Genomic DNA, 72,089 nt, shown 5'->3' with positions numbered 1-72,089 from the left:
GCATTTAGTAATGAGGAGATTGAGATCAGACTGAATGCGCAGCCTTAACTCTGCCCTTTTAGTTACGAAAATTACACTAACGGGTGTTGTGTGTGTGTAAAGGAATAAAGACAGAAAGGTTTGATACGGAGTTCTGTGTCCTTAACGATACTGTCAGATTTGACTTTGGTTTTAAGTTTTGATAAGATCTCCTGCAGCAGTTGAGCCAGTGCATTAAAGTAACCAGCTCAGTTGTAAACTTGTTTGGTTTTTTTGTTAATTCAGTGCTGGGCAGAAGTAATAACTAAATAGGATTTTCGGGACAATATCTAAAGAGACTCGACACCAGTATTTTTGCTAAGCCGATGAAGAGCAAGCAAGTATGTATCGGGTACACAAAATTCCCTGGATCTGTTCAAACCTGAAGGAAACTGTTCCCAGAAATTAAAGCGAAGCATCCAGGGACTTGCAGCCCGACACGGAGCCTTCCAGCCCTTCTGTATTCTCTCCTGTCTGAACATTGTGTTTCTGTAAGAAATGCCTGTAAAAGAAATGCTATCGAAAAGAAGATACGATGTCGTCTGCAGTCATCTGAGGAGTCCTGCTGAGGTGTATAAAGGTCTAAAAAACTTGTGTAACTGTTGGCTTCAGCCAGAGGGAGTTGTTTTCACCAGGAAAGAGGCTGGTGCAGGGAGACCGGGGAGTTGCTCTGGAAAAAGATGATGCTCAACCTCTGGCCGTGATGCCAAATACTGCTCAGGAGTAGTAAAAAGCCTGCCCACACCCTCTCTTCTTGTGCCTGGCGTGAAGGCAGGACGGCTGGATCAGGCCCTGCGGCTGCGGCCGCTGCCGCCCTGGCTGCCCCTGCCCTAGGTGAGATCACTGCGGGGACTTCACATCCGTACGGGGGGCTTCGTGGGGCTTTACTCTGCCCCGCCGCTGCTCTGACCCTATGGACTGAATGCGTATCGGTAGTTGAAAATCACAGGCTGGGTGCATGTTCTGGTTTAGTTTCCTCCACAAGGAATTAGGTTTGGGGGTACCAAAGCTGCTCGGTGAGACGAGGCGACATGCGGCAAGCAGGGGCGGCTGCTCCGTCTCCGTGCTCCTGCTGCAAATGGAAACGCTCACCTGGCTACAGGTAACGCTGGATTTATTCTTTCTCATGTGGCTGAACAGAGCACACACGGCTCTACTGGTGGTTAAGATGTCTGAGCTGTAAGAGATACAGATTGGGGCAGAGGGGACTTTATACCTAATTGTTTGTTCTTCTCGTGCAGTAACTTCATCCACAGCCAGCGTATTCCCCACGGGATCTTCCCCAGCCTCGGCTCCAGGCAGCCCGCATACATCGGTCTATAGGAGCCACTGTCACCCAAGCCGACGCGAGTGCGTTACACAGCACCCACAAGCTGGGGACACAGAAAGATAAATCAATCTGTCATAGTGAATGATTTGGCCGGCTAAATACGAGCTATCCAGGAGCTGTTCTCCATGGAGAGCAAGGGTGAGGGGAAATAGTAATGGAAGAAAAAAAAGAAAAAGAAAACCACAGGAAAAAAGGTGTTTGCTATTTACTTGCAGTTTGGTTTGTTTTAGTGGGGAAGAAAGGAGGAGGAAAGGAGAAGCTCTGTTATTCCCACCAAGGAGATTTGAAAATTTTCAGACTTTATCTAATATTTTATCTGATTTTTTGGTTATTTCTCTCTTTCACTGGAAATCTGGAATAATCATAGACTGCATAAAATTTTTCACTAAAAAAAAGCTGATTTGAAATTTTTTTGAAAGAAAAATCCTTACTAGCCCCTGTCTTCCCACAACGGTCTCCTCCTCTTTTCTGTTTAATGTGAAATTTTCAGTTAATGGTCTGTTACCTCTTTCTTCAGAAGGGTTTTGGGTACAGCTGACCTCACGCTACGGTGATGGGGGAGAGGAAAGGATCACGTACTGACGCTTGCTTGAACCAGCCCTGCCTTTTGGTCTGGAAGGCCTTAAAAACAAGACTGCAGTGTTATTTATTTGGGCGCGAGGCCAGCTGCATCATCTGCCCGCTCCCGAGGGGAACCAGCCTTGCAGGGTGAATGGAGGAGCTGTGGGGAAAGCCCCGTCTCAGCCAACAGCGTCGCCCATCTTCTGGAGGGACACGCTGGATTTCATCTATTGTGTCTACGTGAATCAAACATAAGGTGATCTTTCTCCCCACTCTGCCGGTTCCTTGCTTCTCCCATATCACTTAATTAAATAATTACCCAGCAAACCCCTCCGACATGCTAGATACATCCTGCAGAGAGCATGCATTTGCTATTTACTTGGTGTCTCTGTGTTTTCGTGCCTCTGTTCCTGCAGCAGCCAGGCTTTGCATCCCCTAGCAGTCCCCCACCAGTTGTAGATGGTTTTCAGCTCCGCCAAGGCAGGGAGCAATACACAGGCAGAGCTATCCTGTGCCCTTCGGAACCACAAACCAAAGTCCCTGCAGCAGGGAAGCGTGGTAGCGTCGTTACTTTTTGTGTGTGCCGCGGGAGCCTCTGCCAGGGCTGAGCCTCTCCTCAGGTCGGGGACGGCTCTGGGGGATTAAGAGGGAGGGGTGTGCGGACCCTGAGAGGGGAGATGGGGAAGGGGAGCTTGGGGGGAGCCCCCTCCCAAAACAGCTGCTTAATTTCAAATCAGAGGTTGTTTTGTTTTCTCCTTAAGCGAAGTTTGCTTCCGAATAGCTGAAGCCCTATTTTAAAACTTGCTTGGTGGTTTGAGGCTTACAAACCGGAGCAGCCTGGAAGAGAGCAGGTAGCGGCGGCTCTGTCTCCCATGGACTTGTCTCATCTTCCCAGGTGACCACTCGGTTCAGAAAACCAAGGCTACGGCTGTGTCACGGGTCCTTCTTTCCCCTCGTTATTTTCCAAGCGATGCTGGTATGAGGTTCTTCCCCAGGAGCATCTTTTCTTCCTCCGGCTGGCGTTGGGTTTCCAGGCAGCCCCAGGTACAGACGAGCTGCCAGCCCCGTGCCTGGAGCAGCGGCCGCTCCCAGGGCTCCCTCCTGGGGAGGACAGAGGGGGTGAGAGCAAGGCCAGTGGGGAAAAAGGTAGTGAAGGCGAAAAGGAAAGGGAATATAGATTGAATAAGGGAAAGAAAGGAGAAACGGAACGAAGCGTGGAAGATGAGAAAGCTGGTGAGAGGAGGTGGAGATCAAGGGAGGGGGGGAGAAGAACAAAAACCCCAGGGAAGCACTTGGAACAGAGGGGAATTTAAAGTGAATTAAAAAAAGACAACCAGCAAGTACACCCCCATCAAAGACGGACGGAGCCTGCAGCAGGAGCAGCACCCGCGCCAGCAGGCCACATCTCGGGATGGCCAAGTCCTTGAAATGGCATCTGAGAGCAGATACTGGCCCTCCGACGCTGGGCACAGCAGAGCGCCGTGCCTTACAGGTACGCCTAACGAAGGCTGCGGGTTAATTTGCCTGTGTTTAATATTCTGTTAATAATTTCACTCTGTAATAGTTGTAAACCCATTGCAACCAAAATCCTTTAGACCTTATTTCCAATAATAGTAAGTAAATGGCTCACTGTGATCTGAACTATAAACAGATTTTATTAATTCTGCCAGAAATTTAATATTGAATTATGTCTTTATGCCCGCATATCTTTCCTGGCTTTCTTAATTCTGCCAAATATTTAGCTCAGCAATCTCTTCTCTCAGCAACCCACACTCTCCTAGCTACATAATCCCATTTTTGGACCATTTTTAAAAATTTCAGCATTTTTATAGAGCTGGCCAAAGAAGCAAAACTGATCTGAGAGGAACGAAACAAATGAACGTGTTCAGCTCTTGTTTGTGGATCACGTTAGTCACTCCTCACACGAAATCTGGACTGCCAAGCAGCAGGGTCTGAACCTCAGCAAGTAAACCTGCGCCAGCCCCGGCCCTCCTTCCCCGGCTGGCACGGAGCCTTGGCACGGGGTCCTTGTTTTAACCCTTTGTGGGGCGAATCCCCTCTGAGTGTGCCTTTGGCCTCCCCGTTGAGCTCAGGGCCACCGGAAGAGGACGGGTACATTTTTGCATGCTCTATGATCACACTTCAGAAATATAGGGTTTTCTGAGTTTCTTTTCTTTGAAACATTAATTTATCTAAAATTTCTTCTTATAAAACCCTGAGTGCTTGGCTGAAAATGTCGTTTCTTGCTGCTGTCAGTGGGCTCTGAGCTCACTCGATGCCTGCTATGATCTGTTTCCTCATCAAGAAACAGGATGCACACACACGACGATTTTCAGAGTGTGTTGCTTATTGTCTGAATGGTACGTAGAAAAAAACAGTGAGAAAATAAGCCTTGCTCAACAATCAGCTAATAAAAACCACCAATTTTGTGCAAACATTCATAATGAAGAGTCATATCACCTTTGTATACTCTGTTTCAATTATTCTTCCCCCCTTTAAATCAACTTTCAGCTGAAGAAGCCATCTAAGATAACAGATATTAAATCATGCACTGTAGCTGCTTGCTCCGTGCCGCGAGGCGTCCTGCCGTAGGGGGGAGCAGGAGCGGCTGGGGCTGACGGAGCCATTCCCCCGACGTGCTCCCACCCAGGACAGGGACGGGGACGGGGACGGCCGGCATCGCCGACTGCTCGCTGCTCCCACGCTGAAGCGATGTGTTGATTCACTCTGTAATTGATTTGGGCAACTCGAGGCAATCGGTTTCCAAGATACCGCATCCTTCAGATATTTAAAAAATCATAACTCTGGCAGTATATTATATTTAAATGTCGATGTATAATGTGTGTGTGTGTATATATATACACTCATAGGTCTCTGTGTGAATTGAAAATGTATAGATGGGCAGGGAAGCGTGTGTAGCTGTTGCATCTCACCCGAAGAGGCTGCCGGCGGTTGGTTCAGTGGGTGGCCCCTCTCTGAGTCACCGCGCAATCAATATCTCAGCACGGCCTTAAGGTTCCCGTCGGCTCTGCTGCGCTGGGGTTTTCAGTACAGCTCCAATTAACATCCTGACCACGTGCAGTTATTAAAGAGCGATTTCAGATTTTTCTTTCAAAGACAGGGGCAGTGACCAGCTCCAGCTCAGCAAGGTACGTTTTGGTTGCTGTTTCTGCACTTCCTCACCGTCGCCTCCCCACCTCCATGTTACTGAGCGGCTGCCACGTTTCACGTAGGGATCGCTGCCTTTCAGCAGTGAACGCTTGGCTTCCTATAGAAAGGAAATCTCTAAAGAAGAGAGAGGAAACTCTGCCGTGATCTCCCTCTGGCTTTCCAACAAAAAAATTGTTTAAATATTGGTTAAATTGGTTGAATATTACGAGTCCCCGGAGCTGCGCACACATCCTTGTGAGCTCTGTTTTTCAATGCGTGAAAAGACAACTCGTGTACGTAGAGGAAGAGGGGAAAGCTCTGAAGCAGGCAGGAGGGGAGGGGATAACCTGGAAGGCGGATGGGGATGGGGACACACGGGTCACCCCGTCTTGGAATGGCTCTGCAGGTGCAGCGCAGCGCTGAGCAGGAGCGAGGGGAAGTGCCCAGAGTTCCCAAACTCCCTGCTTTGGGTTTCTAGAACGAGAGCAATGCTTATTTAAATCCTGAGGTCTGGCATGAGCCAAACCTAGGCAATGCAGAGTTTTGCCTCGTTTTGAGGCCAAGACAAGGTGTAAAATATGTTAAGAATGGAGATAAAACAAAGGCTTGGATTTGTGTCCTCCCAGCTTTGTGACCATCACGATTGGGATTTGAATTTAAAGTCGGGATCCAAGATCACCCAAATCCTCCTTTCCTCCATCTCTTGGGTGTAGGCAGCAGCAGGAGACCACAGAGGAACCGTAAGCGAACAGAACCGAAACAGCTTGGAGCTACAGGTCACAAAGACAGATTAAACTGATAGACAAAACGGCAGTGCAAGTACATAACAGAGAAAGACAAGCCTGTAAAGCGAGGACGACCCTGGGAGACAGGGTCACAAACGCACCAGATGCCAGAGATGGACACACAGGTCTTGGGGGCGAAAGGAAGAGTGGCAGCGAACCGGGACCAAACCACAACAGCCTCCTTGCTGGGGTGTAAGGGGGGCTGGTCTGGGTTGATCAAATCAGAAATAGGGTTGGAGAAGTCACCTGAAGAGGAGCGTGGCATCCGGGACTGCGCCGATTCGGTTTGGCCCGGGTTCAGAAGGAACAGACTTCTCGGTACGAGCCCTGGTGCGGGATGTGTGCTGCACGCCGCGTTGACGCTGCTGCCTGTAGGTGTATCAGTGGGATGAAATGACGGTTGATTTTTGGCTCAATAAGGAAAAAATAAAACCCAACCTTTTTTTGTTTGCTTATATCCTGACTATAAGCTACCTATCGTGGAATTTTCATTGAAACATTTTAGGACCGTATTACAGGCAAAAAATAAAATCTGTGCACAAAATAATAATTTGTATTAAAAGCAGTATAGTAATTATAAGCAGAAATTCAAATACAATCCATGAGAAAATGTCCTGCTCAAGAGGTTTTAAAGGCTGTTTTTACCCTTTTCTAGGAATAACTTTGAGTTACTTATTATTTTTCATATCCTAAAAATTTTACAGTGACGAGTATTTTTTCTAAAAGTGTTTCTTAGTTCAAGGAAAGAGATCTTGAACTGATTCAACTCATGCTCCAAAATAAACTGAGTCACTCCCGCTTTCTCTAGCCAAGATTTGACCTAATAACTTTAGTTTACATTTTTTTGGTGATTCCTTCAGCTGGTTAGTCATTTAAAATATAACTATAGGCTTATAAATGTGTATTTCTTATTTGTAGTAAAAGCAGGCGATTGTACCCCTAAGGGGCTCTTGCAAGAACCATCCGGCAGCGGTGGAGCCGGCGTTGTGCCGTGCTGGTGGGCAGCGATGCCGACCGTTTCCAGCTCAGACCCTGGCTGAAGCAGACCTTTCTCAGATGCCGTTTCTGAGAGATTTCTGACTGTGCTGCACCAGGATTAGAATAACCCACGTGTACGACTGGAGCTTCCCCCAGGAGTTTGAGTCTCTCTGGAAATCTGAAGGATGACGCAAAAAAGGTTTTCGCAGCGCTCTCTGAAATGGATGCCAGCTGAAAGATGGACAGTCTGGAGGCAAACCAGCCCGTTCGGTAGCACTCGATGTGCTTAATAATTTTCAGCAGACTCGAGAAGAAATTAAAACACAAATTGAGAAGCGCTGCACTCCTATGGAGATCAAACAGAAGGAAGATGTTTTTACATAGAGGGGGATGAGGATAAAAACAAAGACGGGCTCGGGGCTGCGTTAGGGCTGATCAACCTGCTTGTCGTCTGGGGGGTTAAGGACCCCCGTAAAAGCTCAAACCATGATTTCCTGCTCAAAAACAGTTTGAGGGAGGAGGGACTGAGGTCCTTGGGGGGGGTGTCGCCAGAAAATAACTCAGTACGTGTGAATATTTCACTAATGTTGAAATGAAATGCATTAGCCGTTGTTTTGGCAGGTGCTTTTCAGAATGAACCACCAACCTGTGCAGATTAATCACCCGCTTCTGAGGCCACGCTTTGGCAAAGAGCTCTTTGGTTGTGCGCAGCAGCCAAGGTGTTTTGTAGGTGAGCTCTCTTTTTTTCTCCAACCGTACGGAGTATAATGAAATGTCGGTGTCACTTTGACATGCCAATAGCATTAAAAAAGCACTCCCAGAGCCTCAAAACAACTTTGGGAGAAGCCAGAACCGTGGGGTTGGAGTTAAACAAACAAGCAGACAAACAAGGAATGACGATTTTCATTTCCCCTGAGCTTTCCGCAGCTATCGGTGGGTTAAGCGGATCTATCAGTGTGACTCGAGGGGAGTCGGAAGGAAATGCTGAGCACTCAATGCGACGTTTTATGGAGGAAAAATCTTCTACGAAGAAAATATTTATGGCAAAATGTTCTCCTGCATAGAAAAATGATACAAGACGTTTACCCCACTGAAATCGTATCTAACTTTGTAATGGGACTTGGGCACTGCCGGAGTCTTGTGCTGGTTCTGCGCTCAGATAAGCATCATCCTTGCTCAAAAAAAATGCCATCTCTCAATATTAAACGGGTACATAGTTTTATTTGTAGCTGTTAATACAGATAGAATCGTCTCTGAGTGAAAACATCTTCCATCTAGTAAGCTAAATAAGCAATATTAATAGCTGGATGTAAAATGTCTGTAAAAACATGAAATACTTTATAACTGTCTTATAAAAATGCATTAAGCAATGAGGATTTTGTCATAACAGAAGAAATATGTTACTTCTGTTGCTGCAAGCTTAATAATTGTGCTTAATCACCCATTGTTTGGTGATTCAAAATTTAGAAGGGTGTTTTGATTTAAGTTTTTAAGAGTTCTCAGAGTTCATGTGCTTTAGAAAAGCATCATTGGAAGGCAGTTGTGGTACTCTAAAATACAGAATTTAGCACTAAATCTGAAGTTGCAGAGCTGCTCACCCAGCCACATGCTGCCGAAAGCCCTCACTGCTGAGCTCAGTGACAATTTTAGCTCTCATTTAACAAAGCCGACTTCGTTCTTTGAGTTGATTTGAACTTCAGCCCTTTATCATCTGCCTCTGTTTATGTGCATTTATACATACTTTAAAATTTTTAAATTAATATTTCAATGTGAATATTTAAAGTATTTTAATTCTGACTATCTCTTTCAACGGTTCCTGTAATTACAAGGTACGTCATTCATTTTAGATTTAAATATGCTTCCTTCCCACACAAACCCAGCATTATTTCTTTTTTTCTTTATATTACTGTTAGCATATTTTAAAAGTGAGTCCTATTATTTTTTTTATATTAAGAAACCAGATCCTCCTCTTTTTAAGAGTCCTGCCCTGGTGCTTTTTGCTGTCCTTCCAAAGACGGTACTAGATTGTGTTGGTTGCAGGAAAAAATATCAAGGGCTCCTCCTCCTCCTTTTATTAGATAAAGGTTGATGCTCGAATTACAAGTTTAAAAAAAACCAACAGCATTTAATGAAAGTAGCATTTTATTTCCCCAGCTATAAGATACGCTGGTGGTTCTAAACTCTAGGGTATTCGGCATCCGTCCATCTACGTGATGGGGTAGGATCAGCCAAGCTACGTTTGTAGCTCAAAAGAGGGACGGTGCAAAACCAGCCCTAGAGCACTTTCCAGGGGTGCAGCACAGAGTCTTAGACTGAGGGGTTTATTGTTGCAAGAAAGTAATTTCATTACGTATTACCTATGCTGCCGGAACAGGAGCAAGCCTGTTGATGAAGTCACCCAAACTTGAAAGAGAAACAGCACTGCCAGGTCATTGCTAGAGACTTTCATTTTGATGCAGCCTTTGCCTTTTCCCCTTTCCCACGAAGCCTGTCCGGGTAACAGCAGCGTTTCAGCAGCCCGGCTCTAGATCTCGCTCCTTTCTGCTGTATTCTTTCAAGTCGTGCCGTATCAGCCGTAGGGCTCAGTTCTAATTTGCTTAACCTCGGTGAAACGCCACTAGCCAGTGAAATGTTGTAAACGCGTACCGGGCTGGAACTGACCTTTCGTAGCTTCAGTAGGGTTTTCAAGGTACCCTCTACCAGCATTATTCTTGCTGGTAACAGAAGATTATTTATTGTTTACTCTGTAGTGGTCTGCTGATGTTCTGGTTTGCTGGGTAATAGCCATTCTTTAAAAGTCTGACCTCATTCTATTAGATGCTTCCTCCGTTGAGTGCTCTCATTTCTCACTGAAGCCAATACACAACATTTACTAAAAAAACCTCCCATTAAAGGCGGTGAGAATCTGCCTCTCAGATGGTGCGGACTGTATTTCTTCCTTATCATTACGAAGTCTGTTCGTCTGTCATTTTTTACTGCTTTCATCTGGTCTGCCATGGCTACTGATCGATGCCTGTGACAGCTCGTCATTAAAAGAAGCAGCTCTTTCAGTGCCAAAGCCAACTTGTTGAAAACTCTTCATAACCGCTTGTCCTCATAGATTTATGGCAAATGAGAAAATATTACAAAGAAGTGGGAGCAGTCACAAGTAATGTCCTTTCTTAACTTAGCCTTCAGCTGCCCCATGACCACTGTCGTTTATTAAAGCAGTAGAAGAAAGAAGATAATGAAATGAACTGCGAAGCATTTTGTGGCATTTCCCTGTATGAAAGATAATGTTTAAAGATAAACTGCCATTGTAATTGCTGCTTCAGATTTGTCCTGGGAAAGCGCAATGTGACTGGGATAAATAGTTCTGACTTTGCTGGTAGCGCTGTGTTATCAGATAGCATTGACAGGACTGAGCAGTTCACTCTTACAGAGCAGCACGTTAAATAACGCGCAGGTCAGAGTTACGGTACGTAGAGATTCTGTGTTTAATACACGTGCGTAATGCCAACTGAGAGTAACGTCAGTTAGGGGCACGCTTCAAAGACAAACTTGCGTCTTTCCTTAGTCTTTTAAACAAACCAATGTGACTGTAGAGGCTTCTCAGCCTGACATCCAGCCTAGTATAGAGTTTCAAGTAAGTTCTAGTCACTTACCTGCTCATCTGCATATAATACTGTTATTTGTCTAATTGTTTCTATTCTTGTATGTTTGGTATGTAAAAATGCAGTAAGGCCATTATGCAGGAAAAGAAAAGGAAAGCAGTTGAGATGATTATTCTGTTATCAGTCATGACTAAGATGAAGAGAGATATACTAGCAAGACGTTGTTCCTAAAATAGGTATCTTGCAAACAAGAAATGTCAGTCAAATGAGGTTTAAATTAAATTCCTGATAGCAATTACTTATAGAGTGATCATGCTCCCATTGAAATTATTATGAATATTGTCACCATTTTTAATGGAAAAAGAAGCTGGGCTTCAGATACTGCTTCTGAAACGTATTTCAGAATGCCCTCAGCTTTTACCATGTGCTTATATCCTGCTGCACCCAAAGTCACACTGCTATAAAATGCACACTTGGCTGGCATACTTGGCTGAACGGTGGCTTTAAGCAAGGCTCTCTGCGCAGGATAGTATCAAAAGGAGTTAAACTGAGAAATGGGCGCTTGCAGGAAGTATTGAATGGCCACAAACAAGTGACCTCACTGCGAGGAGAACTGATGAAGTGAAGAAATGTGATGTGCGTTCCAAATAAAGAACTGATGAGTCAAGTTGTGCCCCAATTGGAACAGAAGCAAAGTCAAGACGGCTTGAAAACAACCTTGATAATAATGGAGAGGAAATAGCAATCAATTCAAGTTATGTTGACCCCCCGAAGCTACGAGAATAGCAGTGGCTTGGGAAGGTACGCTGGTTTCTCTTCCTCCAGGAGTGGGGATTCTTTAAGTACTACTGCTACAGCAACTATCTGAAGACCTAAACTAGTATTACTGAAGTGGTATTCAGCGACCTACTCTCTATTCCCAGTAATGTATCTATTACTCATGCAGTCAAGTCCTTTTGTTCCACAATAAGGAGCAAACAATTTCTAAATATATTATTTTAAATCAGTATCTCTATAGTGCAAGATACAAACAGCTACCACTGAATTATTTCTGACAGATACAAAGTCCCTATTTAATCTTCCAGGCTGAGACATTTTTCTAAGCATGGCTCAGTAGGAAGTTAATTATAATCTTCCAAAATGGGAAGAATTTTCACCTGAGATGATTAGGATACTGGTTTGAGGCATGATATGTGGGCTCATAGCTAAAGTTAGGAACTGGCAACATCTTTGGCTCTGTATCATTTCAGAAGCAACACCCTCTGCTGTCACAAAAACTTCCCTGGAGATTGCGATCACGATGATTTTGGATGCAATCAATTCCTTAAGTATTCATCATTGTTGATACATTTGCATATTGGAACACCATGATGTGTTATTTATTCTGTGCTCTGAGGCAAAATTCACTGCGAATTCAAGTTGAATTTTTCAGGCTTGGTTTCAGCTTCAAGCATTAAACAGGTCTGAAGAAATACAATGAAGCAAGTTTGGGAAAAATACAGAAGTATGTGAGATTCAGTTTTAAAAAAAAAGGATCGAGTGCTTGTGGTAGATTTGCCATCTGTTAGTGTATGCACACTGCTGCAGTAACTTATTTCAGTATTTAATTACTTTTTCTGACCTGCATTTGGCTCAGCTAACCTTAGGAGTTTATATGAGAAATATAGTTGCTTAAGTTTTCTTCGGTCGTCTTTGGAAGGAGCTGAATTACCAAAGAAATTCTTGTTCGTGAGTACTTAGAATGAGGTTTGATAAAGCTGGGCCTTTGGGTTTTTCTCTGTAAGTCATTATGTAGAGGTTGGAGTATTTCTGTGGTTCTCTGCTGGGCTTTTCTAAGCACAGACTCCAAAACTGTATGCAAAGCCCGAGTACCCATCTCCTCAGTGTTGCTCGTGGATGTAAAACAAACTCCCTCCTTACTCGATCACGGCTTGTGTATCCAGTCCTCGTGGTAGGCCTGTAATTTACTTTGAGTCACTTGTCATTTCCCAAAGGACTTTGATAGCTAATGACTGCTCATTACTTTCCTTTCTCTTTGTAATTTGCGCACGGTATTGGTAGTTATATTTACTTCCAAATCACCAGTGAAAATGTGTACAGAGAAACTGGAATTTCCCCACCCTTCATTTACGAGTGACTAAACAGCCCAGGAATCTTCAGCCTGGGAAACAGAGCAGAGCACGGTAGGATGGTGGAGGTGGGATATATACCATGCATAACATCACGAACCACGTGGAGAGGGCGATTAATCACTCTCCCTTACAATATAAGGCTACGGAACGCCAGATGAAACTAAGCAGTAGGCTCAGAGTGAGATACTTTTGTAATAAGGTTTACTTCTGGAACTTGTTGTGAGATGTTATGGTTGCTGAAAACGTAGATATTCAAGAAAGCTTGGGCAAACTGATGGAAGAAATATCCATCAAGACTATTCCGTGCAAGATACCACCCTCGGCTCATGCAGCCTGAATTGCTGAGGCTGAAAACAAATTCTGGAGAAGTACTCTTAGCTATTGCTTACCCTGTTTGTATTTTCTGTCTAGCATCTGCTTTCTTGGCCAGCGTTGGAGATAGGATACTGGATCTTTAATTTGACTGTACATAGCTTTTCATTTGACAATATAGAACTTCTGAGATGTGTCAGTTGGCTGGTTTGTAGCATTCACTCAATTTTTGGGGAAAAAAAAATACATTGTAGGACATTTGAACTCAAAAAGCATTTTGAAATGAAGAAGAACTAAAAAGTTTTAAGTGAAAAAAGTTTAGATAAGCATCAAAAAATCTAGTAGGATCTTCATTCACTGTGTCTATCTGCAGTTTTCATCCCCTACTGTCAAAGCAATGTGATCAGCAGAGATAAATTCATTGTATTTTCCATATGGCTGAGATATTTCTTTAGCTCATTTTGGAAAAACGTGGCAAAATTTGCTGCTAAGTTTGTCCTGTGGTTCTAAAATAGCCCGAAAGAAGAGCGTTTGCTTTGACGGTGAGAACAAAATAGTGAATATCAAGGATCTTTCTTAAGGTGTTGATCTAGGAGCATTGTCTCAAACTGGCTTCCTTTTTCATTTGTAAGTGAGCTTTTAAAAACTTGCTACAAAAGTATGGAAGATGTAGATGGAAAAATATAATCATAAAGCTGAAGCAGGGATTCAGTAAGGGCCTCTTCACTCGCGCTTCATACATTCAGCATAACCATAACCGAGTATAAAAGTGATTCTTGCTGTTTTCTCACATAAGTGACTTCCCTTGCCTTTGTAGTGTGGGGCAAAGTATACGATAAACTGTTTAACACTATCAAACTGTTTATAAGATATCTTATACCACATATCTGTAAATACACACACATACACGAGTTTGGCTCTATTTGCATTTTTTAAATATCAATATATACAGGATGGGATATGGACTCTCACGTTTCTATTTCCTATTCAGACTAACAGAGTATTGACTAAAGATTTTGTCGTGGTCGTCTTCCACAACTTAATCCGAATACAGACAGATGTTTGGTGTTGTGATATTAGTTTCCAAAATTGTGAAAGTCTTGCTGTAATATTTATCTTATTAGGAGCAATTTACACTGTGTGTAGAGGATCTCCACAGCTTAATAGCCACAACAGTGCCACTGAACTTGTCTTACATCCACATGAGAGCACGCTCTCCAGAGCACCTCACCCTCTGCATAAATCAGTTCCTCCTCTGGAACACAGACACAAGCATACAACTATACATTTTCGATGCATCAGGACAGTTCTTCTTCCTTCTCGTATGAGAACGAGTCACGCTAACAGAAGCATGCTTTGTACCCACATAAATTCATCCACACAATAGGAAAGAGTTGTACTGCTCTGACTGTGCAAGTGTTGTTAAATCGTATTGTACAAAAGATTAAAGGTGAAATGATGATGAACTTGAATAAACTTGCCCTGAGAAATTAACTGTATGCCTCCCAAAACCAGCTTCACAATCAATACCAGAGTTCACAGTCTGCCTTGAACTGAGCCCTCAAAAGCTAAATTTGTACCTGTTCCCTTTCAGGAGCTTTACCATCGCAGTAAAAACAGAATAAAAACGTCAGCGTTGGCTTGGGCAGTTTCCTCAAACTTTGCTTTTTGTATAGTTTCCTTCCTGAGATCTCGCTGAACTAGATACTGTTCACATGTTCCTATATTCACCCTGGTTTTTCTGCCTTGCTTTCCAGGGTGGAGCTGCGCTGTACTTGCCATGGTTCGCGTGGTTTGGATTCCAGTATCATTAACTGGGGGGAGGAGGGGAACAAGACACTGGCCTGATGATAATATTCTTTTTTTTCCTTTCTTGAAAAACATTCTGGGTGAATGAACACAAAGTTTGCAGGATTCTTCTGAAATAATCTTGTTTAGGGACAGAGTTGATACAGATCGACAGAAAACTTCAGAGGGAACGCAGTTCTGTAATATGCCTCTCTGAGAAATGTCCTGCTAGGAATGATATGCAGGAAATTTGCAGGGATTTTTTTTTACCTCATAAATAATCTGTTCTTCACATTTTCAAGGGTATGACTGACACTTCCAGGGAAACTGAATGAGCAAACTAAGCACGGATGTTGTCAGCTGGCCGCAGCCCTGAGGTCTATAAAAGCGGCAACTCAGTGGCTGGAGTTCATGTTACTGACACTGAACGAGCTGAATTTTGGCTGCAGATCCCATTTATTATTTTATTATTATTATAATTCCTTTCCTATTAGGCTCGGTAAAAGAGCATTCTCAGCAACTTTGCCACGTCATAGAATTAATTTTAAAGTGAATAAATATTTAGAAACTAGTTACTTTGAAACTTTCATCTAATAAAAGCACCTGACAGGAAAAAGTGGTTATAATGTCACGCTGATCATACAACGACCTGCTGAGGAACATAATGGGCAGAACCTGCTGAACAAATTAAGGTACTGGAATGTAAAAAATATTCAGCTGAAAACTGCACACCAAATGAGATCTGATATCCTCATCTGAAAACTGCACACCGAATGAGATCTGATACCCATACAGTCACGGACAGGGGCTAGATTAGATGCTCTAGAAAAAGGTACAAAAAATATCCAAATATATAATATTTAAATATTCATTTGAAACCCAAGACATGAGGCCTTGGTCCTCCTAAATTAATGACTTGCTATTATATTTTTGATGTTTTATTTCTCTATAAAAGACCATTCGGGGGAGGGTCTTGCCAAGTTTTAAATTTTAGTGACACACTGTTGCCTTTTTATTGAATACCCTTTGCTTCTTTGATTGTGAGACCTAGAGTAAAAGAAATTCTGAATTTACTTTTTCTTATATCTACATATATCATAATTTCCCTTTTATAGTCTTTGACATGAATGACAATCCTAACTTCTTTGAACTTCTCAAATATTATAGCGTTAAGGCTTTGGGGATGCAGAACACTTGTTTGCAATCTCTTATTGTTTGAGGCAATAGGAAAAGTCAGACGCAGGGCAACGGCATCTGCAACACAAGTTTTAGACACAAGTTCTTGCTAAGCACTCAAGCATTTTCAAAGAGTCACCTCTCACCTGATTTCCTGTATATTTAAATTAAGATCTGCCTCATGGCACTGCTCAAGTACACACATCTTTAATCTCACGGAAAAGATTCGGCCATTTGGCTTCTTGTGGATGCACACCAGTTATACGAACAGAGGCGCTGGGGTAGGCAGCTGTGTGTGAACCAAAGGCCCATGAAGCGGGGGCTTGTCCCTTCGTCTCCTGTCACTTAATTGCTCTAAAAGCTCCGTGTTCGCACAACCCTACTATAACAAAAATAAGGTTTACAGGTGACCCAGCCTAAACAGTTCTATCTTTAAAATGTAAATTCTCCCTCCATATTAAGTACTGGGAACTTTGGTCCTACATTTTCTTGCATACTTTTTATTTTCTGAAGGATGAACATTCCTGGTACACACTCCCCGTTTCAGTCCAAAACGTTTGTCTTCCATGGTTGAGTTACAGACCTTTAAAAATAGGTTTGCAATGGAAATGCTGACGTGCCAGCTGGCTGTTGCTGCAATGACACATTCACAATAGGCAACTCTCTTCAGCAGGCTCAGCGACAGGGAACTGGTAACGGTTAGCTTTGTGAAACAGGTCGCTCTGATTTAATCAAGGACTACAGCAGCACAGCATCTTATACTATATACTTGTTTGTACAACGATTGACTTCTGAGTAAAAAAAAAAATCAGGATGGGAAAGCATTCTGGACTATGGGGTGTACCAGCTTGTTCCCTCAGTTGTGCTAATTTCATCAAAATTATTTGGCAATAAAGAACGGTTTGAGACTTCCTTTGCTAGCTTTGTCTAAAGGGCATGGCTTACTAATAAGTCATGCAGAGTGTTTAAATAAAAACTCAGTGTCACTGAGGCAGTTTTCTATCCTTAAAAATATGTATTTTTGATACGATCATCTAGTGTTTTGCAGCTCCTAAGATCAAATGGTGATGGAGAAATATTATTTTTTCATCCATGGTCTTTTTCCTACCCCCTCAGGTTTGGAAATACTGTAGTGTTTCTCTCTTAACACATGCTTGGAAACAAAGGAGTCCATCCCCTTGGTGTTTGTAACCACGGTGAAGCAGGCTGCTCCACTCTCTTGTAGATGTGCACACAGCTTATTCACGCTTTTCCTCTCACGAAGAGCCTCGGAGGAACCAGGCTATGTTTTGCCACTTCCCAGCCGCCTGTGCTTCGCATCCCGCCACCTCTCAATTTTGAAAAACTAAACTTTTTGGTTTTTCCCCCTTCTCTCACTTCGTCGGGAACGAGAGCCTCCCTGCTCACAGCCGGGCTGCCCAAGGTGTCGCCTTCCTGCGGGGGAGCTCCTCCCCAGGTGGGCCTGCTGACGCTTATGAGGGGAATTCAAGGCACCGAAGGTAGGGACCGGGTGTTTCTTCGTGGGCTGAGGGGACAAGGGTCTCTTAGCCGGCGGGTGCTCCACCGACTTCGCACGATCGCTCTTTTTACCCGCTTTGTTTTGTTTTCACTGCCCCGGCGCCGCTCTCCGAGACCCTCCCTCAGTTTCCCCTCAGTCTCGGGCCGAACGTCCAGGTGCCGCCGCCAGCCCGGCGCCCGCTCCCTGCCGCCCGCCCCCGCCGTTCCACCGCGGTCCCTCGGGCGGGAGGGCAGCGCACCGCGCGGCGGGGCCACCCGAACGGAGCCCGCCCCGTGCCGCAGGCCGGCACCCCGTTCGTTCCCCCCCCCGTCCCCGTCCCCGTCCCCGTCCCCGTCCCCCTCAGCGAGGCGCCGCCCGGCCGAGGGAACGTTAACGTCACCGCGCGTCACCGCTCCCCCCCCTCCCCTCCCCATGTAGGGGATTCTCCGGCCCGCCCTGACGTCATCCCCATGCCGCGCAGGCCCCGCCCCCGCCGGCCGCCATGTTGGGGGGTGTGCGCGGGGGAGCGCAGAGCGGAGCCGCCCCCGCCGGCCGGCAGCAGCAGTAGCCCGAGCTCCGCCGCCGCGCTCTATGGGCAGGAGGAGGGGGCCCGCCGCGGCCGCCCGCCGCCTCTGAGCCGGCCGCGGGCCGGGGAATGTGCAGCGGCTGGCGGCGGCTGCCCGGCTAGGAGGAGAGCCGGGACATGGTGCCGTTCGCTCCGCTGGAGGACGCGGAGGAGCCGGAGCCCTGCCACAAAATGGAGCTGTACGTGAGCGGCGGCGAGGTCAGTGTGGGGCCGGGGGGGCGGGGCTCCCCGCGCCGCGGCCGGCTCCCCGCGGGCACCTGCCTCCCCGCTCCCCGGCCCCCGCCGCCGCGCCGCCTGGGAGCGGCCGGGCCGGGGGCGGAGGGCGGGCAGACCGCAACGCCCCCGGCCCCGGCCTCTCCCCGCCGGCCCCCGCCCCTCCCCGGCTCCGCGGGTCTCCCCGCTCCTCGCCTCGCTGCCCCCGGTCTGTCCGCCGCCCTCCCCCGCCAGATCCCGGCGCTCTCGGCGGCGCCGCCGCCGTTTCCCCGCCTCCCTCGGGATTCCCCCCCCCCCCCCCGCCCGCCGGCGCTGCCGCCCGGCTCCCGGCCCCCGCCGCCCGGGCAGCTGGCCTGCTCACGCCTCGTCCCCCGGAGCAGCCGCGCCGGGACCGGCCTTCCTGGGAGCTGGCCCCGGCTCCGGCCCGTCCCGGGAAGGCGGCGGCCCCCCGGCGCGACCCGCAGCCCGTCCCCGCCGCCGCGGGAGGGCCGGTCCCCGCCGGCCTCCCCCGCCGCCCCTCGGCGGCCGCGGCCGACGCCACTGCCTCACAGCCCGCGCTGCGCCCGGCGGCGGCTCCAGGGCTCGGGAGGCGATGGCAAACCGCGCTCCCCGCCGGGGTGCGGGCTGCGAGGCAGCAACAACACGTGTGGAGTTAGCGGAGAGCCAACTTCGCCTGTAAGAACAATGTGTATTAAAGAGCATTAAAGGCCGGAGCGCTTTGTGTCGCCTTCCTAACGATGTTGATGTCACGGTTGTCGGTTCCCAGTTAACGTACAGCTCTGGAGGTTTTTTGTAAACTCAGTTTTATGGCCATAGCTCCCGTGGAAAGTTACTTTAACTTCTTCTGAAAATTTGATTGTACTAATCTGGATGCGCATCCAGGTAGGTTGTCACTAGGAGAGGTCCCTTTGCTTTTTCGTTGAATAAATGTACAATAATTATCATACAGACAACTAACAGAAAGAACCGAGGGTGTTTGACTGAGGTTTGGATGCTAAAACGTAGTAAAGAACGAGGAACGACTTCGAGAGAGTCTTCGAGGTATTGCTTAGCACTCTAGGTGCATCTATAAGGAAGTACCAAATGCTATTTCAAAGGAAACAAATGGTAAAACTGGTTATGCTGTAATAATGTATGTATCTCAGCAGAATGTGACACTCGAGTATTAAAACTTTTGCACTTTTAAATCAGAAGCGTAGGATTGCGTGTCAAGTATCATCAGGTATGACAAATAAAAGATTACACCTAGGTGTATTAGACACACAAAAGATGTTATCTAAATAAAGCTTCTTAAAACTGGTCAGACTTGCTTTCCGTGATGCAGTAGGCTTTTCTTATCGTAAGTAAAAAGGTCTGTAGCAAATTCATCTCTGAGTACAAAGTGCACAGAACAGGCGTAGGTTAAAGTTTTGGGAAGAGTGAAAGGATATCCTTTAAAGGATCTTGATCAAATTTTATTGTCTGATAAAAATTCATACATATAAAGGAAAAAACCAGTTATTCACAATAGGAATAAAGCCATCAGGTTTTAAATTTCTTAGGGTTTGGGGTTTTTTTATTTTCTGTAGCTGTATCTACAGAGTGCCACTTCCAAGTACTATAATTACTGGACATGCATTTCTATCCATGGCAGCTACATTTGAACACTTTAAAATATTGTAATGATCTAATAATACTTGACGCAGTCCCTGTACCTTAATATTAGAGAAATCCTAATTATGTTAGTGAAGCTAGAGGTAAGGATTAAAAAGTTAGCAGAAGTATTAAGGCTTATTTGTTAATCTTATAGTTTGTAAAAAATAGTATGTTGTGGTTAAGATGTGAAGCTTACTGAAGGTCTGAGAACTTTCTTGGCCCCGTTTATCTGTTCTTTAAGAATATTGCAATACATCAGTGTTAAAATAATCAAACTTAGAGTATTGCAGCCGAAATGCGAACATATGTGGTTATTGTGCATCTCTCAGTATTTTTTGGCTGGACAAATACCCCTCCACTGAGGCTGGTGCTACTTTGAGTGTTGTGTTCAGTGCTGCTTTTGTGCACAGATTTTGGCATAAATATTGTATTGGCAGTTAGCAAGAGGCTGGAGAACCGCCCTAGCTCCAGCACAGCAAAGCTCAGACAGGTAGTTCTGCTGACGGTGGTGACGTGTGAGTTATCTTCGAGTACTTGACTGGGCTAGGGCTAGTAGAGACGTGAGCTTGGCAATGCACTGCTGTAGGAGCCTGGTTCTGAAGTCACGCTTGTCTAGCCAACAGAGCATAGGATGGTGGATGTCCAACTGAAACAGCTCTGTGTTGGTAACATCTGAAGGTAATTGCTTGCAACAGTTGTTCTTTAAATTGTATTTTCCTCAAGCCCGCACATGAACTACTTACTTAACAGGGTCTGCATAAAACTGTTTCAGTTGTACTCGGATTAAAATGAGACATTGTGTTTGTTACGTCCGTGTTACATTTGGCTGGCAGGCAGCATTTGAGACTTCATTTATACCAAAACCAGTTTCTTCAAGTTGCGTATGAAGTTCCCAAATTACATTAACAAATACTTGTTATTGTCATAACACTTTATATTAAGTGCATCTTACGGACGTGTAGTACTTTTCACTTGTTGGAATTCTACATTCATGTGGTTTGGGGATTTAACAAAGATTTATGTTAAAATGAATTTTGGTTTGGTTTGGATTCTTCACTTAAATTTTATAGAATTAATTATAGCCTACAGTACTTACGACAACCTTATGTTGGCAGTCTGATAGATCTCGGTGACCTTGGCCTCACTGGAACTACAGTCAACAGTATTACTGTGAAATCGTCCTCTATTTTGAAGACTAACTTACTTGCGCTTACTGGTGCTCTTGTCCATCAGTTGTAGCATAGGAAGAAAAATTAGAGAAGCAGTTCTTTCTGAGGAATCTGCTTGTTGACTAAGTTTAGGATTATGTTATTAGAAATAAGCGCATTTCCAGTGAAGTAATGCTCGTGTTGACTTTACGAAGTAAAAACAGTTGGCAAAGGAAGGATGTGATCTTGAAGGTAGGAAACAAATTTTCATGCTTCAAGGCATAAAAACAACATGAACTTTTGGAAGAAGTTTAGGATTGAATTATTTTGCCCTTTTTCACATTGTGGTCTTTGAAGTGCTGAGGATTACATTTTGGGCTGTACACTGTGCTGTTCCTGTCCTTATACTCCTGTGACAGTGTCACTTGTGAAGCAATTTTGTGACTGTGGGAATTCCTTCAGAATAGGTAGGAAGGGTCAGTATCATGCAGTTTAAGCTTCAAATATTGAGTGACTTCTTTCCCTCTAAATATAGGATTAATAAGTATTTTCATGGTAATAAAAATAGGTACGAGGGTGTTGGTTATAATCAACTGTTGTAGATTATTGAAATATGATTGCAGTCTACAAAGGAACAGTAAATGTTAAAATTTTACTGACCAAGCTGAATGAAATGCAAAAATACTTGGAATTGGGCAGAATACACTAATTTTGGAATTTTCTGCCCATTTAATAGAAGTAGTCTTGCATTTAAAAGGAGAAGTGTAATTGACTTCAGTGCATGCTGTTTGCAATACATGAATAGTGTCAATTGCATAAATGTGACCTCATACTCAAATATTTATTTTTGAAATAAATACTTCAGAAACCAGTTGCTTAATTGGCTGACAGTGACAAGGAAGACAAGGCCGAAATGACGAAGTGACTGGAAACTAAAGTTTTCTGCTAGAAAACTGGGCTGCATTGAAAGTTGCTGCCTTCCAAAAGGCACGTTCATGAGTTGAGCTTTGCTGCTGTTGTGTGTAATCTGTTGCCCATGCCAATTCAAATAAATACATCTTTGATTTTGGCCAGTGTTTTCAGTCCATCCTCTTAAGCGTGTTCTGAGCCTGGTCTGTCAAAGGCCACTGAATTTTGTCAGTGTTAGGAGTTGCATAACTCCTTTGTGAGTAATTACTGGCAGTGACGTGGATGACTCAGCTACCTAGTTTTGTGCATCTCTGAAAATCTCCACAATTAGGTGGTGTTATGTTAAGAAAGGAAAGTAATAGTATTGCCCGTAACTTGAATTAAGTGCCCTCAGCCATTGCAACAATGTACAGTTTTTGTAAAGACTTATGAGAACAAGCTGCCTTTAAAAAAAAAAAAAGTTAAAAAAAAAAAAAGCAAGCACATTAATACTCTTAAATGGAAAACAATGAGTGTCTTTATACATTGAAAAGTGCTGCAATATAATAATAATAATAATTCTGTTTTGGTATGCCACTTTTGAAGATAATTTTGGAAATCGGCTAAGGTATTCTGAGTCTGAAAAAGAGCAGGGGGTCTGTTCAAGGTAGCTCACCTTGGTTCCCACAGGATAGCTTTGGAGAGGCTTCACGGTAACCCTAAATCAGAAGAATGGTATGATTTGTTAACTCATAATATATAGAATTTTAATATTTACATAGATGTACTTCTTTATTGCATTAAGAATAAAATTTGAAATACGTTGTTTTCATCAAGTTTAAATCTTATCCTTTTCCGGTATTCTCTTATCTGCCATTAAACATGATTTCGAGACTGGCTGCTTTATGCCCTTTGATTATGGAGTTACAGTCGTCTCCTAGACAGTACTCCAGGCGGTAGTGAAAAGATCTCAAGTCCTTTACTAGTTCAGTGATCCCTGTGCTTATGGTTAGGTTTGTGTCTTGTCATAGCTATAACTAGTCTGAGACACACATAATTCTCCCCTGATCTCTGATAATGGGAAGGATCAAAATGTTCTCTTAAAATCAGTAATTGTATGCTGCTGAAGGTTTGTTATCGTGTCTGAATGTATAATTTATTCACCACAGGAAAAGAACTTTATAACTTTCCCTAGTAATTGATTATAGGTTTAGGTTTTGGTTTGGTTTTAAGGTGGATGGCTTTATCTTCCTCTCTCACTTGGTATGTTTAAGGAGAGTGTGAGTTACCTGGCCTCTTCCTTTTGTGAGAGGAGTTGAGGGACTGAGGCTAGCGCAGGGCTTGTGCAGGCGGTGAGTGGATGAGAAGAAAATTCAGCATAGACCTGTGGAGCCTTATGTGGGCACTGCCATCGGCGGGACATCTTTCCTCTGGTCACATCATGGTAGGGTGGGACTTGGCTTTAGTTGGTGTAACCCTGTGTCGGGTAACTCTAATAACACTGCTTCGTCTTCCACTTCATGCAGTTGGCTGCTGTACTGGGGGAAATGGTTCCTTCCCAAAAGCATGCGAGCCCAGGCAGTAAAGAGCACTGAATCCAGCTTGGGCACTTGCACCCAATAACAATATCTACAGTTTAAAAAAACAAACAAACAAAAACCAACTGTTGCATGGAGAAAAGTTGTGGATGTTTTATAGGAGGAACAGGTGCCTTTAAGCTTCAGTTTTGTTCACAGTGACTTTTAGACATTTTTAAAATAATAATAAAACCCCTTACCTGTTTGGCTGTGCACAGAACTCCCAAATTTCTCAAACTTATCTCAGGAAATAAGATTCAGTAGGCCAATGTGTTGCTAATTAAATTAATGATGCAAACTCTCTGCAGATGTAATTCAGAATAAATGAGGAACAAATGTGGTTGTCTTAACAGGATTTTTTTTCAAAGGATTTTTTTTTTTCAAAGTCTTTTCAAAATAATTGGGGTTTCTAATGTAAGCTTCCACTCTAACATTTTGAAATAAGTATTTGAAGTAATACTTTTGTATGTGGGGAAGCAAACTGGTTAGTCCTGTGTTCATTTGGAAGAATTGAGAGGTGTAGGTCTGGTGGCTGTAGCTGTAGTAACTTAGCAAATTAAGTGCAGTGAAGGAGGAACCACGGAGGATGCAGAACCTTTTGTTGATCCTTATGTAGAATTTTACCTGTTTGAAGCCAGACTAGATTATACGTGAGTGGTGATGAATAACGCTTTCTACTTCTAATAATATTATGATTATAAAATTCCCAGTTCTGTTTTTTCTATAAAATTTTTAACTCTGTTTGAATGCCTAAATGAAGACATGTAAAAACAGGGCAGAATGAACCAGCTTTGTCTTCTACTGTTTTTCCTTGTAGTTAGGCACTTTTGCTGACCATTTGTCTAGCTTCTTTCGGCCAAAACCTATAGACCCACCAAACCGTAATGCATTTACCATGTAAACAGTTAAAACGTCCTTAATGTGGAGAGGAGGATGGTTCAAATCTTCGGTAATACTGGGATTCCTCTGTTCTGCTGTAATTATCAGAGGAAAAACATGTGCAATAGTAGTTAAGCCTTTTACCAGCCCACAAAAGCCCTTTGGATATTCTCCCAAGGTAATAGGGTATAGTCCCAGCGAGTCATGGGACCCATCGCAGCTATTTAAATCAGAAGGCAGATTGCGCTGTGTTACCTCAGAGGCAGTTCGGCATCGGGCGATTGGGTCTCAGCCTCCATCTCTGGAAAAGTAAGTTTTGTACCTGCCAGGTCGTCTGACCTTAACTTTGTTCTCATCTTCTTATATGATTGTTTTGGTTATTTTTATACTAATCAACAATGTGGAGTACTTTCTGTAATTTTCAAAATCTGTATTTGGAAAGTATTGACACTGTTTGCCTAAATGTCTGAGTTTAGTTTGTGTTTTAATGAAAGTTAATATTTAAAATGTTCAGTTAGTTGTAGGACTTTAGCAGTACTGAACAGCAAAATGATTCAAGGATGAAGTAATCTCCTTTAGAATAATGGTACTTGCTTCTTTTCACCTGTTCTCTTTATAGAGATATGTGCTTTCTAATTTTCAATAATAAATTTGTGCGTTCATAGGTATTTAGTAAGTGATGACTTAGAGGTTAAAATAGTTCTGTTCTATATATGTTTGTGCATAAATATTCATGATTTAAATCACTGAAAGGGGTCCCCCTTGGCTGCGGAAGCAGAATTTTGTATTTGGCCTCCATAGAGGTGGGAATTAAGTATTAATTGTAACTTTTCTTTTTTGCCTAATATGGGGGACTGGAAACTTCTAGTTACTGAAACTTGGCCAATATAAGTAACTGTACAGAACAGTAATGATTTGATTTTTGTCATTGGATTTTTTAACTGAATAACTATCAAACTAGACTTTGGGTTGCAATCCAACAGGTGTTTTGCTGTTTGTTGTTTTGTTGGGGTTTTTTTAATGGACAGTGACCAGGGTTCACAAATAAGGCAAAAGTGTAGTCGTGTATATCAGGCAATAAAAGTAGATTCATGCACTTGAACATAGAATTCTTTGGACTAAAAATTGGCAGGCGTCCTAGTCTTTGTAGTTAGAGAGACACGACAGGAAAAAAACCCATGAGCAACAATGAAGGGGAAAAGTGTACGATAGGAAATTGTTAATTAAGATGACATTTGATTACCTGCCATAAAAATCCAATAACTTACTATATTTGATTTGCCAGAAAGCTGAAAGGATGCTTACATGGCATGCTCAGGAGCTATGTAGATGAAATAACATGCTGATTTTTTGGTTGAAAACCCCATTCCAGCAGTGACAGCTTTCTGTATCTGATTGCCTGGAGTTAAGCTACTGTTTTCAGTGTAGCTACAGTTCTTCTGGCTGGTAGTATTGATTCCAGAGCTTACCAAAACTTGGAAAACGTTGACCATATTTAAAGAAAGAAAAGGCAAAATGCACACTGAATTCAATTCAAATTAAAGTTCCTGAGTGAAGAATTGTATCATATTTCTGAGCACCTGGAGTGGAAACCCATTTTATTGCTAGGTCCAAATAAGTTTTTTGGACAGCTTCAGTGGGCCTCACATTGATTCACGCTTGAATATAATCTAGTGATATTGTGTAAAGAAATTACATGGCAGTGAATAGTCTGAAATTAGGTTGGAGTTCATATCTGCTCTGAACTTTGGTATTATTTCTTGATGTATTGAATTACTTCATACAATAACAAGTATAGTGGGTGTCTTGTCCCTCCCAGTATCTAATTTGGAAAAAATATTTATGCAAAAAGGAAATAAGTTATGTAGCAAACTAGTAGCATTGGCGTCCATAGCATAGTGACGTTTCTGAATCCAGGGTAATAGGTTAGTGATTTTGGCCTTGAGAAATTAGGGTGGCAATATATGATAGATATGAATGATGAACATGTGTTGAATATGCCAGTGCTTGGTTGAACTGACAGATTATAGTTAATGTGAAGAGTATGTGTGTAAACTGTGGTTAAAATAAATAGAAACTTAGAGAAGAGTGAAAGTAACCAAAGCCTCATGATACTTTCCTTGATATTTTTTTTTCCAGTGAGGATATAGTCCAAAAAAAAGTGCTATTATCTTGATACAAAAATTGGAGATTTAATTTTATCAAAATCATTAGTTTAGGACTTAGCTCTTAAAAGCTCTACTTGAAATCAAAAGTCCTAGAAGAAGCAGTGGAAGTGGTTGAGGGTTTGCTTAGATGACGCAATCATGGTGATATAAACCTGTCCCTTCAGCCCTACCTGTTTGTCGAGTTTTCTGGTTTGTTTTTAAACAGGGGCATGGTCTATATGGCATTTCAAGATTCTTTGTAGTCCTGTGTTTTACCAGTTCACATACTGATAATCATACCATATTTTGCTGTCTTAGGCATGTATTTTAGATACATTCAGAAGTACAAGAAAAAAAAGTCATTACCCGGTCTGAGAACTTAATTGGTTCAACTTCTGTTTTCAGGGAAAAAGTAGTTTGAGTTTCCTTATGTTACTTCTAGTTAGTATCTTGTTGCGTGAGATCTATGCCACATGAAGGTAGTGATGCTGAACAATTAACATATAAATAAATTAGCAATTATCACTAGCAAAATCCATAATTGGCTTCACCCATTTTGTCAGGTATTTCCAGTTTTTAATTAATGCTTTGCATGTTGAAACAGAGCATGTCCTTTATATTTCTGTATTTTTTTTAAAGTGTCAGTTGTTAAGCAGCATTGAATTGTTTTTTACTTAGGGAGAGCTTAAACTAAATAACTCCTAAACTTTTTTTTTTTACTGTGACTGTGGACTTGGTATCTTCTTTTTACTGTTGTTTGGGGGGTGGGGTAGGCAACTGCTAGCAAGTATTGTGCTCATTTAAGAGCATGTCATTTGTTTGCTTCTGTCCAGATGCATATCATACTCTCCTGCCTCTTAGAGGTGTTATTTTTGAAATTAATCCACAAATATTTTAATATACAGATCTACAGTTTCTGAAGTACTTCATTAAAGCTTGAGTATTCTATTTGTTAGATATTTAAATAACTTTTGATGCAAGCAAGTTTTTAGAGGAGTCTAATTTTTTAAGGAAATAGGTAATTATTTTTGTGCATAAGAATTCTGTGGTATGTATTCTCTGTTCTACCTGCTCTTGGGCTTCTCCTTCTTGCCCCAAAAAGACTTGAAATCACTTTTGAATTTTTCTCCTTAAACTGCAAATTAATTTTCAGCAGCAGGTTTTAGGATTTTAGGTTTCTGAAAAGCATCTGCAACATAAGTTTTGTGCATTTGTGTTAGTGTCCTCTTGTATGGATGGTATCTGTAGCTTTTAAAGAAATAATTTTAAATTAATTCCAATTAAATAACACTATGGGATGGCATTTACAAAGGGGTATGCTAAATGATACATAAGGGAGATGCTAAATATAACTACTAAGTAGTAGTATTTGTTTGAAATGACAGTTTTAAATTAGAGCAACAAGAACACCAGTTTTCATTTGTCTGCTCTGAAATGTAAATTGGTCAAATTATGAACTCTGCTTATTTGAAATTGTTAGGTCTTAATGTTTTTGTTTTTCTTTTTTTCCTTTCTCTTCTGCATTTCCCTTCCTTCCCTCTCCAGCTAAATGGCCTTAAAATGGCAGATGAGCCTATGGAAGAAGGTGAACCATATTCCTACCACGTAAGTATATTTGATAGATATTCAGTTTAGACACTCATTAGCATGACTTCCTTTTGAAGCAAAATGTATGCATTCCCTGCTCTTTAATAACTTTTGAACCTATCATTTTATTTGACCAGATTTGAAGAGGCTCTAAGTCTCAGATATGATTTTGGAAATTAGTACCTGGGTAGGGGCTGTAAGTGCCTTGTTTGGGAAAGTTTGCTGCATGAGGCAGTGCTTTATGGAAAACAGATTCTGTGCGCTGGAGAGAGCATTTACAGATCCCTCAGCCTCAGAAAATGCTCAGTCCAACCATGAACCTTTTATACACAGAGTGCTTAATGTTGCTCTTATTACACTGTCATCTCTTCTTCCTTTGTATTTTTTAATGTAGTTGCTGTACGTTCATCTAGAAGGTACTTAATTCCTGCTATTTTAGAACAGAATTAATCTTTACACCAGTATGTTAATTTGACTTTTATGTAGAAATACCTCAGATAGACCCTGTTAAGCATGATTTTTGTCCAGTGCCTTGGTGATGTGCATATGTAGGAGATGCTGAAGATCAGTGTTCTGTATGCTGGCTAAATCTTGGACTAAACTTCAGGCTAATTTTGTATGTGGTGAAATGCCTGAGTTTGCATGGAAAAATTGGCCATCATTTTTCAACACACCTATCCATATGTTTTTGAACAGGATCATGATAGAAGGTATGAAGTAGATCTTTATTGACAGGTGTAATCACTGCTTTGTATTGCAATAATAACTTTTTAAGTAAGTGATTTGGGGAGTAAACTCTTGGGGATAGAAACATGTGGTGCTTGGACATTTCCTGGTGTAGAATAAGTAAATAAACAGTCAGTGTCATAGTCATCTTACACGTAGCAAAGAAAGATGAGCAATGGGTTGTCTCAGTCTTTCACTGTACTTGAACCAGAAGGATGTTGCTGAGCTTGTTTGTTAGGTGCTTGGAGCTACATACCAGTCAAGCTGTAACGAAGTGAGATGGCACAGCGCCATAACCGATTGCGGTGTTGCTTTCCGTGCTTTGTCTTCTGTTGAACCTGCTGGGAGTAGTTACCTCTTGTGCAAGGCAACTCAGTGGGAGCTGGTACATGAGCCCTGAAGTGGATTTGCTGCTCAAGCAGCAGAGCACAAAATCAGATAACCAAATTTGCAGTTCATGAAGGCCAAACTAGAAACGAAAATGAAACTGGGTGATATATCTGTTCAACTCTTTACCTGTTTGTTTCTTGTTGATGGTGCAGAGGTCTCTTTATACTTCAGTCACGGCAATTTTTAGTACTTTAATGATAGTTAAGTAGGTGAGATTATATAGACATCTTTTGTGAAGGTAAAACACTTTATAAAAAATAACTTATTTCATACATCTCAAGTTATTCTTTATTTGCATGGAAAATATTTAGAAATACTCTGTCAGTCTCTGTAGCAAGGACATGTGATGTCACAGGCTAATGACTCAAGATGGGTGACAAACAGAAGAGCAGGTGAACTCTTAAAGATCTTTTCTCATGCAAAGGTTCACAGTGTTAAGGGATACAAATTAGGATGGTGAAGTAAAAAGGCTTCTAAATAGAGTATTTACATATTTCGTAGAAAGAACCAGCCATTAAGTACAACTTGGTGTATAACTAGATGACTTGCTGCTTTCATCTGTCGTCAGATGACTTGACATGCTAGTGTTCTTATCTGCCTTAAATTCCAGGCATGTGTTTAAAAAAAATAAATAAAAATGAAAAGATATGTGCATCTTTCCTATGAATACGTATATGCATAGTCAATAAGATGGATGGATGAAATGAAGTTGGGATGTATACACTGTATCATCAGTGTATGTCAGCTGTTTTTTTGTGAACAAAGAGGGAAATAAAGTAGCTCAGAGTGTGAATTAAAGAATTAACTTTGTTATCCAGCAGTGTCTGGTGTGAATACCTACCTTTGCATGGGAAGCAGGCGGAACAAACAGGCCTTTTCCAGAAAGAGTATGAAATAAGAGATGTAGGGGAGGGGAAAGGACTCATGTAATAACAGCTGGACTACAGTTTGTGAATACACTAAGGTGTTAGTTTGAACTCTTTCTTTCCCTCTCTGGACAAACAAAGCAGTTAAGACATAGACAGTTAATGCAGTGTGATGATTGCCCCCCCCCCCCCCCCCCCCCCCCTTTTTTTTTTCTTTAAATTGTTGCGGTAAGTATGTACACATTTAGATGATTAGATTTCTACCCTGAATTTCTGTGTAATCACACCTAGAGAATTTCATCTAGATACTTCTGTGTCAGGTCTGATAACACTGATTATAAGTTTTAATGCATGGTCTTGGCAGCAAGACTTTCTGTAGTCAACCTGACTATAGAATGATGATCTTCCCTAAAACCAACTGTTTCATCAAGTGGTCAGGTCTTTTTCTGGTGGTGTGCGTACTTGTCATTGAGGGAGAGCATGCACCCTAGGTTGGTAGGGTGTTTTTCTGGTATCTACTAAGAGAAGCTTTCAAGGTGAAGATCTAAAGAGAGGATAGGAGTTAATAATCATTTGGATACCTTAAAGACATCAAAGTACTGCAAATGGGGTGGGATTTCTGTTGTGTTTGGGTTGTATTTGCAGTGTGCAAGGAATTGGTATTGTTGATAGGGCTGAGGGGTGCCACTCCTTTTGTACATGCAAGTGCAGGTTGCTGTTGTAGGCCTTAGCACGTAGTTTGTAGTTTCAAGGGTGCTTATTTTGACATCTCACTTGTTTTGGCTCACAGAAATTTCTCTTACACCATAAAAGCTGCAATACATAATCTGGTTTGTTTTCATCGTGAATGTTTGTCTTTTCACAATTGTAGCTGCTGTGCCCTGCTTTGCTAAAAATGAGGGTAACAGGAAAAAGTCAACAGAACACTAAATCTTTTACCTACCTCGGAATTACCTTCAGCTTTCTGAAGGAGGTATCCACACAGGATAGTCTTTCCATGAGCTCTGCACCCCAGAGCTGTGTTTCTTCTGTGGGATGCAAGAATTCTCAGAGTTCTTAAGATGACTCATATCTTATTTATGCTCTTCAAACGTTGCATGTTCCTCTAGCTACAAATGGATGACCGTATTTATTATTTGCTGCTGTGAAAAGCAATAATTACCTAAAATGATGAAATTCAATTTAGCTTTCATTAAGACTATTTCAGGAAAGGGAAAGATGAGAAGACTAATCACTGGGAAGACTTAAAGGCCGCTAAAACAGAGGTGAAGCACAGAAGGATCGTCTTAGACTTGGTTTAAAAATCTGTACATTTATTCCTTTCGTGTAAGAAAATCCATCTTTGCTGTAGTTGTAATATTTATGACAAAAGGAAATGAGCATTTTTTGAGACTTTTACTTCAGTTTAGAAGTTTTAGATGCATCTATTTAAGAAAGGATGGATGGGAAAACTCTTCATTTGAACAGCTTTCTTTTATGCTTTATTAGAATTTCAAATATTTTATTAAAAAAAAAAAACCCAAAACAAGAAAAGAGCAGGCATTTACATGCACTTCTAATGAGAGTTGATTAATTCAGGTCTGTTCATTGTTGTATTTTGTTTGCCTTGAAATAATAGGATGAAGGAAGTGTGAAAGAAATTCCTATTACACACCATGTGAAAGAAGGATGTGAGAAAGCAGATCCAGCACAGTTTGAACTACTTAAGGTTCTTGGACAGGGATCATTTGGAAAGGTAAGATAATAACCTTTGTTTTCATCGGATGTCCACTTTGAACCTGCTTTGTCTTCCCTTATTTCTATAATACTACAAGGTTAGGTATAAACCTAACAAATCTGAGTACAGGTAAATATGCTTGTGGAAATTGTCCTATTTTGGAGGAAGTTATCCATCCTGATTTGCAGCTGGGTGAGAAGGGGGGGGTGTTTTTGTTTTTACTATGATAGCATTTCTGACTTCATGTTTTTAGAGGAAAAGCAATGTCTTTTTCCGTAGACCTGTCCAGACATTCAAGAAAGATAGTGCTGTAGCAGAGTTGCTGGGAATGCTTGAAAAGATATTGAGAAATTTCATCTTTTTCCGATCTTACTCTGGTGCCAAGGGAGCACTGTTTATAGTAGGACACCAAATCATATTGGACACAGAGAGGAAACAGCCTCAGTCTCTAGGCAGAAGGGTCAGTCAGTGGCAAATTTTAGGAGGTCTGCCATGGAACGTTATGGTTTGCTTTAGCTGAAGAGAGAGGCGTGTTTGTGGTTCATCTGGACTGGCATCTGCAGCTTCATGGGAACAATGGCACCAACAGCAAGGGATTTTACCAGTTGGGTTACAGAGTTAGGGGTGGGTTTTATGCAACAGCTCTGGTGTCGACAAGCTCTGTTTGCCTAATGCCACGGCTATTTGAAATAAAATAATAGTGTTTTCAACTGCCTCAAGACTTTATTGCAGCATCTAGTGAGGAATCAGAATGAACAATATCTCTGCTCCATATAGGTTGCCTCGCATCTTCTGTAGCTTAGCTCGATGCTTGGGAGGCACCAGTGGTGTAATAGACATCGACAGACACTTCTGGAGGAGATGGTGATTTGTCTTTTAATGATGGTACTTGACATGCTGTGAATGTTTGACTTTTTTCAATATACAAAATCTATATTGATGTAGATACAGAAGAATGATTGTGGTATTTTGGAACTTGAACCAAAGAAACAATAAAGTAAATAACCTTGGAAATGTATTTCACTTTTTTATTTTGCTGTATTTATCAAGTGATCTACAGCTAAAAGACACTAAGTGAACAATTATTCAAATAGCATATGGAAGAAATATGCCAATTTTTTTGTTGCAATAATTTCTTTTTGTAATGTGCCACTTGGTGTCACATTGCAGAAATGAAATTAAAAATCAGTGTCTCAGTCACTAGTTTGAAACACATTAGTTGAAATATTAATCCTAGAGTATAAGAAGCTAATTTATTTTTTAAAACCAGACTCTTAACCTAGCTCCTTTGCAACACACAAAAAGTACACAATCAGCTTTACATATGTTTCCATTTTCCTGATCTTCTACTGGTTTTGTCTATCTCATGGCAGGAACAAACCTCTGCATAGAGTTGTATGAGAGGGGAAAAAAAAACCCTAGACATTAGGAAGGCATTCTGTGAATAAATGATAGTTTAGAAAATAGACTTTAAAATATTTCTTAGTGTTTTACAGCTTAAGAAACATTTCTTTATCTGGTGATGTTGGTTGCCAATTCCCTCGTACACTTCTCATCTTCAGAGCCTAAAAGGCTCCATGCATTTATTACTCCTGACTTGAGATGTCTTAAGCTATCTTAGGGTTCAGCACATCTGGTACGGACATCTTAGCCCTGACTCAGACAGATTCTTTCTTCACAGAGTTCAGACTTCTGACGGCCTAAGGAACGCTCTTGCTCAGAATCCCGCCAGCTTGGCGAGACATCTGTTTTAGAGCTTTTGAAACCTGGCAGTACTTGGTTCAGGAGCCAACTTTAAGAATTGGATGGTGACTGTTGCACATCTGAGCAGAGCTCTTTTTATCTAATATTTGTTGCTTTCTATTGAAAAGAGAAAAAAAAACAAACCGAAGATCAATGGCTATTGCCTTCATGGTGTTTGTTTTCTCTCTCCAGAGCTTAAAATAAAACCAACCCTTCTTCCAACCCTGTAGAATTTAGTGACAGCATATGAATTTCTGATTCTAGAATGGAAAAGTTGACAAGTTTATTTGATTATTTTTGAAAAATTATTTCTAAATATTTAATAATTTCTAACAAAGTATATATGTAAATAAATCTAGCGTTAATGAAAATCTGAAGAAGGTGAGATCAGAGAGGCAACTTTGGGTAGCTCTTGGCATTCTCTTGTGACTTGTACACTTTTTTCACAGTACAAATGTACCTCATAACTAATAATTGCTATTGTAAGAACAACAACTTGGAAACAGGAGCACGTATCAAACCATTTTGTAGATTGAAAGACCTAGTAGTTAGAATATCAGTCAGTAGAGGTACAGGTATTTGTACTGCATTATTCTATCTAATATTATGCTTTTCTTAGTGTCAAGTTATGTACCATCTATCTGTAAAACTCCTCTGGAAAAAAAAAGAGTTGAAAAACCTGTTGGAGTTGCTATTCCAGAGGGAAAGGGTGCTTTGATCTTAAATGGTGAGGTTTCCTTGCTTTCGTCTCGCCACTCTTACAGAATTCATTAATATAGCCTGTTACATATTTGAGACCTGGGTCTTAAACCTCAAAAATCTCTTAGGAGGTGGCAGACCAGGCAGAATTATCATTCTCCAAGAAAGAAATATAAAGAAACAGCTTGCTATAGGAAAGAATGTATAGTTTATGACTAATCTGAATAATTCAGAGAGCTTGGTGGTGCATGTACCTCTAATCTGATTAAGGGAATGCAATTTTGCCCTTCTTTAAAGATGTGTAGTTAGGAGAGAACACTGAAAGCTGTCTGAAATTAATAGGAGGTTTGTGATAGTTGCTTATTCGATTACTAAACTTGCTTATGCAAAAAGACTTACTATGAATATTGGGCATCTTTTCATTCCTTGGAGTTTTTGAGGAATGGGATGGGACTAGGGATGTGCTATCTCCTTGTCTGTATTAATGAATTTAAAAGTAAAGACATAGTAATGGTTTTTAGTCAGGTTTACATAAAGTGTTCTTAGCAGTAATTTTAAAAGTGGTGTTTATATTACCAGGTCTTCCTCGTACGGAAAATAATTGGTCCTGATGCTGGGCAACTTTATGCAATGAAAGTATTGAAAAAAGCTTCTTTGAAAGGTACGTGTATCTTTTGAATTGGAACTTCAGAAAATGGTTTTCAGTGCACCTGTATCTCTTAAATGAGTCTTGTAATACTTCTTTTTTAAATCTTTTTTTTAATCTTAAATATTTCTCAGTGCTCTGAAAGTAGCTTTTTTCCTAGAGTAACTTGTAAGTTCATGTTTAAGAATTATTTTAAATCTGGCCAGATAGCTTTAATTATGTGGTAAAAAGTACTCTTTCAAAGTTTAAAATTGCATTATTTAATTCTGTTTAGTCTTTTCATTATATTAAAACAAATTAATTTCATAAACAATTTTCCTTTTGTCTTTCGTTAAGTTAGAACTCTGCTGTGGTTAAAATTAAGTTATTCCCTCTTGTTATAGGTGCCATAGCAAGCTAACGTACTGTTTTGGCTTTCAGAAGGCACTTTAATGGATGTAACTCCACTGTGTGTAAATAGGGACTGTTACTAGTTGAAGAGGAAAAAGTAATCTTAAAAGACAGAAAATATATACTCAGTACAGATAGTTAATTCAGAGGTTGAAGTTAGCTGCCTGGAAGTGTAGATGTTAGCTTTTTTTCTTGAAAGTAGTATGGTTTATCACAAAATGTTGGGATGTCTTGGAAAAAAATGTAGACATTAAGGAAGCTGGGGCAGGTAGAAACAAAATAAGAGTTTTACTCTCTGAAAGCATGTGTTTTTGTGGGAGACTTAAAAATTAAAAACAAATCAGGTAACAAGGAAAAATGCTTGTTTAGACAGCAAAGACTTTCCATATGCTAATTTCTGCTCCATTTGTATTATACCAGATACATTTCTTTCATACGAATTTTTTTTTCTTTTTCTTTTTTTCCCTCAGTTCGGGACAGAGTTCGTACAAAAATGGAGAGAGATATATTAGTAGAAGTAAATCATCCATTTATCGTCAAACTGCACTATGGTTGGTATTTATTTTGCTACAATTTCTTTCAATGCTTGAAGGCATAGCTGATCTTGTTCTTTCTCAGTTTTGTAGTGTCCATTTTAGTGCCCAAATTAGGTTCTTGCAAGTCCAAATCACAAGACGAAAAAAGGAATGTAAATACACATGTATATAAAAGTTTTAGATTAAGTCCTTTCGAAGTTAAAGATTTCCTGGAAAATTCTTACAAGTTCTGCAGAGATTTTTTTACTTTTCATTGGGTAAAACCGAAACACAGTAATTCACATACTTGGTGTTTCTCTGTGTGACAAAGGAGAAATAAAAGAATAGTATTTTAATGATCTCTTATGACTAAGATTGTCTTCTGTGAAGAAGCAAGTAATCATTCAATAAATTATCTGATGTGCTGCTGATTTATTTCAGTTCCATAACAAAAGTATTGCCTTTCACTGAAATTTCCAAGTTGTAAAAGCATTCAGATCTGCTTTGTAGATAATCTTTGTCACACAACTATTGATTTTTTTTAATTATTATTTTTTTTAAAGCCTTTCAGACTGAAGGGAAGCTGTATTTAATATTGGATTTTCTCAGGGGAGGAGATGTTTTCACGCGATTATCCAAAGAGGTAAGTACCTAAAATTTTATCTCCACTCAGTGTTAGACAGAGGGGTTTTTGTCAGTATAGGATTGTCTTCTATAGTCGTTTCCCACATATTTCTTGTCATAGTTATTAAAAATTTTAGTTGGGCTTCCCTTACATGTTCTAGAATATATTCTATAACCTTAAGAAACATGAGTGTGTATTGATTAGGAGCCTAAGTTTTAATTTGGTATCTGCAAAGTACAGTTCTTTTGTCTAAAAATGTTTTGTTGCTTGGAAACCTAGCTGAAGTAAATTAAGATTTAGCAATAAAGAAAGGGAATGTATAGTTCTCACACTCATAGTCAGCTTAGGTGCTCCTGGAAGCCTGCATCTGTAAGAGATTTCTGCTGCATTGTAAAATTTCATAATGCTGTAATGCAAATCGTAATGCGTATCTCACAAAGTGTGAACATTGAGTGTTTTTGAGACCACTCCCCTTCATCTGACATTGGCATGCAACTGGAACTTTAATTTTTCATTTCTATTTTTGTTTTCTGGAGAGAGAGCTTCAGAGGAGGGAATATGATGCAGCCTGTTGGGTTTTTTTAAACATTTGTCATCAAATATTTATTATATGTTACCTGAAGTATTATGAACGTGTTTATAAGACTTATTTTCTTTCTGCAAACCTTTCATAAAGATCTAAATTTTTAATGGCAATTTTTCAACAACTTCACAGTAAGAGAGCTTTTCAGTGTTTTCACTAGTGTAAATACATTTATATTGCTAATGCACAGGAAAAGCCACGTTCTTAAATGAGAAAACTGGGTATCTGACTGATTTTTCATGACATGGAGGTTTTTGTATCCCTGGTATGTAAGGCCACAAGCTAGTTTTCTTCCCCATATACTTTTTTGTAAAAATAAAACTTTAGGAACAGACAAAAGCGAAGGAAGAATTTAAGGGGGTTTTGTTTTCCTTTTTTATAAAAAGCTGGCATTGGTAAAACAGTGATCGTGTCTAAGAATTGAGCTCAAAATTAATTAACCTTGAGGCTACAATGGAGGTTAAAAGCTTAAACAAACAGACTTGTAAAGGGTTATTGGAACAGTGGGCAGGAAAGAGGTCAATCTCTGCTTTGATGTAGGGTGTCTAATTATAGAGGAAATTCTGGTATAGCAGGAAGAACTATTCTTCTGCAGTAACACAGCTGGGATTACCGAGTATGCAACATTCTTAAATAAGGGATGGAAGTCTATCCATAATAATACTAGCTAGGTGGTTGAAAGAGGTATGTATTCCCTTTGGGAATAAAGAAGTAATAATTGTCAAGTTTTCTTACTGTTATAGTCTCTACATGTTTTTGGAAGACTTCAGTTACCTTCTGTGATGGCTTTTAAACACTTACTGTGTATAAATAAGAAAAAAAGATCAGGCCTTTTTATTTTCTGGTAGGAAGACAAGATATTTTCAAAAGTACGTGGTAAAACAAAGACAGTGGACAATACACATGACAGTAAATTCCCCATGGCATTTCATACTTTCCACACAAAGATTATTTTAAATTAATTTGGTTTAGTATGAGGTTATTAAAACACTTTTGTTGGTCTTTAATTTCTAATGTGGGTATGAGAGTTTCAGCTGTGGAAGTGAAATGAGTATATAATGAAGTTTTCATTGGTAACATTTAATGAAGTTGACTTGCATCATGTTTAATTTGACACAGAAAGCAGTTTTAAATGAAATAATTATTGGGAGATCGTAGATTACTGTTTAGCATCATTGTATTCTGAGATTTGCATTTTGGCTACTCCAAGGAGTAATGATATCCAGGGTTTCCTCTTGCTCTTGAAAAACAGTATCAACATTGCGCTTTAAAAAAACCGAAGGGAAACTGTGTAGCGTAACAGCTTTATTGTTCATACAATGTTAATGCCTTTCATTATGGAAATTAGGAATATTTCTGTTGCCAGTAGAACAGATTACATATGTGCAATTCAAAGTACAGATCAGTGTACTACTAAATTGGTAAGCCCAGTTACCTTAATTTAAGTCTTGTTAGCTATCTACTGTGCAGCTGAGATGGCTGTTCTCCTTGTTCCTGGTGTTTTCAACAAATAAGGGAGTAGTTCACTTAAACCTCAAATTCAGTTCCAGTAATTTAAAGATTACTAGCTTCTCCAGTAATATGTAGAACATGACAAGAGCCAAAGCAGGTATGATTCTTTTATATGAAATTAGAAGCAACCTGTTGAGTATTTAGGATAGAAATGCATCTCTCAAATGCTCTATATGCAACGTCAGTCAGTTTTTCAGTATCTCACTAGGGTTCTTCAAATTTCTTTTCCTGAGCAGAGTAGGTTCTTCAACTCCCACTGCAGATTTTCACATCATTATTTTCACCAAAGTGTTTTATTTTGTATACTTTTTTCTAAATTATTTCTACTTTTTTTTCTAAATATTGCTAATGTGGATTCAGAGACAGTCACCCAATACAGCAGTCGTATACTAAATTTTATGATGCAGTGGAAAACCGTCTGTATAGGATTGTGGCAAAGGAGTGCTGGTGGTCAGTAACGCCAAATATAACAAGTTTATTAAATTAAAAGTTAGCTAATGCTCTGCAGTAACTGCTGATGTTTTTGTTTAAGTATTGCAGGTAGTTCTTTTGTATACTTGATGATTAGCCTATACTAGTATATCATTTCTGTTAGGTGAATTCATGAATTATGGGTTCATAAGGTACTTCTAAAACTTATTTTGAAATTTAGGCAGATAGAACTATTTTTTTTAGATTGCAGTTTTAAAAACTGAAGACAAGATCAGAAGGTAAATCTATACAGTTCTTATTAGGTTATGTTTACAGAGGAAGATGTGAAATTCTACCTCGCAGAACTGGCCCTTGCTTTGGATCACCTTCACAGCTTGGGAATTGTATACAGGGACCTGAAGCCAGAAAAGTAAAGTAAAATGTATTTTACCACTATTACGTGTATTTTGCTTGTTGCTTTGCATTTTCCACTATAGTGATGTAACAAATTAAAAATATTTTTGTTAGACTATGTAAACAAACATAAAATGTAAAAAATATATCTGTGATTTAAATGAAATAATATTGGATTGTTAAATTAGTAACAGAAGTTGGAGATCAAAATCGTTAACTATTGTATTTTAAATGTTATATGTGAACATTCCTCTTTATGTGTATTGGTGAATGTGAATTTTAATTTTCAGCATTTTGCTTGATGAAGCAGGACATATCAAGTTAACAGGTAGGTAACACTTATTAGTATAGCACTTTCTGAACATATTTCTCTGTAAGCTTTTAGTTATAAGCCGAAGATATGTATAGTGATGGCTGGAGTATGCGTGAGCCAGTATTTAGCTGTTTAGAAAATTTTTTATTGGACAGACTTTTTATAAGTCTGTATCCCTTCCCTATATAATGATTCTTTACATAGTATTAAGTACTTTTATTGAAGTATTTTAGATAGGCAGAGACTGTATCTGATGGTTTTGGTTGTTTACTAGATCCTGATGTCCTGCAGGTTCCGTTGAAGTTAGTTTTCATGTTGGCTAATATTTGCATAGATCAAGTTGCAGTGTTAGCAGCAATATTGCTGTAAAGTACAGATCCTAACTGCTGTGGTTAAAATAGAAGAAATGTAGTTGAAAATACAAAACCAGACATTGAATGTGTTTTTTAAAGGAGCTTTAGTTCAGGTGGTGGTATGTTAGTAACTAAAACTATCCACTATTCAGGTTAGAAAGGGAGCTGTATCAAGATTTACTGTGAAATGCCTTTTAACTGAGGATCAAGAGGTTATAGACCCAGGCTAAAGTTGCTGACTGTGAGACTTTTAAAAGGGAGCAGAGGTGCTTTTGGTTTAAAAAGATTTTAGTGTACAGTAAGACTTCTGAAATATTACTTTTTTTTTTTCTTTTCTGGATTATCACTTTTAAATGCATATAAAATTGCAGAAAAATATTCTATGAGGAACAATTAAAATATATACATTCTAGAAATGATATATACAGAAGACTGACTATTTGGAAACCAAATTACTATGAATTTCTGAAAGCTTTAAGTTACATTTAACGTGATGCTTTTGTATTATAAATTTCATTATATATTTTGATCTATAGATATTACTGTTAGATTCCAAGATAAAGTGAAGTTTTTTAAACTCTCAAAGACTTGATGGAATAATGGTGATGGAAATCAGGTTTATAAAATGCATCATTTTTAAAATTCTGCATGATATATTTAAATCCAATTCAATCCTAAAATTCTTACTTCCTTCTGAAACTGGAAAGAATAATCGATGGGATTATTGATTAGCAATCATTTCCCCTTTGAAAAAAGGGACGCTTGAGAGCCTCGTCTTGAGAGTTGGGCTAACATCAAGGACTTGTGTATTCAATGGCATTGTTCAAACTAGGGGGAAAAAAAGTATTCTGGGAATAAAGTGAGCAGATACACAAGACTCTACTGAACTTGAGTCAGGTTGCAGAACCATGTTGTCTTATATAACAACAATATTTTTAGTCTGATTTTATTTATTCATCATTCAGTAATACTAGACCATGCAGACTGCATTCTCTTTGAAACTCATTTTTACTTCTGTCCCATTTTTTGTGTGAATAAAGCAGGCAGTAAACAGAGAAAATGAGAGCTTTGGTTATCTTAAGGCTCTAAATGTGTGATATTTCAAATATTGAGTTATTTTGAGTAGTAATATTGATGACTAATCATCAATTTAGTATGACTTATAGAATGGTTTTGGTGATATGTAGTAAGCTGTCTGTGTATCTCTAGATATCTGCAGTTTCTTGTTTCATGAAGAGCTAGGGTAATCACATAATATTCCTGAAAGCAAACAAACAAAAGCTGTTGATACTTTGTTTTTGAAATACCGTATACAGTATTGTTTTTTTCTAAAGTTCTTTACTGGCTATATTCTTGTAATGCTGTTGTTGTAGACTTTGGACTCAGCAAAGAATCAGTAGATCAAGAGAAGAAGGCCTATTCTTTCTGTGGTACTGTAGAATACATGGCACCTGAAGTAGTAAACAGGCGAGGGCACAACCAGAGTGCTGACTGGTGGTCCTTTGGTGTTCTCATGGTACTGTATGCTTCGTTGCTTACCTTGCTTAAGGTCACAAATACACTGCATATATCTAAGTGAATGTGAAATAATGTAGTTAGAATAAGCTTGTCCAGATCTAATTATGAGTGCTTGGGTAAGGGGAAGAGAGAATTCAATAACTGAATTGCTACTGAAATAGCAACTAATTTGAATAAAATTTGCTTTTCACCTGCTTAGCCCTGTAAGGAGTACTTATCAGGAACTGTAAAAATCGTATCTGTAGTCCATTAGTAGTTTAGAACAGTTGTAGTCAGTGTGAAACCTCAGTTTGTATATTTATTTTGCATGTTACTTGATAGTTAAAAAAACCCTGAAGACTTGGTTTGATGGAATATTAATTGCATTTTTGTAAGAGTAAGCCTGTTGAATGAATACTGGAGCAGAGTAGTGAAATAAGCCAGTAATCGCTAGCACTTATGCCTTTGCTGTGATGTGTTAGAGCATCAGCCTGAAATACGCATACTGACATTAAAAGTAAAGTACTGTTTTAGAATTTATTCTTCTTGCTGTTTTCAGAGTATGGCAACATCTAAAACTTGGTTATGGAGGGGATTTTAGTACTTTAATGAAAGTAGCTTATGGATGTAAAATATGCCTACATCATCATTACATTACACTTGCCACTGTTGTTGTCATGTAGACTGCCAATGAAAACAAAAGTTTAGATCTGTGAACTTTTTTGATAATCTTTTAAAAGCTCAAGCCAGTATGTCTAATGTAGTGATAGGGAAGAGTACAGTACTTAACACTTTGTTTGAGCAACTGGGGGAAGAAGTGTTGATTTAGATTAACATTTGTTCTTTTCAGTTTGAAATGCTTACTGGTACACTACCATTTCAAGGTAAAGATCGAAATGAAACTATGAATATGATACTGAAGTAAGTATATCTTCTTACTTTTTGGAAAGTCAGAAAATGTAATTTTAAACGTGCTTTAACGGCTTGTTATAACTCCTTGTGCTTGAAGAGCATTAAGCTAGAACAGGAACAAAAAAGCCAAGCCCCCCTCAATAAGGTTTAGATCCCAGACCATGCAAATACTATTAAGTATCTAGAGGAATTAGAATCTTAGGGATGAACTTGTATTTTCATTGTAGGTGTTATAATAAAGATAAAAACAGGACAGTGATTTAGATCAGCATTAGTTACCACTCATGTTGTTGTTATACTCTCTTGCTACTGTTACAGCATACCTTATTTTGTAAGCAGTAGTTAATCAGGTGTTGCTTTGTGTACGTATATATGGAGAGTGCACTTACGTGCTCACATTTTTCATATTAAATTACCTCAGTTACAACAGAAGCTGTCTAACAAGACAAACTGGGTAAACTGGTGATTAGTAGGTGAAGTTGTTGGGCAAATATGTTCTTGTTTTTATTTGTGCTTAGCTAACAAAGAATTTCCTTTAGACCACATGCAGAGCCTTGGGCCTTTTGAGGGGGTGATAGTCAGGGGAGGGGGCGAGAGAGAAGCTCTGTTCTTGCCAACATACGGCAGTTTGAACTTACCCTGAGTACGAGTTTATAGTGATATTACCTGTGAAAGCAGATGGATTAGATCACTAGCCTCATTTAGAGCTCGAAGTGATGCTGCAGTTCTGCAGAAGAATTTCTTGCCTTAGCGTAATTGTTTTCATAAAATAAGCTTGGTAAAGTCAGTAAGCTTTTATATGATGGCTTAATAAGCTACTTCTTGAGGCTCTTGCTTCAAGAGGAATATTAGCAATCACTTCAGGGGCAAGTAATTTGGGATTTGGTGAGTCTCTTCTGGCGTTGATTCTGGTAGAGGTATTTTGGTGATAACTTCCTGGTGATGTGAAGATATCTTTGAAAATACATGTATTCCCAAGATAATTGTTTTACTCTATTTTAGCATAAAGCTTGTTTTGGGGGCTTGGGGTTTTTGGTCTGGTGTGGTTTTTGTTTGTTTTTGTTTGTTTTTTTGAAAACCACTCATATAATGTGAAACTTAAAAGCTGATGAGTTAAATGTGTAGACTCTACAAGACTTTGGAATAGACCCTTGATACATGAAATTGTGCAATGAAGTCTATGTAGACAATTTTTAGTAAGGTGCATTTCTTCCTCTTACTTGTTCTCTGTTTTCCTTTAGAGCAAAACTTGGAATGCCTCAGTTCCTCAGCCCTGAAGCACAAAGTCTTCTGAGGATGTTGTTTAAAAGGAACCCATCAAATAGATTAGGTTGGTTCATTTATTTGGATCTTTGAAATAGAAGTAGTTGAGCTGAGTTGATTATTTAAAGAAAGTAGTTGGTAGAAACTCTCAAGCTCTGGATGGTCAGTAAGACTTCGGTTTAGGTACCATTTCTTGTTAGTTTGGGTCATGACTTCCTGGGTTTGGCTGATGAATGATTACTTTCTTGGACCAGTGACTCTTAGCAGTAAGCCAAAGCTTTGACAGTGTCAGAGCAAAGGATATTGACTCTCTGTATTTATGGGCTTCTTGTACTCTGTTTGCCTCTCTGATGAGGTGTACACTACTTAATTGAGTGTTTTACATCCTTGGAATATTTCTGTATTTACAATTCCCTCAAATAACCATGTCTATGCAAATTTTTTAGAAATGAACTAATTTTTAGTGCAATCTTCTTCAAAGACTTTACCCAAAAGTGTTTTAGATACAGTATTTTCTTTGTTCAGGAGCTGGTTCAGATGGAGTTGAAGAAATTAAGAGACATCCTTTTTTTTCTACTGTTGACTGGAATGTAAGTACAAAATGATCTGAATGATAAAACTGTTTTTAATTTTTCTATGTGTTGTAGCATTATAAGTATTTGCATCTGAATAGGGCACAATAAACACTGCAGTGCTGCTGACTGTTACATTCTGGCTTCTACTATAATCTTACTTGGCATCTGGAGCTGTAGTATTTATGGTATAGACAGTATTAATTGTAAATTGTGCATTTTCTTTTTAAATAATTAAGAGCTGCAGCATTCTAAAGCTTAAATTGTCTGTTAGAGCATTTGTAGTTGGGAGAGGATGCTGTTGTTCCTTGTGTGCAAGAATCCTTCTCTTCAGTAAGTGTCTGTCTAGTGCTTCCGTGCAGGGCACAAAACCACACTGTGACTATAATGCTTTTTGACTTCTCTCTAGTTCGCCACAGCACATTCCTATTTTATCAGTCATATTCCACTCACAGTTGAAGTGTTGACTCTGGTGCTCTGAGATGATCAGAAGTCTGTACGAGTTCATGATTGCCTGCTTAAATTTTTAACAAGCACCTTGATGCTTTTTCTCTGTGGTTCTCTAATCTTTTGAGAAGTGTTTGCCAGAAACATTCTCAAAAGCAAGATGCTCTATAGCAAATAAATCCACTCTGAAAACACTCCTTTGCTATAATGCCTACAAAAGGATAGACACAATAAATAAGATGTTGCTGTGCTGACAGGACTACCTGCAGTGCTAGCCAATACTGTGCTCAACTGTCTCTTTAAAGCCTGTTGTCATTATCCTTCTCTTTATCTCTTATATTTACTTCTGAGAAGGTGGTTTTCTAACTGTGTTTATGCAGCGTCTACTTTAGAGTCCTGATTAGCAAGTAGAGTGTATGTGAGTACACTTCGTAAGAGAAGGTTGTGTTATTACGGCTTGACTATCTACTTTTTTTTTTTGAAGGGACTGATGTTGAAATAAATACCAACAAGGAAGTTTGAAAGATCTGCAGTTCTAACTCTTTATTTTTTCTTTTTTTTTTCTAAGCTTTTTTTATTTGACAGTGCTTTGTATTCATTTCAGTATGGTGGTGTTGATGACCACTTCTATATTGTATTTCATTATTTCTTTGGGATGAATTCAGGTCCCTCTTCCTTGTTGGTTTTTTTTTTTTTTTTAATTGAAGTATGTTGCATGTTCTTCTGCAGGAAGATTAAATGAAAAGAACTGCAAAAAATAGGTCTGAAAGGATGAGAGAAATGCCTAGAAAATGTTCTCAGAACTTCCTGAACTTTGCATGGGGCTTCAATATCATTTGACATGAAATTTTCTCTTCCTTATCTGTAAATGGGACTCACTACTGATTTGAGGTCACTTGGGCAATGCATTTTTCTAAAGTGTGTTGAGTAAAGGAGGAAAAAAAGGAGGAGCCATTGTTCTGCTTTCCCTTCCTTCCCCCGACTTAGTTTAGTACATTAGGAAAAACCTGGAATAGAGCTTTGAGAATTGGCAGTTCCTTGCCAAGAGGGACCCGCCTGTCACTCGTGAGAAGTCTTTGTCTGGGACCCAGAATAGAAAGGTAAAGACTGTATTCCATATCTCCCCTTTGGGGTGGGTTTTTCAGGGTTCTGACAAAACAGCAGTGAACCAGGTCTGGGATGATGATAGAAGGTAAGATGCGTGCTACGGCTGTTCCATGTTCTTCTGAATAAGCCAAAGATGAACTAGTGATGAGTAGCAGCCTGATGTTTTAGTTTGAAAAGTACAGATCTGGTAGATGAGGCGGATTCAGAAGAATAAGGAAAAAGAGCTGTGTATTGTTTGACTTGTTTGGTAACATTTCCCATAGCATTTCAGATCAAAGGTACATAAAAGTAACTCAGTTTTTCCATACATATTTGTGGTTTTCTACTTGCTATATATTACTCACTCTTTCAGAAAACGGTTTTAATACAACAATAACATTTGAGTTGCTTTCTCTTTAGCTTGGCAAAATTATAGCACCCATGGAAGTTTCACTTGCTCTTAATTACATGACTCTGTCCTTCTACTTTAGAAACTGTTCAGAAGAGAAATACAACCCCCATTTAAGCCTGCTTCTGGAAAGCCAGAAGATACCTTTTGTTTTGATCCAGAATTCACAGCAAAAACACCAAAAGGTAATTGTGCATGGTTATAAATTGGTGAGGTTCGTGGGACAAGAGGGGTCAAATTAATGTTACAACAAGCAGCTTACTAAGAGAAAAAGCCAGTGACAAAATTAAAAGGAAAGGGTGCAACAGGGTTCCAGTACTTTGAAGGGAGTATGTTCTCCTCAGCGAGTTCCTATTCTTTGAAATATTCTGCTAAACTTTGATTCACCGACCAAAAAAAAAAAAAAGGAGTATCAACAGCTACATTATGGTTTCTAGTTATGGTTTAAAGTCAGACATGCAGTGTTTGGGGGGGAAGTATTTAATACTAAAAGTAAACTAAATTTGAGTGCAGCAGTGATTATTTTTAGGGTCAGTATTCCACTGAAAATTACTTGCTTTAAGTAACTTTCTTGAGCCTATTAATTATTATAATTATTAAATTAAATCTTAAAACTAGCATTATAATAATCTTTTCATTGAGCTGTTCCCCTCACTACCCATGCTGAATTTGACTTTACTCTTGAGAAAACAGGGATTCAAAGGTAGACAAGGGTGGGGAAAATGTACAGTGGACAGACTACCTGTCTCAATATAGTTGACATCTCAAATAGTTTCAAGAAGCTTATGAAAATTTATCTTTAAAATATCCCTTAGATTATTACACTACAAAAATTTCCAAGTAACTGAACTTGGAAACAAAGACAGTAAGTGCAAACAGTTATTGCTCAGTATGTGTCAAGTTTCACTTCAGGTTTTCTTTTGTGAATTTTTCTTTACTGCTGCATCCAACTTTTCACACCACTTCTCATGTTTGTTTGGAGAATGTCTGTGGTTCTAATAGGCTACACAGAATTATCAAGCTGTGCTTACTGTGAAAATTCAAACAGTCAATTCAGAGGTGCACATAATATAATCTGAGGAAAATTTGGTTCTAATTATTCAGTAGTATTACTAATTGAATATTCTTGTATTGCCTCACTTCTGCCTTGCCAGCAGCACACATACCACTGAAGCAGCAAAACCTGCAGGCATTCTTCTTTGTGATGCATAGAGTTGAACATAAGACTATGATCTTTATTTCTTTCTCACAAGTAGTGTTGTGCTTCAGTAAACGTCTTCCTAAAAACATGTATTCATACGTTAGTTCCTGCAGTGTTTTGCAGTTTTAGATAAAACCCAGGAATACTTGCTTTGTGTATGTTATTGAAATAAGAGAAGACAAATAACTGACTAGAAGTCTTATTCAACATCTGGCATTCCCCTTGTTTGCTTCCCTTCCCTCAAAATGTTTCTTCCAACATATCTCTCCTGAATGTTAAAAAAATGGCCCTGCTAGGATTTAGCCATGCTAATCAAATGTGTATGCCTCTAGATTCTCCAGGAGTCCCACCTAGTGCGAACGCGCATCAGCTCTTCAAAGGATTTAGTTTTGTTGCAACCACTACTGTAGAAGATCATAAAGTATCGCCACTCACCAATATACTGCCAATAGTACAGGTAACATTTTATTTTTGAGAAACTTTTTTGTCATGCCAAAGACTGACCAATACTTAGTGTCTACAGTCTGTTCTTTTTTGTTGGGGAGACTATTATAACATGTGCATTATTAAAATGCTTCCATGGGATATTTTTCAATTTTAAAAAGCGAGTTGCTGTTTTTCTGGAGGCAGAATTCGAAAGAGAAAGCATGGGCAAGCAGAAGAAACTTCTGCTGTTGGAAACAGTATTATGGCAAAGAGCTTCTTGTTGCTTTAGATGACAGCTTGTATGTGTTTGTTTTTTAAAGCAACTTCATGGAAACAGCGCACAGTTTACTGATGTATACGAACTGAAGGAAGATATTGGTGTTGGTTCCTACTCTGTTTGCAAGCGATGTATACACATAGCTACAAATATGGAGTTTGCTGTAAAGGTACTTTGAATAAACGTCACAGTGACAGTTCTGAAATTATTGTGTAGTAGATTTGTAAATTTAAATGCATGAATTTTCTAGTTACTGTAACTGTTTATATGCTGTGAGAAATGAAAAACAGCACTTTCTTCATTTGTTTAAGTTGTGTATTGGCTTCTATAGCTCTTCTTTTTGTGGGGAAGGTTATGGCCTTGAAGGAACTGGCTTTGCAATTACAATCTTGAAGCCTGAAAATATTGTATAACGATGAGCACACCTGAAATAAAATAAGATCCACAAGGCTGGAACTGGGCTGCAGGGAAGTAGTGATGCTTCAGTCCATTGCATTTCCTTGTCCATTGGAGCAGAACAGACTGCATTAATGATACAGTTTTAACTGGTGGCAAGGAGAGAGCAAGAAATGAGTAAACAGTGGGATGTGAAGCTGGAAGATGAATTAGTCATTATTAGTAAGAAGTAATGAACTCTAGAAATTTTTTTATTCTGTTGTTGAAGTGAGAATATAGATACAAAAAAATTTCTTTATTAAATAGACTTTGTTTAGCCATGTTGTTTTTCTTGTTGCTATATTTTGCAGATAATTGATAAAAGTAAGAGGGATCCCTCAGAAGAAATTGAGATTCTCATGCGTTATGGCCAACATCCAAATATTATCACTTTAAAGGATGTATGTACCTCTTTTTCTCTTCTACCTGTTATAACACAGTAGTCAATAAATAAATATAGATGTAGGGAGTTTATTGGGATTTATTGAGTTTCTTTTACATAGTAAAATATATTAGGAGAGAAGTACACATAGTAAAGTGGTGAGTATTTCAAAATATGACATTGTCCTGATATTATTTTTTTCTAAATGCTGTTTAGTGAACTTGAAGTGAGAAATGATGTAAAGGTTAGAAATGTCGTATTTCCTTTTATTTCAAATGAGTAGCTAATGTGTTGGTAATCTGAATCTGAAAAAGCAGTTGCATGTTGTCCTCTACGTGCAAAGTGCCAGCAGCTATAAGTTGTCCATGGAGGGGAAGAGCAATAGGGAGCGGTAGGCCTACTCTCCTCTTACAACAGAAGTTCTTACGCTGAAAAAATTAATTCCGAGTCATGAATTAACAATCAATTACCTCAATGTCTCACAGAATGACACATAAGCTTTCTTATACTTCATGCTTTAAGGCTCCTGAATTGCAGAATTAAATTTTTCAGTCCCTGCTGTTTGTGCTTTATGTTCATATGTGAATAGGTGAACAATCTAGTCTGTAATTTCATTTATCAGGATGTATAATTCTAGATGATCTTTTTTTTATAGATATGTGTGTATTTATGTATGTATGCACTTGTTAAACTTCTCATCAGGTGTATGACGATGGTAGATTCATATACCTTGTCACTGAACTGATGAAAGGAGGAGAGCTGCTTGATCGAATTCTCAGACAGAAGTTCTTCTCGGAACGAGAGGCTAGCGCTGTATTATACACTATAACTAAGACTGTGGACTACCTGCACTGCCAAGGAGTGAGTGATTTCTTCTATGACATAGCTTCTTTCACATTTCTTAGAATTAACAAATGCCTTTTGTTATGTGCTTTGGTTGGCTTAGTTTTATGGCAGAAGAGAAGAAGATTTCTGAGTGTTTTATGACAAAGGTGAAAAATATAAACAACTCATCCTGTTATTCTGGCAAGCCCTTTTGACTCTACTTTTACAGTTTATGAAACAGCAGATATTTATTCTCTTATGCTTGTTGGCAAATGGTTATGTTCGTTCCAGTTGCAGTATGAGCCAGTAGGCTTTTTTATGACATTACTTGAACTAGAATTTTTTGTTACTTGAAAGTTATATAATTGTGTCGAACTGTTAATAAGTATATTAATCTAGAGAATAGTTTTTATAAATTGCAAATTACGTACAAACAAATGTACATGCAACTTCTAAATGATAGATTTTAAAATTTCTTTCTTTGAAGGTAGTGCATCGAGACCTTAAACCTAGTAATATTTTATATACGGATGATTCAAATAATGCTGATTCTATCAGGATTTGTGATTTTGGATTTGCAAAACAACTTCGAGGAGAAAATGGACTACTTCTAACTCCGTGCTACACTGCAAACTTTGTGGCACCAGAGGTATCTTAAGCTGCTGTGTGTTTTCTCTGTGCTGTTTTTGATGTATCAAGTACTTAAATTTTTTAGCAGTGCTTTAAAAAAAAAGAAATTCTGCTAGTTTTCCTTAAATACAATTATAAATACTTTATAAACACTGGTGCCTATGTTTATAATAAACCTGCTTTAAAAATAGCAGAAGCCACCCTCAAAAATAAGATATAAGCCTGTTGAGAATCTTAAGAGATGATGTTCTGGGAACAAGAAATATTGTTGATAGTTACTGTAACCTGTATATTGAAAAATAAATAATCAAACCTCTGAAATTATCCTCTGATTGACTTACCCTTCCTTAGGCCATGTAGTGGTATTGGTTTGGGGTGTTTTTTTAATATATGAAAAGTCTTTAACACTCTTTGTTTTATAGGTTCTCATGAGACAGGGATATGATGCTGCTTGTGACATATGGAGCTTGGGTGTTCTTCTTTACACAATGTTGGCAGGGTGAGAAATACTTCTTAGCTTTTTCATTTACCTAAAATTCCAGCATACTGCATGAATCCATGCTTTCAGTAAAATTGTAAGATATTACCTCATTGATTTGAATGCGGAATGACAAAGACACTGAAGTGGAACAGGAAGCTATAAGTAAATGCATACATAAACTAGGCTTATCTTACAGGTAGGTTCAAGGCTTCTCTATTCTATGGTGCATGACTGGGGGATGCCAAAGACGCTCCCCAGTTTCCAGGAGAGAATTTAGTCTGTGGAAGTATGTGGTGGTTTTTCTTTTTTCTCCTTCTGCCTCTTGTCCTCCCCACCCTACTACCCTTGTAGTCCACCTTTTTGTATGTCCTGCCACAGGCTTGACTCCTTCTAGAACTCAGTGACTTGTAACCTCTTAAGTTTTCTAAACGTCTAAACTTTCCTTAAGCGTTCTGAAGCGCTTAGTGACTGAACGATAAAAGGTTTTCTGAATTTTGCTCTAACAGAAAAATAGCAGATTTTTTTTGTCTTATAGATAAATACTATCTATTGGAAACTGTTCCTCTTGATAAACTTGTGCTTCTCCATGTAAAATCACCAGCACCACTACAGTTCTGTCATCAAAACTCAGCTTACTATATGATTTAAGTGCAAGTATGCAGATATTGGGCAGTATACTGCCTGCACACTTGAGAAACATTGTCTGAAGAAAAGGTATGGCAGGTCAAAAGTCTGGGGGAGGAATGGTCCAGCATGAATTCCTATCTTTCCATTTTGTTCCTCTTACGCTCATCAACTGAAAGACTAAAACTAACTGGCTGGGATAGTTCCTAAACCTCTGTTGATGATGCTGGTTGATCTTTCTTCTATGCAGAGCTTTCAAAGTACTAAGACAGAACGCATTAAGCTTAATTGTTATTGCTTGCAAGCTAATTCAAAATCTAAGGGGTATTATGATGTAACTACTTAATTAGAGTAAGATTTGGGTTTTATAGTTAAAACTATCGTGGTACTAGCCTATGATCGTAGGAGATGCCAGAACATCGTAATGCTCTTGACATTGTTAAAAGGTGTATTTAAGCGATTCAGATTGGCTTTCAGATTTGCCAGTTTAGTTTTCGAGTTCATCACAGTGGGATTTGTAGAAACTAAGCCAAATTTACAGGAAACCCTGTAAACTGTTATAAGTCTCCCAAACCAATGATCTTGTGGTTTAAGCCTCCCAAACTCACTTAAGTAAAAAAACTATCATGAAAATTTTCTTGTAGTTTTTCCTAAATGATAGGTGTGTGTACACTGTGTTCATTCATTCTGTGTCTAATTAAATGCACATACGCTAAACATGATATTACTCCAGCTTTACTGGGCCATTCTGTTAGGGTACTGTTCCAGGTTTGGATTACTTTACATGCTCTGGTAATCTAGCATAACTTGTGTTTATGAATCACTTCTATTTAACTTGAAAGTCTGCACTGATTAGAATGCATTATTAAGATATTAACTTAAGACATCTTTTTAGTCTGCATCTCCCATTTATTCTACTTGATGAACTACAATTATGGGAGAAAAGAAAATAATATAGTTTTGAAGATGAAATGCTAATATAAGTAGTATTTAATAGTGCATAGTGTGTTTCTGTCAGTAGTGGGATATCTACTCGGAATGATTCACGAGATTTTACCAATTTCTTGCAGCTTCATACCTATAACAAGGCATTTTGGTTTTTTTGTCTTTCAACAGCTATACTCCATTTGCCAATGGTCCTAATGATACTCCAGAAGAGATCCTGGTACGGATAGGCAGTGGAAAATTCTCTTTAAGTGGAGGCAACTGGGACACTGTTTCAGATGCAGCAAAGGTGTGAATGTGTTTTGGTTTTGTCCTCATATTTTTGTAGAATTCAAATGAACACCTACTGAACTTCATAAAAATAGACTAGTCTAATACAGTAGTTTGCTATTATTACCTGCAAACTTTATTGCAATGAAGGTCATCTAGTCCGGCCTCCTGCTCAAAGCAGGGTCAGCTGTGAGATCTGACCAGGTAGCTCAGGGCTTTATTCAGTCTGACTTTAGAAACCTCCAAGGGTGGAGACTGAACAGCTTGCCTGGGCAGCCTTTTCCAATGCTTGGCTGCTGTAATGAGGAAAAAGCTTCTCCTAATTTCAAGCCAGAACATCTCTTGTTTTACTTTGTCCTCTGTCTCCATTCCTTTGGTCACACTGACTAAAGGAACGTCAGCCTTCTTGGATGCCAGGTCACACTGGTAGTTCAGGTTCAGTTTACTGTCTACCAAAACCTCCTGGTCCTTCTCAGCCAAGCTAGTCCCCAGCCAGTCAGTCCCCACCCTGCACCTTGGAGACAATTTCTTCCTTTCCAAGCACAGGATTTTGCATTTGTCCTTGCTGAATTTTGTATGGCTTTGGTTAGCCCATTACTCCATCCTGCCTAGGTCCCTTTGGATGGCTGCCCTGCCCTCGAACTCATTAGCTCTTTCCCCACGCCTCCAGTTTGGTGCCCCACTGCAAACTTGGCAAGAGTGCACTCTCTTCCTTCCCCCTGGTCACTTATAAAGATTTTTAAATAAGATAAGTCCCAATATGGGCTTTTCTAATCATCAGTGGTTTTTTATTCCTTGTTTTTATTGGATCAAAATCAGGTGTGTGTGGGATTCCTTAAATGGAAGGATGACTTTTTACAATTATCTGTTAGTCCTAGTAGCTAACCAGCCTTGCATTAATAGGTTAACGTTTTTGTAGTGCAATTTCTTAAATGTTGTTCAATGCTGAAGTCATGAGGTCTTTCGTCTTTGTTAGTACTTTCAACAATTAAACTAGTACTTTAACAACCAAATATATCTGGATATCTTGCCAAAAATCTTGATCAGCTTGATTATGCAGTTGTCCTTTTTATTTAAAGACTGCATCTCCCATCAATTGCTGTATGTGCTCTCTGGGTTTGGTGTTGGCCTGGTCTGTAGGTATCTTAGTCACCACTGTTACCTTTTATAAAGCTTGGCATTAATATTGAATCTTTTCCTGATCCTTTGGAACTGCACTACTTGTTCATTTCAGTCGGAGTGATTCAGAATACTTGTTGGCTGATGCTGTCTTAGCACAAGCAATTCATTTCTGTATATTTAAGAATGCTTAACATTTTGTACCTAAAACAAAGGGAACATTCTGTCAGCTTGTTCATATTTTGTTTTCTTTCAAGCTATTCCTGTCTCTGTTCTGTGCCCTTCCCACCCAGCTCTTTTTTTGACCAACGTTGTAATTAGTACCTTATTGCTAATGCTTCTAAATAGGCAAAAACAAGTGTCCATTTCTGCTGGCTTTACTCTTTATATAGCTCCTTGAAGGAAAAATTCTTTGATAGTATATCACTATATATGAATTCGATTGTAATATGTAGTCAGCAGACCCCAAATGTGTAGTTGAATGAGGAGAGATGTTTGCGAATAATAGCTTTCTTCCGTAAAATCTGACTGCTAAATTTGAATAGGATTTCTAGTCTTTTAAAGATTATATTAATAGTAAACAAACTGAAATATGAAACACACAAACAACAGTAAGTTTCTTTACAATAAAGGCTTGCTCTGTTAAACTGATTAAATAGTACACCACATTGTTTTCAGACTTCTGTGGTGTCAAGGCACAGAATGATCCAATTTATCTGATGATTTGTGTGTGTGTGTTTGCATTGTGTTAGTCCCTGCCACATAGGGTACTTTTTTTCATTGCTGCCATAATTGATGCTTTAAAGTCTGTATATAAGATTATTTTAACTCAATAATATGTGTGGTTTTCATTTTTATCTAGGACTTGTTATCACATATGCTGCATGTAGATCCACATCAGCGATATACAGCAGAGCAAGTATTAAAACATTCGTGGATAGCCTGTAGGGACCAGTTGCCGCATTATCAACTAAACAGGCAAGATGCACCACATCTAGTAAAGGTAAACCAACCTGAAGGCTGAATGTTGCTTGAGCTGGTGGATGCGCAATGAATTGGGTTGCTTTTAGAGCTACGGGCAGAAGTAATTTTTTTTTCTTCAGAAAAGAAATTAGCTTTCTTTTTGTTTTCCCTGGTACATGCATATTTAAGTTACATAAGCAGACAAATTAATGGTAAACTACTACTTTTAACCTATGTGTAAAGGAAGAGATTTTTCTGGGTGTTTTGTTTTCAAAGATTAAGGTAGCTTTGGCCATATAGAGACCTGATAAGGAAGTTATCTGAGACTGCCACAGGTCTCCTAGCATTCTTATTGCATATTCAGGAAATCTTTTAGGATTTGTTTCTATGACTGGCTCTTATTGTGCTTTCCTAACATAAATTAATAAACTACGCTACAGTTTTTCCACGGGTACTTTATCTGTTTGTTCTGTATATGTGTTTCTGACTTGTGACACAAAAACGTTCTACTGTCTGCAGACAGCTTTTAAGTTGACTTCATTAGTTTTGTTGGATTCAAAAACAAGGACCTGTGATAGCCAGTCTTAATTGTGTTGTCTTCGTAAGTCAGGACCTGAATAGCCACTTAAGTGGCTGTATTTGATAAATTGATGCTAATGTTGCTGGGAAGATACTAATTCTGACCTGCATTAAAAGGTTACTCTGACGTCTCAGGTATGTAAAAGAAATACACAGGAAAGAAAAAGAAATGTCAGACACCCATGCCTCGAAACTTGAAGGATTCAGCAATAAATGTTTTTTTTCAAAACAAACCTTAGAGAATGTCCATGACCTCCCATAAGTGCTGGGTTTTTTATAGAGTTAATTAAGAATTTAATATTCAGTTGCTTTATTTTCTGATAAAAATGACCTTTACAGCCTTTTATGTATTTCATTGTTCTCTAGGGAGCCATGGCTGCTACGTATTCTGCACTGAATCACAAGACATTTCAGCCAGTGTTAGAGCCTGTTGCAGCCTCAAGTTTAGCTCAGCGACGGAGCATGAAAAAGCTAACATCAACAGACTTATAGATCCACTGGGACACCTTAGCAAACAGAAGCAAGGGGAAAATCCAATAAGTGGCTCTATTTTGCCTGACCTGTGATCAAAAGGCATCTATGGTTTCCTGCTACACTACTTGAATTCTGTAAAAGTCCTTTTTTTAAAAAGAAAAAAAAAATCCACAGGTTCATACTGTGTTGTTTTACAGGCTGTATCTGTTAAATTAATTTAAACATCAGGTACACCATAATGAATTTCTCTACACTGTCCTTTAAGAGATCTGTTGCAAATATTCTTTCACATTCTGTATAGTTTTGCTGGGTTCATTTAAAAAATGGTTTAGGGGACCGTTGCCAATGACCAAGTTGTACATAAAGTGTCAGTGTAAGTTTTCTTTTCTTCACACCTTTAGACCCTGTTGTGAAGGACAAATTCTTAATTTTGTAATTGGGCACTTAATTCATTCAACTTAATTCATTTAACTTGTTCATTACTATTATGAAAAGCTGACTAATGTATTGTGCTGGTGTTAAATGCATTAGTGTTAATTTGGAAGGTCTGTGTTTGCATGGTGCCGGTAACTGATAAGTTTATGTGAAAATACAAACAAAAGGGATGTGTAAGATTCTGCACTTTACCCATAAACTTAATTTGATCACTTGTGACCCAAAAGAAATGCTGGATAACAAATGGCCTCTTACAGGAAAATGGACATTTCTCGTTCTTACCGTGAATGGTATTGTGTCCTGCACTGAGCTGGAGAGAGTAAGTATGTGTATAACCTGTCAAAATTAAGGATCTCGATAACATTGGTACCACTTTAAGACAACATCGTGCAATCCAATGCTTTCTGTTATTTGTATTGTCTATCCGTTAGTACAATGACTAAGATACTGTTTCCTCAGCAGTCGTTTCCACTGAATATACCCAATATTAAGTTTGTTTGGCATATAAGGCAAACTGACACTTTATTATAACAAACTTGGCACGTGGATTTTATTTTTTATTTATTTGATTTTTATAGAACGTTGCTTCTATCGGAATCTCTCGCTGCATGTACAAATATTACAGAACATAAATGCAAAATTCTGTTTGCCTAACTGTAGGGGTAGCTTGGGAAAATAAATAAGCCTTGCAGTGTGCCCAGATAAGGGAATTCTGACCAAGAAATTTCACAGTTATGGACAAGTTACTGACAATATCCTGTCGCCAGCGCTCACTTGCCCTCTCTGTCTTGGTGTTAGCAATTCAGCTGTTTCTAAATGCTGTGATGGAGAGGAAATTAATTTCAGGGCCAGAATTATCCTGGGGTTTTCTGACTCAAAACCAGTGCTGACTGCTAGTAGACTGGGAACTACAGCATTCAGAGGTGATGAGCTTAAAAGTATTTTCAAAAGTTGTAGACACTACTGTGCAACTGTACTGTCATAGTAGGATGATACGCATTTTAAATATTAAGTCTGTTAGTGACCAACAGTTAGACTGTGAGCAGTTAGAGAATCCAAGTGACCAAAAATGAAATGTAGTTCAGACTGATTTGCCGTCATGGAATTTCCTGTTCCAGATCCCTTTGGTAGCCAATTACGAGACACCAGTGATGGCAGAACTCGGCGTTTTGAGACAGGGAAAAAAGCTTTCGGGAGAATTCTGGCCCGACTGCCAAGAGTGGCGGTAGTAACTCAGATCTTAAAAGGCAGAGGGTGCTGGCTGGTTTTTGCTTATACCTGTGAAGTACTCGATGGCATTGGAAGTACTATTAGATAAGCTGCTTTATTTTGTTGTGGTGGGGGAAGATGGAAATTATCTGGCCAAATAGTTAGGTATGAATATATGTAGATTTGAGACTTAATGAATATAGCAAACATAGGTGTGCTATTTGTATCATGCAGAACATACCCCATACTAAATTTCTTGAGTGTTTGATAGATGTTGGAAGCTTTAGGGGCCGTTTGTGCCTAGTTTTGAGGTGCCTGTTTGAAATGCTTGAAAGCTTATCAAAGAACACAACTGCTTCCTGGAAAGCTTATTGTTTAGTACAAAATCTGCCCCTTAGGCAGCTGGTTCATCCTTCTTTTCGTTACTGAAGACCTTTGCCAGCCAGAATGCCTGTAAACCTCTTGTCTACAGTCTGTTGGTAAAATTTTTTTGTAAATTCACAAATGACTGCCAGAAGAATTTGAATTCACTCTAAGGAAAAAAAAAAAAAAAGTGGTGGAAATAAAGCCCCCTTAGCCAAGGTCAAGGTATAATGTGGGTTGAAACATAGTAGTAAAAACTGTGTTGGGGATAGAGGGTAATGCAAGGCGTGGAACACAACTAAAACGTCAAACTTGAATTGTCTTCAGCTTTCCCGTAAGGTAGCAGCTGGTCTTTAATGGCTTTATTCATGAATCATTTAACAGTGTTTATATTGGTATTTTCTTTTAGCTTGCTTAGAAGCACCACATTATAAGCACCTTAAAAGCATTTTGCACAGAAGCAGTTGTAAGCAGCTGAAGGTACTTAAGTTCTTCTTGGTGTGCAACACAAAGGTGGTAAGAGGAAAAGTACACAAACAAGATGGATATTCTGATTCTTAGCAAAGAATTTAAAACATCTTCTATAAAGTTATCCCTGCTGTCTTTATATCATTACTAGCCTTTAGTGCAAGTGGTACTCCTGGGGTAAAAGCAAGGTTTCAGTGACTGCAACATTACAAAGTTGTCTTATCGCAAGGAAAACATATGGACAAACACCTTTGTTATATCTGACAGGCCAGGGTACACTGGCATGCCAATTTGAATCCTTAATTTTGGGGGGTAAAGTTCACTTGCTATGAATATTTGACCATATCAGTCTTTGAAACATTTTTGGATATGCAGGGATACAAAAGAGCTCACTTGCAGTTTACTATATAGCATTTAATGATAATCTTCTTTGTGATACTTCTTTTGGAATATCTTGCATACTTCTCATCTTTTTTTTTTTTTTTTCCCCAAACTTAGGTTTTGTTCAATTAAGCAATTACATAAAGGTAGCATGCTCTGCTCATGAGTAATCAGTTAGATGTTTGAAATGGAAGAACACTTAATTTGAACGTACTCTTGGCTGGAGTGAAAGGTTAGTGTACATTGTTTCACTTTCATATTGTCTCTGTGCAGTTCAAGGTTACAAACTAGTTACAATCTTACTATCTTATGGATTTACTTTTTTTAAAAGTAAGAGTGAAATTTTTACAAAGGCTTATAATTACAAAGAAATAGGCGTACATACTAGGTATTTAGAGGAATTTCCAGCGAACTAATTAATATCTTAAATGATGTAATATTTTGGATATGGCTTCTGTTACTGCCAGCAAAATAGCTTCTACTCTGATGTTTGGTAATGGCAATTATAAATAAGTGCTAGTTCTCAAGTGCAGATAGAGCCTGATACATTCTCACTAAAGAGAGTAGATTCCCACAAACATCAGCTATAGCTGGAGCAGGCTTGTGACGTGTTTTGCTGTTCTTTTACCCCTCGCATATCGCAATTTCTATCTTCAGTTATCCTTTTGCTAAAAAGTGAGGAACTCTATTGTATTCCTGTTACGTATCCAAAAACTATGCAGTGGCATCGGTATCAGCCAGTGGTGCATAACGAAGAGTGCCCATACGCGAGAGCATTACCGTGGGTGGATTCATTTAAGCCACTGTTTTGTGGCTTGTGTAGTCTCAATGCTGCTGTTAGCATGTTGTGTGTGTTTTCCCGTTATGCTTAAAACTAGTAAATTCTTTTTGACCATGCGAAGAGCCTAAGGTGTAGGTGGTCTAAGCGTACTGTCTGTTTGAGGCCTATGTTTTAGTATGGTTTAAATGTTCTCCTTGCATCCAGAGAAGGCATCCAAAACCTCACCCAAGTCAGTCATATTGAGCTTGAATTCTGTCTTCCATGTTTTAATTCATTTTCGAAACCTAATCTTCATATGTTCAATAGTTAAAATTACCTCTAGCAGACTTCAGCAATTGGAAGCTATTTGCAGTATACTTACAAACTGGTCATTTGCAGTGACAGATTGCTGCAGCCAGTACTCGGCGCTCTGCCCTCAAATGTTACAATTAAAAAGTTGAGATAGCTTGTAAGAATTGAGTTCAATGAATTACACCATACTGTAGTAACTATCCTGATTTGTATCGATGAAATTAGGCTAAAACATCAATGCAAACATGGGGGTTTATGTACTTCTGTAGCACTTAAGCTTTTTTTCAGTCCTATCCAGAATTAGAAGTTTGCAAATATTTGTGGGAGGGAAGGAAGGAGCAGGCTTTTCTTTCTCAAAGTTTTCAGAAGGCTTCTGAAGCCGTGATAAGAGTCCTTATGTAATCCTATGGGAGCTCTATACGGTTGGAAAAAATAAAAAATTTCTCCTTGAAAGTTTATTCAAAAACTTTCTTGGGTATGTATTGATACCTGTTGGTAACACGCCCAAGCTGTCATTCATACCGTACCATCCTTCGGCATTAACACCCTGTTAGTTAAGTACATTCTGCATGCTGTTTGTCCCCACTTCAGTGTATTTTTTTAAAATGTTTACTCCCCCAAATTATGTTGTTGTTAAGCCTACATTTTCCTTTGGGAATAGAAGAATGAATACAAATTTAAAAAACAAAACAAAACCACCCTTACTGTATAGCTAAAGCTGACTTGAGTATTACAATAACTTATGTAATTAGAAGTCGTCGCCCCCAAAATAATCAACGTCTTGGTTTTCTTGAGATCTTTCCTATGTAATGAAAGCAAACTTTCTTTGAAAGCTTTAAAAGAGATTTAATTATGTCTCTTAATTAAGATTTGGGCAACAGCTTATTACCAATAGTGAGTTTGAATAACATTGAATCCTGTTTTGGGTTTTTTTAATGTGAGAACTGAAAAGATGCTCGAAGTGGATCTCCTTTGCAGGACAAAGTGTTCCTATTTTGTGTGTTTTGCATTAGGCTTCTGAGCAGCGTTTGCTAAGTAATTGCGTTGTCATAATATCCCAAGCACTTTGGCATCTTGCACTGATACTCTGATTAGAGCTAAAACTCTTCTGGCACGTGACTGGCTATAAATCTCAATATACGAAAGGGCATTAATTGAAAACAGTGTGCAATGAATTACATGCTCTCTGAGGTACTTCAAAGATGAAACTATACAAAAGGTCCCCGTTATCAGACATTGTAACTGTCATTTCTTTCTCTAAGCATATTGTGGATTTTGTATCATATTGTATTTATTTCATTTAATTTTAAAAAAAATGTTTTCTTTAAAGCTCTGTATATATTGACATTAAAGTTTGCATTGTACTACGTTCTCTTCTCCTTGTAAGGCTGAATCTAGTAGTGCATTGTACGGTATGTTGTTTTTCTTTGCACTGTGCTGCTAAAAGATACTATTGCCTTGAATTACGACATGCCAAAGACAACCTCAAAATTGTATTTATTTTTGTTAAACTTTGTGAATAATGATAAAGGTACAGTTTTAAATAGCTGGCAGTTCCTTGAGTACTAGAATAAAAAGGTTGCAAATTCATAATATTTTATAATTGACAAAAATCCATCATTTATGATTTGGAAGTTCACCAACTCCTTTTTTTAAATTGATATAAAAACCAATGAGCGAACATTCCTAAATTAAATGTACTGTGAATTGCATTATTTGGTAAACCTTGCCAAAAATCTCACATACATCAAGAGCTGTTTATAAATTTATACTCACAGTCAAGTGTTTCATGCCACACTTTCAATAAAACATACATTCACTGATAGGATTGATGTATTACTTTAGGGTGGGATGATCTACCTTCTGTATGTTTTTCAGGTATCTATCCAGATTTGACTTTGTATGTAAAGAGGAAATAATTTTCCTGCGAAGATCTGGCCTTTTGAAGATACAGGCACTTACATTACAAATGAGAATAATGACATTAAAAACAGTGACCTGCGTACCTGGTCAGAGTTAAGCATGCCATGCCAGGTCTCGGGAGCTGTAGTAGACGGCTCTGCCTCCCGACACTGCTTTGGTTTTGGATTTAAGCTGATAAATCGCTGCAGATTACTGAACTCTTCTGTCCTATACATGAACTGTTACTACGAAGCCAAATGTTGTTGATGGCCTCACTGCTAGGTGATGGAACAGCTCAGTATGCAGCTAATAATCGCCATCACGGGACAAGAATATGAGATTTCGCTGTAATAGCATTGATGTTACATTGCAATATCTGGGTTTAAAATACTTCTAAGGTATTTGGTAACTAGTGTTGCTGTCTGTATTCAAAATGGGTTACATGTACCTTATTTTTCAGTTACCCTATCAGTCTAAATACACAGAAAGGGTTTTTTCCACAGTTGCCTGAAGTAAGTCTGTCTCCTGGATGATGTTTACTCACACAAGGCACTTCTTCTACAAGCCTTCAAGCCTGTCTGGCGGTGGCGTCACCTGGCCCAGGGACAGCCTTTGCTGAAGGAGGGAGCTCTGAGGTCACCCACAGACGAACCCCTCAGCAAGCTGGGGAAGGATCAAGCGCTTCAGTATGGCTTGGCTGGGGTTTTTTTGTTCAGCTTTTTAATGTTTTCATTAATAAATTGGTAATTGAAATAGGAAAGAAAAAGTAGGAGCTAAATGAGGACCAAGCTCTTTGTGGCAGAGAGCTGTTCCCTTGCCCCTACCCCGCAGTGCCAGCCCGCAGCGTGCCTGGGGGGGCTCCTGTGCCGGGGGGCTCCGAAGGTGGGGCCAGGGCTTGGTGGAGCAGCGGTGGTGGTGGTGGTGTGGTGGTGGTCCTGGGGACTCTTCCTGCAGCTGGAGAGCAAACTGCAAAGCTATGCCTTGAGCTGGGAAGAAGCGGGTGACTGAAGCCATATAGGAGGCAACATGTGAAAAAGTTTACAAGATGGTGGTGATTTTCTCTGTTTCATTGGAGGTAGGCAGGAAAGAAGAACCAAATTGGACAAAAAGATTAATTTTAAAACAACGACTAAAAAAAAAAAAAACAACCCTGAAAACCCCAGACTCTCAGGTGGAGAGTTCCTGTAGGCTTCATGAAGATGTTCCTGGTGGGAGAAGAGACAAGGCATGGATTAAAAACCACCCAACCTTACTCATCAGATGCCAGTGAGTGTTTTCAGAAACCCAGGACAGGGACAAGCAGAGTGTTAGTAAGGAGACTACAGACTGCCTTAATCACATCCTGCTCCTTTTGCTTTCCTGCAAATGTTGGTTCTCAGAAGCTGTTTTCCTTCCCCATGATTCATCGCTGAAGCTTTTATGGCTGTTAGAGGCACCTTCCCACGTCTGTCTTTTGTGCTTTTATGGGGTAGAAAATGTTTTAAGGTGAAGAAAAGGCTCTCAAAGATGCTTAAAATATGCTTACTTCAGCTGAGTAGCTTTCCATAGGTAGTCACCAGATGAAGTTCACATCGTCAACAGCACAGTGTATTACCGTGCTGGACACCGAGGAAGTGGGACATTGAGGAGACCGGAGTATGCTCCTCCTTGAGCATAACCTGTTCAGTGGCGTTCCTCGAGGGTGGAGAGCCGGAGGTAAGGATTGAGACCACGGTTAAATGATCCGCTGGTCTTAGCAAAAATCCTGAATTAAGAGCTCCCTCTTCAGACTGCTCCTTGTCTTTATAAGTGAAGGTTAAGATTTGCTGTTGAATGGGATACACCTCCCTTCTAGCAGGGCTGCAGTGGGGCAGCGTGTGTGCCGCTGCCGTGCCATCCTCCGCTTCAAACGCATCTTTGCCCGAGCACTAGTGTGTAGCAGGAAGCAATAGCAGGTGTCTGCTGGCGTAGGTATCCTGCCAAAATACGGATTTAACTGTATTTATTTTAATTTTTATTTAATAATTTTTCCCCAGAACTTGTGGGGAATTTTCCTTAAAGAAAAAGGCTGGGGCTTCTTCTTGTATGCCTCTTGAAAGACACATAAGACTTTTGCCAGAGGTATTTCACCATGTTGAGTCCTCAGTAACTAAACAATAAGGTTTAATGCCCTAATACTGGCTAACGGCGCAAATCGCTTCATTCCTCAACAGGTACATTTCTGGCTCTTGTGGCTATTGGCATCCAGGTTTGTGTCCTGGTCTCTGCTGAGGTGGCTCGGGTTCATGACTACAAACAGCTAGATTTCTCTTAATTTAAAGGGGTTATACTTGCTTTTACTTCTAAGGGCTTTGGGGGGGATTATAACTGCATTTGTGGAGCACAGATACAGGCACTACATGTTGCTAATTTGGCAGCTGGCTTTAAGGCTTGTTTGGAGGTCTTTGCGATTAAACTGAATGTTGATCGTATAGCAAGGTGTTAGAAACAGGTAATGTGTTGTCTTCCACTTCTTTTGGGCTGAATTCAGTCGTTTCATAGGTGAGAAAGCAGCAATAGTAGCAGGGGTGGAGCACAGCGCGGGGGCTGCTGCACGAAGAGGATGCAATTCTTCCATTGCTCTCCCTTGAGAAATCGGTACTGGTCAGGTACAGATGTACAACCTCAAAGCCTTGGTGACAAGTTCAGCTCATGCTGCGCCCCTTGCAGCGCCTGTGGGGGGTGCCGGTGGTGGTGAAGGCTGTCCTTGCTCGGGGAAGCTGGCGCCGGGGAGCTGTCGGGGGCGGCCGCGGGGCCGCAGCACCGCCCTTCGCTCTCCCTGCAGCCGGGCGGGCTCGTTGCTGCGGTACCGGCGGTACCGGCAGCCGCCTCCGCCGCTGCCTGCGCTCCCCGCTGCCTCCAGGAGATGGAGGCAGCGCCCCGCGCCCGGCGGCCCCCGCCCCGCCCCGGCCCCGCCCCGGCCCCGCCCCGCCGGCGGGCGTGGGGGGGGGCCCTTCTGGAAACCTTCATACAGGGTCTTTTATCCGGTATGAAAACGGTCAGAGAGCAGTTAGGGCTGAAGGGTACATAGCAAGGAAGACACTATTGGAATTCAATTGCGGTTTATTATTTTTTAATTTTTTTTAATTTTTTTTCAATTTTTTTTTACCTGCGGCTGCGCATGTCGAGAACAACCTGCTGTTCTCCTCGTCGTGGGATCGCTTCGGTGTTCGTATCCCAGAAACTTGTGCTGAAACAGCTTCGCCCCTGCTGTCCGATACGCAACTCTCTGCTGCTCTTGACTGAAGAGAGGAAAAGCAGGCGCAGGCAGCTGCCTGCCCAGCCTGCCTGCAGCGGAAGGCTCTGTCGGGAGCCTGGATGCTGCTCAGGGATCAACTTCGGAGCATCTCCAGGAACGCAGAGTTCACAGCCCCTCTGGCAAGGTTTTCCCGATATTAGCGATGTTGGGAAAGGGGGAGCAGAAGGCTTGAAGCGTGGTGTGGCCAGGATGGCGGCAGCGGGGAGGGCACGGGACCCTCGCACGGGACCCGCACGGACACCTCGCGTAGAAGTGTTTGGGCAGTACTTGGATATGGAACCTGCCTCTGCTAACACTGCGTCCGCTCTTCCTTAGCGGACGAAATCGGTGCAGCCAAGTACAAAAGCTTCTGAGCTGGAAACAGTAGCAAGAGGCAAATTTGGAAACTTGTGATCTAGAGCAAAAACCTCAAAATCCGCAAAATACAGGCTTTTGAGATAAATAGAAATATTCTGAGATCAAAATAAAGATCAGATGTATACTTTCAGTGATTTTTTAAAGCTATTGAACTCTAGCGAAAGTGACTGAGACACCTGTATGCTTGTAAATACATGACTTAGACACCTGTAAATACAACTCTGTACATGTTTACTATTTTCATTAGGGAATTCATTGCATTTAGTAGGCTATGATACTCTAGGGTTCAGCATCTGGAGTAAATTCTACAATAGAAAAGCTCTCATTAAATCCAGCTAGTAAGACAACAATTCAGGAAGAAAAATTATTTAAGAGCTTGCCTCGCCAAGTTAGAGAAGCACGTTATCTGGGGCGATGAAGGAACACCACTGCCCTGTGTCACCGCGTCCTGGAAGGGCTGGTGTGTGTGGGGAGGGGGAACTCTAATAACTCACGGCTTGAGACTTCTCTTAGGTGTATGGGATTTCTTATATCTTAATTTATACTTACTTGTATCGGAGGCTGCCTCTGTGCGGGGCACATCCCTTTACTTCTGACACCAAATACGTTATCGCTTGTGTCAGTCTTAAAAGAAGTGCTTTCATCGCGCTGCTCAGGCTCCGCGGCGCAGATGGGGGAGCAGAAAATGTACCCAGCGTTAATCATCAGCTTCAGTTAGCTCGTTCCCCCCGCCCCAAACCGGGACTGTATCCTTTAGCGGTCTTGCTAATTTTCTGCGCCTCATGGAAAATGATCAAACTTGAAACCAGCTGAAAGAATTAATTTAAATGCACTGGCAATAGTTGTCAGTGATGGAATATGCCACCAGAAGGGCAAATTTGAGGAAATTAGTAACGTAACGTAAAGTTCCCAGCAAACTACTGACAAAGGCAATGTAAACTTGGTTTCAAATTAATTATTGCAAATAAACATTTGAAACGCTACAGGCCAAATTAATATTTCAGAATTCTTCACTATTTATTACTGTGCTTAATTTTCTTACTTAAATATATTTTGGGCCTAGGGCTGTTAAGAATTTAATTTTTGCGGTACTTTAATGAATTATAAAGCATGTTTTAAACAGAAATGAATAACTAATAAATGCCAAAAGTGATTAATTTTCTGAAATGTGGAAAGGCCTTTGTATTTAATTAAAAAAAATTGCCCTAAATTGTTGGAAAGTAAAGAAAATACGAAGTGGATCAATTGAAGTTTTGATTAACTTACTAAATCACAAATTGTGGTCCCTTTGCTGTGGCATGGCCGGGGTGGGGAGGCACCAGCTCTCGGTGCTGTGCGGGGTTCAGCCCTACTTCATCGTGAGCATCTCCTGCATCCCCTGCACCCTGCCCCGGTTCAGTGTTGTCGAATAAAAAGTCAGTAAAATGGTGCTAGCAGTGAGACTGAAAAAAAAATGTAGCAAAATGAATAAAAAATGATCATAAGCATCCTTTTATTTTTTTCTAAAAGGCAGGAAAGGAAATTCCCTCTGGAGGAGACATCTGGATGGGCCGCTGGTGTAGGCTGTGTAAAAGACTGACGATTCGAGGACTGGTCTGGGTTAAATAGGGCACGTTTTTACAAGGGGTTGTTTGCAGATGCAGGGAAACTAATTGTGGCTTAACGCACAGAAGCGACTAAGAAAAGTGACTTAGGTTAGGGTGTAAGGTATCAGACACCCGACTCTACCTTTAAAATATGTGACTTGTAATAATTCGGGTGCCTTTTGGGTGACTCGTACCACTATTTGCTGCCGGACCTGCTTCTGCTTTTTGCAGGTCACCTTGCTACAGGGGACAAGGCGGGACAGAGAGTGGTAAGGTGGGATTTAATTAGCAGCACTTGCTCTATAGTAGTTACCTGATACAGTTCCCAGGGTTTGGTTGGATCTGGGATGCTCCTGAGCCTACTTGTTAGCATTTGGCAAAACGTTTCCCATAATACAAAGATAGTTCTCACTGGTTTGATTTTAACAATAGTGCTCCCTCTGCGTCGTTTCCTCGCGATGCTGTTGGGAAAGCTGTACTATAGGATATCTCATACTTCAGGGCTGACTCTGTCTGTAGTTTGTTTTGGCTTGAGTCAAGCAAGCTTCCCACTGAACTCTGAAACACCCTTGTTGCGATGCTTCTTTCCAGCTGGGACACAGTTACGGGGTTTTTTTCCTGACAAAAAGATTATTTTTTAATATTGGAAAGCAGCTCTAGAAAGTAGCTTTGAAGCAGAAGTATACTTTTTGGGGAAACTTCTCCCCGGCTCTGGGGAAGGGTCGCTGTGTGGTTCGAGCCGTGCCGTCCTCGGGCTGGTGGTGATGGTGCTGGGGAAAGTTTCTTTCTACAGGAATTTGTGGACCCATTTGGCTCCAGGCTGTAAAACAAGAGATGTCAACCTTTTCTAATGACGTTAACGCTGACGTGGGTGCATATCCATGACTTCAAGCTGCTCTTTACAGATTATGTTCTTAGTATTAAGCCTTGCCAGTGCTGGGACCTTCCTCCCACGCCGCTGGGACACCCTCTGCACCCACCCACGGCATGACAAACCCCGGAGCTCCAGATCTAACAATTAAACCAGCTCTTCCATCCTCTGTATAAATAAGCGAGACGGGGCGTTTTGCTGCAGGATGGTGCTGGGGAGGAGGGGGTGAGCAGTGTTCTGCCAGCACCAACATTTGGGGCTCCCTTGGATGCCGTCCCCCGGGGAGGATGGTTGGGGGATGCACTACGGCGGGCACCCGGGTCCCACCCGGCTACCGCCGTCATCGGCGAGGGTCACCCACAGAGAAAGGTAAGTTTTAATTCACCCTTTCAATCAAATCCCGCCATCTGGAGAGAAGCCGCCTTACCAAGGGCGCAGACCTGGGTGCTCTGCCCCGTGCCCAGCTGCCCGTGGCCATGCCCCTGTGGGCGCCCGGTGTTTCGGGGGCGTCCCTCCTGACAGCCCCCGGCAGGGGCTGAGCCCCGGCTCTCGTGGGGACACTGGCTCTGGGCGGGTGACTCCGGTTTAACCTGGGAAAGGTTGTGATGGCGAATCCTTCCTTCAGCGAGATGATTTCCGGGTAGGGAGATGGAACGCTGGCTCCTGTCGCTTCCCGGCTTTCCTCGGGGGTTGCGGTGGGGAGCCGTGAGGGGAGCAGGAGTGGGTTTTTTGAGTGTTGCTGATGATTTTCCCCGCGTAGGCTTTGCTGTGCGGCCGGAGTGAAGGAGCCGCGGCCGGAGTGGGCGGCCAGGGGGGATGCCGGCTGCACGCGCCCTGGTTTGCTCCTTTTTTCTAAAACCCCCCAAGGATTTGCCTCCGCAGGAGCCTGAGCGGTGACCGGGGCGGGAAGGGACCCGGCACCAGCAGCTGTCGGACGCGGGGCCGAAGCGGCGCCGTCTCGGTGGCCGGAGCGGGAGGTGGCTTCTTTCGCTCGAAGATGAAAACCAGCGGGTGCTGTCGGCCGGGCTGGGGCTGGGACGGCCGCGGGCTCGGTGCCGATGGCCGCCTCGGGCTGACCACGGGCGGCTGCGGGGGTTGGCTGGCACCGACGTGTCCCCACCGAGGCAGCCCCTGGGATGGAAACGCTGGCGAGGCAGAGGCTGTTCGACCATCTGGGGTCTCGTGATGATCCTGGTTCTGGAAGATAATTTATTTGTTGTTATTAAACATCCCCAGGCTGCTCATGTTGACCAACAACCTCTCCCGTTTGTTCTGGGCACAAGGACCTGCTCCCTTCCCTGCCGTCCTGGGAGACGCGCGTGTTTTGAGCTTGATTTTAAATCAGGGAAGCAGGGTGACCCTTTTAAATACTCACGGTAACTTTACAGATGCGTAAGTCTGACGGCTTTGATCGGGGCTTTGTCCCTGGCCGGCACGGCTTCGGAAACGCCAGAGAAAAATTCATCCGTGGCTGTCGTGTTAATGAAAATTTGCAATATCTGAAACTTTGACAGAAGATAGAGACAAGCATAGAAAAAAGTAGTTTTAACTTGCATGTGACACTCGGTCTAGACATATTTGGATGATGAACATTTTCTTGTAGCTTTTGAAGTCAATCAGGAAAAAAATGTTCATTCTACAAATGTTTTAATGTGCTCTAAACACGTAGCAAGTCGTGTATCACTAATGACCATAATGCTAATGACAGTAATACATGCATACTGTTGTAAATAAATATAACAACCCTTAACATAGTTTGTTGACTTTAAATTACATTTTTGGCTAAATATCAGCTCAGCTCTCACCCTCTCCTGCTGCAAATCCTGTTCCGTTTGATCTGTGGTTGCAATGCCCAGGGTGCAGCCCCAACAGAGCTCAGCGCGGAGCTGAGGAGGCTTTGTGTCGTGCAGTTGACCTTTGTGTTAGTGGTTTGTGGCCTGGAGAAAGCTGTAACCTGGGAGAAGATGCCTGATTCCTCCTCCTTCGGCTGAGGACAGGTCAGCCTGTGTGCCCACGTTCATCCTGCTTTGCCTTCCGGGGTGGGTTACCTCGCTTTTGGGAAACTTGCTGCTGAGGGGTGGTATGCTCCATCGCCCTGCTTGCTCCATCGCCCTGCCTTGGTGGCTGACGCTGGTGGTGTGTCGTTGCTTTTTCTGACACTATTTTCTTCTTTGAGTCCCCAGCCCATTTGCCATATCCTTCAGATAAGGCGGTGAAGTGGATAGAACAAAGAAGTGGATACAACCTTGCTCTGAACCACAGCTAGCTGCACGAACAGCGTTTACCCTGTTTAAAATTGGTGTCACTAAATTCCTGGAATAGTACGACATCAAGGATACGTGATTTTATAAGCCCATGTTTTTCTGACCATTTTAATGTGTTTGCTTTTATTTAAGTGAAAAAAACTAGTTGTAAGAACAGAGAGGTTTTCCTAGTTTAGGTGAGCTTTTAATTTAAATTTTGAATCTGGGGCTTGTGTAATGCTTAAAATTATATGAGCCTCATCTTGACGTGGGGATTTATGTCCGCAGCTTCCTGCACGTTGAGATGAGAATACCTATCATTAATTTTTGTGGCTTGAAACCGAGCTTGATTTAGATGCTTTCTTCCCAAGGGAAGAGACATTTTATAAAATCACCGCAGTGGTAATTGTTTGGAGTTCAGAGTGAACTAACTTAAATTTCACATGAATCAATTGTGTGCTGTAAATGATTTATGCCCTAGCACATGCCTTCAAATGTCCTTACAAATTATACGGAGCTAAGAATAGGATGATTTGCTGCCAGTGACACATTGTAGACTATTCAACAAAAGTGTTTGCTTGCAGATCTTGTTATAGGAAGGTCCTGCTCATCAATGGGGTCAATAAAACATAAATTCCTTCTGAATTTTCCTTTCTTGAGTGTGCAGAAATGCACACACGTGCATGTACATCCCCGCATCTCTTCTACAAGGAGTTACCTCTTAGCAGGGGTTGGTTTTACAGCTTACAGCCACCGTTCCTCCTCAGCAGAAGACACAAAACCTTTGAGAACCAGAAATGTAGATGCTCAGCAAGGCTAGAGGTCTGACAAAGGTGTCCCTGCTAACTGTTTTCCAAAGGTGTGAGCATTATGGGGAGAGAAGTATTATTTGAGATGCAAAGATCAAAAGCCATATGCAATTTAGTACTTGGATGAAACTAGAAAGGGAAATTTTAAAATAAAACATCAAACAAAATTTCTTAATGGCTTAGAGAATAAAGTTATCATAAAAAGGCATCATCGGGAAAGAAACACTAGAAAATCAGTCTAACTGTGAAATTTTGCATTTCTTGGCAAGTTTCTTTAACCTGCTGTATTTTTCCCCTTATTTTTTTAAGCTGGGATTTATAGAAAAGAGATAAAGTCCTTTTCTCTGGGCTTTGAAATTTCTTAAATTCTTTTTACTTTGAAATTATTTGTCTTCAGAGCCTTTTGAATGCTTGAATTGATTTCTGTTTCTTTTCTTATTAATGAAACCATTCATCCAAGAAAACTTTGGAGAAGAGAGATCTAATTTACAGACCTGCCCTAGTGAAAAGAAATAAGGTGAACAATCAGCTGGACCATCCAAAGGATTATTACTATTTCAACATAAGCTATTTAAGAAAATGTCTGTGGGGAAATACCTGGAAATATAATAACTTAATCCTAAATATCATGAAAACAAAGCAAATAACTGAGTATATTGTAGAGACTAAGAACATGAGCAGAGACAGATGCTCACCCGGGAGGTTTGTTTTAGACAGGCAGAAAGTTTTTGTTTTGCTGCAATCTGGCCCTGAAAAAAAGACTGTCCTGAAGCTTGCCGTGATGGCATGTAGGTTGCTGGGAAGAAGCTCTTTTTTTTTTTGGTGTCTTGACAGTGTAGTACTTGCCTATGATGTGCTTTAAGGCCAGAGGGATGATGGATTGTAAAGGTGATGTTGAATTCAGTAATGTTTGCTATGGCAAGTGCTGAGTTTCTGGTTGAACTGAGACTGACGCTTACATATAGCTTCTCTTCGGTTTAAAGATTTCAAATACCAAGGATCCTGCATGCCCCTCTTTGTTGATACGTTACCTGACGTTTTAGAAGTGTGAACCTTTCTGTCTGGGTTGTTTTGTAAGTATATCAAGTATTATGTGAATCCATTACAACTGACCTAAAATTTTGTTGCTGTTGGTATTACTTTTTGCCTTTAACTAACCACCTATTTTTATCCTCCTTTTATTAGCTCTGCCAAAAATGTCTTCTTTTTCAAGCTAATCTTGGAGGGACATCAAGCTGAACACAGGAGATAATTTCAGGGATTGAAGAAGAGGTGGATGCAGCCGCAGAGAGAGGAACAGCCAGCGAGTCTGGTCCACGCACACGAAGTTTTTGCCAGCTTATGGAGGTGGCCACAGGTCGGACAGAGGATGCCCAGGGTAGCTGAGGATATTTTGAAGTCCCTTGTCAGAGCTT

At 40.3% G+C, this 72,089-nt stretch overlaps 1 protein-coding gene across 1 annotated transcript; it reads left to right on the top strand.

Annotated features, from left to right (window-relative positions):
• Positions 1-18,024: 18,024 nt before the first annotated feature.
• RPS6KA6 (ribosomal protein S6 kinase A6) lies at positions 18,025-60,998 on the top strand. The gene is made up of 22 exons (XM_050901550.1): positions 18,025-18,105; positions 27,940-27,999; positions 31,582-31,698; positions 34,702-34,783; positions 35,629-35,709; positions 36,237-36,316; positions 39,128-39,234; positions 39,509-39,546; positions 41,258-41,400; positions 42,232-42,302; positions 43,535-43,623; positions 44,082-44,146; positions 46,153-46,255; positions 47,604-47,728; positions 48,018-48,143; positions 48,721-48,810; positions 49,494-49,652; positions 50,104-50,265; positions 50,669-50,745; positions 52,468-52,585; positions 54,548-54,688; positions 55,594-60,998. The coding sequence occupies exons 1-22, from the start codon at positions 18,025-18,027 to the stop codon at positions 55,717-55,719; spliced, it is 2,241 nt and encodes a 746-aa protein (XP_050757507.1). The 3' UTR covers positions 55,720-60,998.
• Positions 60,999-72,089: the final 11,091 nt, after the last annotated feature.

The sequence above is a fragment of the Gymnogyps californianus genome, chromosome 9 (assembly GCF_018139145.2).
Source record: "Gymnogyps californianus isolate 813 chromosome 9, ASM1813914v2, whole genome shotgun sequence".
NCBI classification, from domain to species: Eukaryota; Metazoa; Chordata; class Aves; order Accipitriformes; family Cathartidae; genus Gymnogyps; species Gymnogyps californianus.
Note: the sequence above shows the minus strand (reverse complement) of the source record. Positions and strands in the feature narration are given on the sequence as shown.

Coding starts and splice junctions, on each gene's coding strand:
- RPS6KA6 (XM_050901550.1), top strand. CDS start 18,025: ATGGTGCCGTTCGCTCCGCTGGAGGACGCGGAGGAGCCGGAGCCCTGC. Junction 44,147..46,152: donor TTTCTACTGTTGACTGGAAT/GTAAGTACAAAA, acceptor CTTCTACTTTAG/AAACTGTTCAGAAGAGAAAT. Junction 52,586..54,547: donor CTGTTTCAGATGCAGCAAAG/GTGTGAATGTGT, acceptor ATTTTTATCTAG/GACTTGTTATCACATATGCT.